The sequence below is a fragment of the Lynx rufus genome, unplaced genomic scaffold (genome assembly GCF_022079265.1).
Source record: "Lynx rufus isolate CCGP_SWC_20201006 ecotype Redwood Valley unplaced genomic scaffold, mLynRuf1.p SCAF_2, whole genome shotgun sequence".
Classification (NCBI taxonomy): domain Eukaryota; kingdom Metazoa; phylum Chordata; class Mammalia; order Carnivora; family Felidae; genus Lynx; species Lynx rufus.
In genome coordinates, this window is record NW_025814834.1 from 214,056,882 (window position 1) to 214,125,305 (window position 68,424).

The following is a 68,424-nucleotide window of genomic DNA, read 5'->3' on the forward strand; positions in this document are numbered from 1 at the left end:
CCGTGAACCGTGTTGCAGCTCTGATTTCTGTCCCATGGCTCGGGGAGCAAGACCAGATTTCTAGCGAGGTCATATTCAAACCCCTCTCCCTACGCTTACTTGTGTGACCTGAACTGGCTTCTCCTAAGCCTCCAGTTCCTCATCTATAGAAAGGAAATGACAGAGGCGCCTGGGTGGCTCAGTCGGTTAAGCATCTGACTCTTGATTTAAGCTCAGGTCATGATCTCGTGGTTCGTGAGTTCAAGCCCTGCGTCTGGTTCTGCTCTGGAGGTGCAGAGGCTGCTTGGGATTCTCTGTCTCCCTTTCTCTCTCTCTGTCCCTCCCCTGCTCTTTCTCTCAAAATAAATAAGTAAACTTAAAAAAAAAAAAAAAAAAAGGAAATGACAGCCCCTACCCCAGAGGGCTGAGCACCTGACATACACAATGCCCAGCCCACAGCAAGGGATGGATAGAGGTTGGCCCTCAATATTAATAAACACCCCGAAGTGTTATCAGTGCTATAAGAAGAGTGTGTCCAGGGTGTGGTGGGGGCCACCAGGAGTTCTCTCTGATACAGATCTCCAGAGATGAAGCATGCCCCAGGCGGCCAGCGCCGGGCTCACGTGTAAGGCTTTACGGAACACACAAATGACACCGGGATCATACGTGACTGGGTTTGGGAAACACAAGCCACCCGGTCTGCTGACACAGCCCTTCTTGCCAGCCACGGGCTCTTAAACCTCTCCCTGCAGACACTCGCTTGGACACGTGCACACTCACTCACCCAAGCATCTCCCACTCTGTGGTGTGAATGATCTTTAATAGAAACTCTCCTGTTTCTGTCTGTCCCTCTCTCCAGAGGCATCGGGACAGGGTGATTCACTGCAGTGTGCGGACATCTCACTCCCTCCCCCCACGCAGAGGATGGAGCTATGGCATCGATGCCTTTCCTGTCTCCCAGGGGGTTTTCTGAGTCATCATCTCCAGGGGACAACATTCTGCTCCCACGACAGGAGCCACGGAGGAAGGGGCTTCGGCAGTCCTGGGGGCAGGGAGGGGGCGTGAATCTGATCCGGTCTCTGTGTCTGCCGGGAGCAGAAGTCCTGGGCTGCAGCTCTGCCCGGGAGAAGCTCCAGGGCTCCCTTCTCACACCTAGAGCACCTCTGGGCAGCCAGTTAAGCCCTTGTTCTGCTCAAGTCCCGCCCCATGGAAGAAGCAGACAAAGAGGACTGGGTATTTCAGGAAGATGGGTGGGAAAGGACAAGTTGCCACAAAGCAATGAACATGCACTGCTGACTACAGGGCGCCTCCCTGGGCTGGGTCCAGAGCACCAGGAAAGCCCCAGCCAAGGAGGCGTATTCTGCCTCTGGCTCGTGGCCAAATCTCTCCGATGGTGGCTCCAAGAGCAATAGAGGTCAAGAGCCTGGAGGCTGGTCCAGGTTCCCTGGGGCCCCGACGCCCCAGAGTGCTGCCCGGCAGTGGTTGTTGGCAAAGAGGAAGAGGTCCGAGGTGGCTGGCCTGGCCAATTAGGGATCGACGAAGGACACGGCGATGTAGCGGGTACCCCTGGTGGTGGGGAGCCCCTCGTGGTAGTGCGTGAGTCGCCCGGGGTGCATGAGGGTCCAGCCTTTCCGTGGGGCTCGGATGGAGCAGTTGTAGCGCAGGAACCGACAGCCCCCGCCCTGGGAGACAGGAAGCGTCAGTTCTCCCACGGGAAGCTGGGCCCTTCCCCCGCCGCCCTATCCCCCACCTGAGCCACTGCAGCCCAGTGTCCTCAGCCCAGTCTGCCGGGGATGCCTTGTAGAGTGACAGCCACAGCTGCCTAAGGAGGACACTCAACTCAGCAAAGACAGAGGGAGCGAGAGCACTGGCCTGGAGTCAGGCAGCCCTGGGCAAAGGTTGGCTACATGCTTTACTAACCCAGGCCTCAGTTTCCCCTCCCAGGAAACAGGCATGAACCTCACAGGGTCATGAGAATTAAGTGAGATGATCCAGGTAGGGGCTCAGGGCCAGGTTTCTCAACCTCAGCACTATGGACATGTGTGGGCAGAAAACCCCCCGTTTTTTAAATTGTGGTAAAATGTATGTAATTGAAACTTTACCATCATAAACATTTTTTAAGTACACAGTTCTGGCGGTACTTTCTCTTGTGGGGGGGCTGCCCTGGGCACCCCTGGCCTCTACTCACTAGATGCCAGTAGCACCGCCACAGCTGTGACAACCAAAAATGTCCCCAGGGGGTGGGGGGACAAAACCGTCCCCTAGGTGAACCCCTGATACGTGGTAAACTCTCAAAAAAATTAGAGGATGCTTGTGTGGGTGTCTTTCACTGTCGCCAGCCCAGGACTGAGTCCCCAAAATGCTTAGAAAATAGCAGCTTAAAAAAAAAAAGAGGGGCACCTGGGTGACTCAGCCAGTTGCGTGTCCAACTTTGGCTCAGGTCATGATCTCATGGTTTGCCAGTTCGAGCCCCACGTCGGGCTTTGTGCCAATACTGTGAATCCTGCTTTGGATTCTCTGTTTCCCTCTCTCTCTGCCCCTCCCCTGTTGTCCCTCTCTCTCAAAAATAAACATACATTAAAAAATTTTTTTAAAAATAGCAGCTTAAGGAATGAGTGAATGAACAACGAATGAATGAATGAATGAATGAATGAATGACTCCCTAGCTGAGCACACCTAGAGGCCTTCCTTGGGACCTTGAGGCCCCCAGAGCTGTCCCCTCTCCACCCCACGTCCTCCCGGTTTCCCCGGCTCTCCCCTCCAACCACCAGCCTGAGCCCCACACCCAGACTAAGCCTGTCCTGCCATTTCCAAGGCAGCCTCTTCCTTCTGAGACTGATGGAAACCCTAATCTCCTTATCACCAACAGCTATCAGGCCTCGAGTACTTACTGCGGGTTCCCATAGGCAACCACCTGAATGAGCTCAGGGAACTGTCACAGCAGTTCTGTGGAGGGCCCTCTACATTTTCCCAGCTAAGATAGGAGGAAACTGAGAGCCTAAGAAACATGTCTGAGGCCACAGAGCTGGTGAGTAGGTAGGCAGGTGCCGGTTTACGCAGTCTGACCTCTGACCTCCCGTGCCCACGCTCCACTGTGTCTGAAGTCCTTTCCCTCACAGACCTGGCACCCTCTCTCTCTCTCTCTGGTTCTTGGGCACTGGGCCCCGCAGGCCCCGCGGCCCCAACCACCCTGTGAGCAGCTCACCTCGTAATCCACGCCGACCCGGTTCAGGGCGATGTTGATGGTGAAGGTGGAGGCGTCGTGGTGCGGCATGAGGGACGGCTGCTCATCTGGCTTGTAGCGGACAACAAAGGCCAGGTCGAACTGGGCCTGTGTCAAGGGGGTGGGAAAGAGAAGCGGCTGGACAGAAGCCGCTGAAGAGCAGGAGAGGCAGGGGTGCAGAGGAGGGGCCCCTCACGCAGTCTTTGGGATGCTGGCTCCCTGAGGGCAGGTTTGTTCAACGCCGTGTTCCCCCGTGCCTGGCACAGGGAAGGCTTTCAATAAAGATGTGCAGAGAGGGGAAAGGACAGAAGGAAGGGAAGGAAGAGAAGGGAAGGGAGGGGAGAGGAGGGGAGGGAAGCTAGGGCAGAAGGAAGGCAGCTCATCCTTACAACCCTTTATGGCAACTATGCAGGTTGCTGATTCGTCCGTCAAGGGCAGTGCCCAGGCAGTCAAAGCAGGTGTCTGGAGAAAGCCTTGTGTGTGAGGCGGTGATCAAGGGAGGGAAGGAGCGCAAAAGGCAAAGGGGCAGTCAACAGGTACTCAGTGGGGAGCTAAAGGGAAATTGAGAGAGGAGTGAGTATGCTGGCCAGCGAGCCGGGGGCTTGTCTGCAAGCTGGGCAGAGGCATCCCTGAGGCAGGATTTAAGGACACGAAGGAAGGAGTCAGAGGAGCGATGTCACAGGCTGGAGGCAAGGCGGGCTGCCCCTACCCTGGACTCTTCCAGAGGCGCCCCCACCATGGGAGGAGACTTCACTCCCACCTGGAGACCAAACATTCAGGCCTCTCCCGCAGGCTGGGACCACTCTCTCTCCTTCCCCCCACTCTCCTCTCCCTAGCCACTCTCCCGCCATCCCCTCCCTGGCTACATCCCAGGCATACCCACCCTGGTATAATAGCCTGGGTAGAGCTTCTCGGTCATGGGGGCGATGTACTCCACCAGGAACTTGTGCCATTCCCGCTCGAAGCTGATCTGATTCATGTGGATGTCGATGGTTGGTACGTTTTCGTAGCCACCCTGGATGCGGTTGTCCTGGAAGTGACCAAGGCGAGCGTGGTAAGCAGAATTCTAAGACGGCCGCCTGGTGTGTGGACTGCCCAACCGCCCCCACCCCACCTGTAAACACGATGGGATGAGGTTAGGGCAGAGGGCAAAGCGAACGGGCTCTGCAGATGTCACTGAGATAACAAGTCAGTTGACTTTGGGTTGACCACATGGGAGAGTGCCCCGGGCGTGCCTTTAAATGAACATCTTGAAGAGAGAGACTCTCCCGCTGGCCTGGAGGAAGCACGGGAATGAATTCTGCCACAGGAGCTTGGATTAGGACCCCGAGCCTCACCTGAGACCCCAACCCTGGCCGCCCCTCGACTACAGCCTCGAGAGACCCCTGAGCAGAGGACCCGGCTAAACCACATGTGGACTCCTAGAAACCCGGAGATGATACATGGGTGTTGTTTTATGCTGTTGAGGCTTCATGGTGATTTGCTACACCGCAGAAAAAAACAGGTGCAGAGGGTCACAGGTTGGCTCAGGCACTAGGGTCCCAGCACTGACCTGGTCCCGGGAGCACAAAGGCTGGCCAGACCCCAGAAAGCATGGGCTATGCCAGTTCCTGGCCTCCGAAGATGATCTCACCACCAAAGCATGTGGATGAGGCTGGTAATCGGACCACTGGTTACTTCAGCTGCCAGGTCAAAGGTTAGCCAGGCTCTGAGGCACACAGGCCCAGGGCCTCATGTGCCTTTAAAAATGCCCCCTGAACTTTCTAAGATGAGTTCAGGTACGGGATTCCTCTTCCAGGGAACCACACAGCCTCTCAATCCAATATGCCACTTGCTTCTGCTGTCTGGTGAATGTGGCCTTAACGTCCCTAATTCTTCCTCATCCCACGCTTGCTTGTTCCTCCCCCATTACACACCCAATCTGGTAAAGGAAGCTAAATCATTCCAATAACAAACCAGGAACTGGAAATCTAGAATGTGAGATTAAGGCAGCTCAAAGTCACCTAGCGGTCATGGCAGCTTGGGGACCCATACTCCAACCCATTTCTTTTTTTTTTTTTTTAAATTTTTTTTTTCAACGTTTATTTATTTTTGGGACAGAGAGAGACAGAGCATGAATGGGGGAGGGGCAGAGAGAGAGGGAGACACAGAATCGGAAACAGGCTCCAGGCTCTGAGCCATCAGCCCAGAGCCTGACGCGGGGCTCGAACTCACAGACCGCGAGATCGTGACCTGGCTGAAGTCGGACGCTTAACCGACTGCGCCACCCAGGCGCCCCATACTCCAACCCATTTCTTAAGTCCCCTACTCCTCAGTGCCAGAGCACCCCCCGAAAGAGTCCCAGAGAGAGGGGTGCCTGGGCGGTTCAGTCGCTTAAGCGGCCGACTTCGGTTCAGGTCATGATCTCACGGTTTGTGGGTTCAAGGCTGACAGCACAGAGCCCACTTCAGATCCTTTGGCCCCCTTTCTCTCTGCCCCTCCTCTGCTCATTCTCTCTCTCAAAATAGATAAATAACTTAAAACAAACAAGCGAACAAAGTCCCAGAGAGGTTGGCCAGCTTGCCAGGAAAAGGGCCCAGAGGGCAGGCTCCCCCACATTTCCCAGCCCAGGCACCTGGGCCCCCACCTTGTTATCTCCCAGAGACCACTGGCCATAGTGTTCCATCTCCTCCACCAGCTCGTCACAGGCCGTCTCCGTGAAGATGGGGAACCAGTAGACATCTGGGCAGGGCTGGGAGGGCGGGGACGGAGGGGAGGACTCAGTCACACGGGTCCGGGTGGCACCGCTCGCTGCCTCTTCCCCCACCTCCCCCACCCCCCTGTGGAACCCGCCACAGGCAGGGCCCCTCAAGTGGCCCAGGCCCTTCCCCATACCCTGGTCCATGAGCTGCTAAAGGGGGAAGGAAACTGAGCTCAGAGCTGGTCTTTCTCAGCCAAGGTCACAGAACTACCGGGGCAGAGCCAGGAAGGGAATGTGCGTACGGAGGGAGGACAGCCCAGCAGGCTTCAGGGCAAATAGAGAAGCACTGTTTCTTACTACTGGCCCCTGGTCCACGGTTGAGACCACATTTGGGGACATTTTCCTCTTCCTCGCCTGGGCCAGGAGAGCAACCCAAGGTCCCGAGGCCCCTGCAGACTCCAGCTGGGAAGTACCAACAGGAGGAAGGACCAGCCCACTACCCATGCTCTTGCCCAAGTGCTTCCAGAGCACAGAAAGATGCCTCCCCTTCTCTCCTGGGGCAGCTAATTGCCTTCCCCTGCCCTCCATCCCCCTCAGCAGGTGTAGGGAGTGAATCAGTACCTTTGTTCCCAGAGGCACCCAGTCCTTACCATCTCTACCAGCTTCCCCGCCAGGGCCTTGGTGTAGTTCTCGTGGATGTACTTCTCCTTCCAGTCCTGGGGTGGGGGGAGGGGAGTCGGTTGGGGTCCTCAGGCCTGGCCCGGGCCAGCTGGGGCTCACTCTCTGCCCGACTCCATGGGATGCTCCAAGAGGGGGTTCGTCCCCCTCCCAGGCCCCCTGCAATGCGGGTGAATGTGTGCACGCCTGGGGGAGGGGGTACGCACCATGCCCACCGGGTGCAGGTGTACGATCTGGGCACACAGTATGCCTGCAGGAGCTGGTGTCTTCATGTGTACCTACATGCGTGTGCATGTGTGTGCAGGTCTGCGTACAGGTATGTGCATGTGCCCAAGTCAGCCATAAGCTCACAATGTCTAAGAACGCCGTCACCACTTTCTCCTCCTCTGATCTTCTCGACACCCTCAGAAGTGAGTGAGGCTGAGATAGTATGCCCATTTTAGAGCTAAGATAACTGAGACCCCAAAGGTCGAGCGGCTCAACTAAGTCACAGCTGAGGGTCCACAGACCCAGGCCTGACTCCTGGTCTCCCCTCCACTAGATGGCGCTGCCTCTCCAGAGCCCGCATCTCCCAGCCCAAACCCTGCCCCACACGGTCCCCGGGGTGGAGGAAGGCAGGTGGCAGGTAGCCCTCAGAGCCCCACCCCTTCTCAGGCTGAGCAGGAGTCCCCTTACACCACTGGCTCGCTGGGGTCCCTTCCTCTCCCTCCCCTGCCCATCCACCCAGGACCTCACCTCGGGGTTGCTGAACACCTCCCAGAGGTCGTTGTGGAGGTGGCTGGTCTGGTAGCTGTCCAGGGAGAGCAGGTGGCCAAAGGTGTGCCGGTTGGTCAGGTACATGAACACATCCTGGGGAGAACAGGACGGATGGAAGAGAGCCCCTCTCCCCCACCAGTCCCAGGAGAGAGAGGCATGGCTGCAGCCTCCTCTGTCCATCAAGTTGGAGATCAGGGAACCAAGTGCGGGCACCCCATCTCGTCTCCCTAGCACCCGGCCAGGCCTGACATGGATACAATCAAGGAGGGCTTCCTGGAGGACTGAATGGGAATCAAAGAACCAATGTTGATGGTGTAGAAGCAAAGAATGGTGTCTGATCCTGAAGTTCAGAGCACAGGAAGACACCATCATGCTGCCACATTTAAATAAAAATAACCACAGTCGGGGGCACCTGGTGGCTCAGTCGGTTGAGCATACGACTTGGGCTCAGGTCATGATCTTACAGTTTGTGAGTTCAAGCCCCATATCGGGCTTACTGCTGTCAGCCTATCAGCACAGAGCCCACTTTGGATCCTCCGTCCCCATCTCTGCCCTTCCCTGCTCACTCGCACTCTCTCTCAAAACTAAATATTCTTAAAAAATAAAATAACCACAAAAACATATTGGGTGGGGCACAGGGAGAGGGCAAGGGCGTCTCTGGCACATTACTCGGGGTACATTTAGGTGGAGAGTTTAGGGTTTTTTGGCTGTGTTGAAAATGTCAATAAAACAGACGGTGTGAAAACTGGGTCCACTAAAATGGTCCCCACGGACCCTAAGGACCAACCCTCATGCCTGATGCCCCAAGTGCCCCCCACCAGGCCCTGGCATCTCAGAAGCTCGAGGCCTAGGGCAACACGATCCAGACCACCTTCTCCATCAACGCCCCCCCCCGCCCCCGCCCCCGCCAACTGCCCAGCCCTGCCGACCTGCTGCCGGATATTGGCACAGAAGGCCATGTCGGGGTCCAGCTTGCTGTGGTGGAACAGGTCTGTCTGCAGCAGCTCAGCCCGCAGGGCACTGCCCTTGATCAGGTAGATGTTGGAGATGTAGGGCACGTTCCAGACGCCACTAAGGGTGAGAGAGGAAGATGGAGGGGGCTGCAGGCCGTCATAGGCTAGAGATCAGGGCCCCGGGGGAGGAGGCAGTCAGAGGCCGGGAGGGCACAAGAGTGCTCACTTGATTCCCCTACCCTGGGCACATGGGCCCAGGACAACTGCCAGGAAGTCCTTCCCTGTGTCTGACTGCAGTCTTCCCTGCTTTGGGTTTCACAGGAATTCGAGGGCAACAAGGACGGGAATATTGGGGGAAGACGGGTGAGGGCGTTCCCATCCCGCAGGTACTCACACGCGCCGTCCCTGCACAATGTCCACGTAGTCCTCGGAGCGGGCGTAGTAGCCATCTGCGCTCAGGGCCCCCCAGAAGTTCGACCACAGCCTCCCATGGCGGGTCATCAACGGGGCGATGACGTTCCTGAGGAAGGGAGCACCTCAGTGGAGTCTCCCTGCCCACTGGGAGTTTGGGGCAGATCTAATTAGGTGCGGGGCGAGGGGTGGGGGAGTGCCCTTTCAACCCACAAGTGGGGCCTGGAGGGGGGTGGGTTGGCCCATCTGGTTCGTGCTCCCTCCAACAGGGCAGCCGGGAGCGGAGGGCAGGAGGGGCGGCTTGAAGCAGGGAGGAGGGAACATCTTGGACCAAGACAAGGTTGCCGGGCTGGGGCAGGTCCAGGGTGGGAGGTGAGGCCAGGGTGAAGGCGGAGAAGAAAGGCGTGGCGGGGGGCCGGGGGGGCCTGGAGCGGGGGCCCGGGCTTAGAGGGCCAGCCTGCCGCAGCCCACCCACAGCCTTACTTGTTCTGCTCGATCAGCAGGCGCAGGGTTTTAGGCTCCGTCAGGGCCACGTCAGCATCCACGCTGAAGTAGTAGGTGCAGCCACGGTCCTGTCGGCACAGATCCCTGCAGGTAGGGGTTCCGGGGTCAGCAGAGGGGTCCCAGGGTCCCAGAGCAGCGCTGCAGCCTTACTCTCCAGGCCTGCCCCCATCTGTGACCACAGGGAACCAGCCAAAGGTCTTTACAGGGGTCAGGCCAGCCCTGGTGCAGGTTGGGTCCGGCAGCCTTGACCCCGAGACCCAAACCCTGGGCTGTTAGGCTCTCAAGATGAATGCCCGGAGCTCAGCGACTGCTATCAAGTGCCCTGAAAACCCTCGTACTGGGGAGAACGCGGCCCACAGACAGGTTCGTACACCGCCCAGGGCCAGGGGGTAAACCGGTTCTGCCCCTTCTGAAGTGTAGTTTGGTCACCCGTACCAAAAGCCTTACAAATTTATGCTGTTTTTGTTAATCTGGCCCAGGGCTCAGCAACGTACAGCCCGTGCTCCAAATCCAGCCCACTGCCTGGTATCGTTGTAGGTTGTGAGCTAGGAATGGCTTTACGTTTCTGAATGGTTGGGGGAAACGAAAATCAAAAGGAGTCACATAAAAATCATATGAGGGGTGCCCGGGTGGCTCAGTTGGTTAAGTGTCTGAGGTCGGCTCAGGTCATGATCTCATGGCTCGTGAGTTCGAGGCCCGCGTCGGGCTCTGTGCTGATAGCTCGGAGCCTGGCGCCTGCTTCGGATTCTGTGTCTTCCTCTCTCTGCCCCTCCCCCACTCATGTTCTGTCTCTCTCTAGCAAAAAATAAATAAACATTAAAAAAAATTATTTTCAGGGGCGCCTGGGTGGAGCAGTTGGTTAAGCGTCCGACTTCAGCCAGGTCACGATCTCGCGGTCCGTGAGTTCGAGCCCCGCGTCGGGCTCTGGGCTGATGGCTCAGAGTCTGGAGCCTGTTTCCGATTCTGTGTCTCCCTCTCTCTCTGCCCCTCCCCCGTTCATGCTCTGTCTCTCTGTCCCAAAAATAAATAAATGTTGAAAAAAAAATTATTTTCAGGGGCGCCTGGGTGGCTCAGTTGGTTAAGCATCCAGCTCTTGGTTTTGGCTCAGGTCATGATCTCACGGTTCAGGGGTTCAAGCCCCACATCGGGCTCTGTGCTAACGGCACGGAGCCTGCTTGGGATTCTGTCTCCCTCTCTCTCTGCCCCTCCCCTGCTCGCTCTCCGTCTACCTCTCTCTCAAAAATAAATAAATACACATTTTTTTAAAAGTTTAAAAAAACTTATTTTTAAGTCGTATGAAATTCAAATTTCAGTGTTCGGAAGTAAAATTCGTGGGAGCACAGCCACGCCCATCTGTGCTACAACCGCAGGGTCAAGTGGGCGTGGCAGAAGAACCTTCCTGGAGGTTCCACAGCCTCGGATCTGGACTAATTCTTCCACAGTCAACAGGGATTACTTGTTTGTTTTAATAATAAAGGCAAAATCAGAGATCGTCTCTCGAAATTGTCCTTGTTTACCTACTTCTGGCTTTCCAGTTCTTCCTCTTTCTCTGATTTGCTTCCTGCACCCAAATGACACTGCCCAGCCCTACCCAGGAGCCCCCAGGTTCGCAGGGCAGTGCCTATTTCCCCATTTGACAGTTGGGAACGCTGAGGCCCAGAGAGGGACCGGAACTTGCTGGAGACCACACGCAGCCTTCTGAACTCCTCTGTCTCCTGGCCTGATGCCCCCTGACACCACGGCCCCCCTGCCCACTACCGTCAGCAGAGATGACCGTGGTGCCTCAGCCCCCAACTCACGCGCCCACGTTCCTGGCGTCAGCGTTTGCCACCCGAACCTCAGGGCCCACCAGTTTCACGGACTGGTACTCGCTGCCATGCTCTGCCAGGAACTGTTCCACCTGAGCCTTGTGGTGTTGCTCCTAGGGGTGGGGGATGGGAGGGTGAAGATGGGGACAGTGGTTCCACCCCAGGACCACAGCACCCCTGCTCCTGCAAGCCACTCCCCTCCATTCCTCGCACACCCTTGGCCATTGGCTTTCCTATCTCCAGACCTCTGCCCATGCCCATGCCAGCCTTTCTGCCTGGAGTGCCCTTTCCCAGCCATCCCTGACCAGGCCAGGCCCACCAGCCTCTTAAGAGCCTCTGTCACTTGGACAGCATCCCTGACCCCATATACAGAGTCGTTGATTCTGCCGGTCTGGAGCGAGGCCCAGGGACCTGCTTCGCTACAAAATGCTCCGCGTGATCCTTGGACTGCACTTTGAAAAACAACAGTCCATTCCCCAGGCCCCTTGCAGGGGGAAGCGGACAGATCAGGATTTTTAGGATCAAACCCAGGATTCAGAGCGAAGCTCGGCTCTGCTACCATTAGTTGTGTGACCTTGGACAAGCCACCTCACCTACCTCAGCTTCCATTCCCTCCCTTGTAAAATGGGAGGGCAACTGAGCCTAAGTCCCAGGGTTCCTGTAAGGAGGCGACAAATCAGACCGGGCTCACAGGTCTTTAAAGACTGCCTGTGACAGTTTTCTTTTTTGCACAAAAAATGAGAATTCACATCTCCAGGGAAGCGGGGAGACTCCCAAGGGCAGGGCTGACACCCTTCTCCTGTTTCCACGTGGCACAGTTGAACTAATGTCTGTGACACAGGCAGAGCTGAGCCGAGTGTGCGGCCACAGGGCCCTGGGAGTGGGGTGCTGACTGTCGGGGCTGAAAGGTCTCAGAAAGGGGTGCTGCCGGATGAGAGAACATTCGGGAGACAAGAAACCTTGAGAACAGAGAGAACTCGACGGCGTATCTGGCATCCTGGATGCCAGGGAAATGAGGTGGGACTTTATCCAGCTAGGAAGCGGGGGAGAGGGAAGGAGCTAGGAATACTGAACCTGGGCCTGCTCCCCACAAAGCAGCAGGCCTCAGGGCCCTCCTTGATTCCCCAGAGGGTACGCAGCAGGGAATGAAAACCATTTTGTCACCCAATCGAATCAGGAAGGACCGACTGAGGCAGGGAGAGAAACAATGACGATGATGACAGCTAGGAGCACCTGTCATGTGCCTGCCCTTCCCTCCTGTGTGTTTCCCGTGCCCACTTGTTTAACCCATGCAGCAATTCCACGAGGTCGGCACGATTCTAGCCCCATTGAATAGGTGAGAAAACTGAAGCACAGAGAGGTTGAGCAATGTCACACAGCCGATACAAGCAGTGGCCCTGGGATTCAAACCCGGCCAGTCTGACTCAAGTCAAGCCCCACGCCCACTTCCATTTGGCCCAGAGAGTGATGCCTCAGTTAGTTCCGGAGATGTCCCAGGCCACCCCGTGAGGCGGAGCCTTGACCCAAGCCTCACGGCGACCCCACCAAGTGCCTGCTACTCACGTGGTTGTGAATGAAAAGCCGCATCTGTTTTCGGGGGTAGTGGAGGTGGAGGAGCCGCTGGAAGAACAGGGATAGGAACGGCGTGGGCTGTTCGATGAACACGCCGACCAGGACTGTGGGCAGAGCTTCATCCTGCACGGGGAGGGGGCGGCATGAGGGGCTGGCGATGTGGCCACCGGGCCACTGCCGAGCCCCTAGGGTGGCCTGAGGGACCCAGAGCCAGAGGCAGAGGCGTGCAGACTTAGCAGGAAAGGGGCCTGAGCCAGGGAGCTCCAAGCAGGATGTGCAGACAGGCAGAGGCAGGGACTGACAGGGAAGCAGAAGGAAGCGGGAGGAGGTGGGGGGGGGGGGGGTCCCTGCTGGGCAGATCACGTGAGCCTAGACTTGGAACCAGGACCAGCTGATGGCCTGCTGTCACACAGCCTGGCTGGCATGGGTTTGCAGCGAGCCATAAACAAGGAGTTAAGGGGGTGCCTGGGTGTCTGTGGGTTGAGCATCCAACTTTGGCGCAGGTCATGATCTCACAGTTTGTCAGTTCAAGCCCCGTGTTGGGCTCTGTGCCGACAGGTCAGAGCCTGGAACCTGCGTCAGATTCTGCGTCTCCCTCTTTCTCTGCCCTTCCTCGGCTCGTGCTCTATCTCTCTCTGTCTCTCAAAAATAAATGAACAAAAAAATATACATATTTTTAATATGAATAGATGAACATTTTAAAACAAAACAAAACAGGGGTGCCCAGGTGGCTCAGTCAATTAAGCGTCCAACTCTTGGTTTCAGCTCAGGTCATGATCTCACGGTTCACTGTCAGCACAGAGCCTGACTGGGATTCTCTCTCCCTCACTCTCTACCCCTCCCCCACTCATGCTTTCTCTCTCTCTCAAAATAAATAAACTTAAAAAACAAAAAAAAAAAAACAACAAAAAAACGAGGAATAAGATCTGTGAGTGAGTGGAAGGCAGCTATAGGAGAGGAATCAAGCTGAAGGAACCAGAACTTTGGCATGGCCAGGGGGGTGTGCATGAACAGAAGCCATATGTAATCTCAGAAGGCTTCCAAGAGGAGGTGCCTGGTGAGGAGGAAGAGGGAACCCCAGACAGGAAGGTTATCCCTTTACCTCCCACCAGAGACGATAGTCTCTTCCAGACTCACTCATCCTCCCCATCTGCGAGGACCAAGCGCCCCATGTCTGGCAGCCTTACCCCTATGCCCCTGAGGCTGCGCAGGCCCTCGTCACACACAGCGCAGCCTGTCTCGAAGGTCCAGAAGCGCGGGATGTAGTTGCCCAGGTAGTTCAGCTGCAGCTGTAGGGAGACGTGAGGTCGGAGATGAGGGGTACGGCTGGCCCCGCCCACCTGTAACCACTGAGTCACATCCCTCTCAGCCCCTGGTGTTCCCACACCCCGGCCCTCTAAGGGGACAGGAATGCGGCTTTATTTGGGGCAGGTTTCGGAGAGAATGTTCTGGTGCCCTGAAGATCACCGAAGCTGCTCTGGGGGCCCAGGGAGGACTCCAGCCTGATACCCTTTTATCTCTGGGTCTGCCAGAAGCTTGTGAAATCCAGACTGCTGCCTGCCCCCCACCCCAGAGAGTCCAGCCGAGCAGCTCTGAGGTGGGGGCAGGAAGTCTGCTTTAATACCCTCCCCTTTCTCTCTGACACGGTGCGGGGAGTGGAGGGGGTCGGGGACCACACGTGAAGAAGTGTGCTGTGAGCCAGGGCTGGCTCCCCGGGGCCTGTGAGGTCCGGCCCGCACCCCAGCTGCTTCTTAGCTCCAGAAGCGCAGGGACCAGTCTGTGCTGCTCGTGACGGACTATGCTTTATGTCCTTCCTAAATGTTTGCTGAATGAAGAAACGAGTCTGCCCTGGGATGATGGGGTACGGATGACTCGGGGCAGCCCAGCTGGGGCCTGGATGGGGTCAGCGACCTCCTTTCTGTCCTGGGGTTCGGCAGGGATGAACATTACTGACCGTCACAGCAAGGAAACAAGTCACCATGCTGAACTCAGATGTGAGGACAGAGGCAGCCAGGGGCCAGCGGGGCCCAGGGGGGCGGCTCTGACCCCAAGGAGAAGCGGTGGGGTCACAGTGAGAGCAGAATTGAGCCTCTGGCCCTGCTCTCACTCTCCCCAGGGGCTGGGGCCTCTCCCTACCTTGGTGGGCCCATTGCCATGAATCAGGACCGGAAGGGTGTCATAGGCAAGGTTCCTCGCTCTCACGTGGCCCATTTCAAACTTGAGCACCACCTCATCTGGGGGTCAGAAAGCACAGAGACATCCAGTATCAGGTCCAGAGGCCAAGTTCAAGTCCTAGCTCCTGCTCAGGGCTTGTTCTGGGCTATTAACATCACTTCTTCGAGCCTCAAGTTTCCTCGTCTGTGAAATGGGGGTAAGAGCTGGAGGGCTCTGTGTTGGGCAAGCACTCAGCACCACTCCTGGCACATAATGAGCATAGAATCCATGGCAACCCCCAGTATTTATGGTGATTACTTATTCAAGCCAGAAGCAGGAGATGGGAGAAAACAAAGACCTGAAACATCCCAGCTAGAGAAGCTCCATGGACAGAGCCTGGGGGCACCTGCTCCCACAAACGACAGACCTGGAGAGCAGGACTGAGAATGTGCCAGCCCCAGCGGAAGGCCTGAGCAAGGTGGGGGACAGGTCCTGTCCTGGTGGAGAGACTCCCTCGGGCAGGATCCTGACGGATCCTCTGACCCCACTAGACAGCAGGAGGTAGCAGCCCATCCAACAGTTACAAATGCAGAGGAGTCTTTCGTCAGAGGCCTGGGAAGACACTGGGGAGGGAGGCCCTCCGTGTGGGTGACCATGTGAAGGGGCCCCTCTGCGCAAGCGCCTGGCTCCCCCAAGAGACGCTCAGGACCCAGCTTCTTAGTCTAGGTTCCTGTGCTTCCAGAAGCCACAGACAAAAGGGTGTGGCTTTTCCTGCACCTTCCTGGGAAAGGACTCATTTGATTCTCAAAAAATAAGATTCCACTTATCCCATAAAATCACCAAGCAGCTATTGGGTCCAACTATCCTTTTCTTTTTTTTTTTTTCCAACTACTCTTTCCTTAAGATGTCCATCAGCTTCCTGTGCCAGCCACCTGGGAGGTGGGAGGGCAGGGAAGGAGAGGAAGCAGGAGCACCTATAAGAACCAGGGATGCAGGGCTGGGGACAGGTACCTACTGTGCACATCGCCCACCTGCTCCCAGGCTGAATTGCTGCCTCCTCCCCTGGTGTCCCGCAGGCTCTTAGACTGACCTCTTGGCCCTCCTTTCTCCACCCCCAGGGAAACACAGCTCTGCCCCAGGACATCCAGGTGGCCTCTGGGACCTGGGGATGGGGCAAGTGACCTCCTGGAACAGTAGCCAGAGAGAAACCAGCCTCTTCTCCTCCTTGGGCTCAGGCCCTGCCTGGAATCCTCATCGCCTTATTAATGACTCTCTTAGGATCCCTCTCCCCGTGGGGGCCGCTCACCCAAGGCTCCATCCAGATTCTGGAAGATACGGCAGCGGTGGTCCAGGGTGATGTTGATCTGCTCCTGTAGGAAAGAGAGCACTGGGCTGCAGCAGGGACAGGCCCTGGTGGAGGATGGGGCTCCATCACGCCCAGTGTGGGGAGCCTGCCTTCCTACTTCTGCCCCTTCCTCCCCCCCAACACCCGCTGTGCCCTGGCACACCAGGACAGCTCGGAGCCCTGCGATCTACTGGTCCAGTGGCTCTACTCACAGAGAACCCGGGTCTTTCAGAATTAGAAGGCATCTAAGGCAACAGCTGGTTCAAGTATAACAATCATGATAACAACAAATGTTTTTCACTTTACTGTCAATCACTGATCTAAATACTACACAAGCATTAATTCATTCAATCCACACAACATCCTTTTTTTTTTAATCTTTAAAAATTTTTTAAAAATGTTTTTATTTATTTTTGAGACAGAGAGAGACAGAGCATGAGCAGGGGAGGGGCAGAGAGAGAGAGGGAGACACAGAATCCGAAGCAGGCTCCAGGCTCCGAGCTGTCAGCACAGAGCCCGACGCGGGGCTCGAACTCACGGACCGCGAGATCATGACCTGAGCCGCAGTCGGATGCTTAACCGACTGAGCCAACCAGGCGCCCCAATCCAAATAACATCCTTATGGGAAAGTTCCACCATCACCACATTTTACAAATTTAAAAAACAGGGCACAGAGAGGTTGAGCTGAACATTAACAGCTCAAATGTTAAGCTGGCATTTGAACCCCAGGAGCCCGGCCCTGAGGTCCCTGTTCACTGCACAGGGCTGCCTCTTCAAGATCCAGCTGTGTCGCATGGAGCCCTAGGCCAGGCCAACAAAGGCAGGTGGCATGCTAGGCTCAGCCCTCATCCCATAGAGAGGGAAGGGGACTCCCATAGAGTCCACTTTCATGTTTTGGACCCTGGGCTTCTGCAAATGATGTCACCCGAGGCAAAGGGGAAGGAGGAGGAAAGACTGAGTTAAAAAGATCAAGTTCATGTTTCTACCGCACAAGTCCAGCTGTTTCATTTCATTAGTTCGTGGATAATAAAAACTGAGGCCGAGAGAGGGGAAGTGACTTACCCTAGGTCGCACAGCACCGCATGGATGGAGGTTATGGGGACAAGCGGGCAAGAATCCAGGAATCCTGACCCCCTCCACCCAAGGACTCTCTGAGTTTCCCGCCTGCCCGGAGGACACTGGCTAGTTTGGGGCGACACTGGTCCAGACCTGCCACCTTCAGTTCCTTCGACGACCCCTGCCTCCCTTAAGGCAGGCTTGGAGGTCATGGCACAGGTCTGGCCAAGACCTCTTCAGCCCAGAAACCTGCCCCCCCCCCAGGCAGGGTGGGGCAGGGGCAGCTCAGCCTGTCGGTTCCTTTCAGTACCATCACCCCCAAAAAGGAGGCTATGAACTCCTGTCTCACTGACTTGAGTGTCCGTGAGGGTGAAGGCCCCCACTGTCTTCTTTGCAGCCGCATTCCTGCCCTGCACCTGACAGCGTCTCACATACAACAGGCGCTCAATAAATAGCCGCTGAACACCTGAGTGAATCTGCGAATGACTAAGTGGGGGCCCAACCCACGGAGTCAGGGGGTACTGCTCCCACTATAGCATCAAGATCCAGCGTCAAGATCCCCCCCGCCCTGCCCCTGTTCCTCAGCCCCACCCGCCGCCCCTTACCCTCTTCTCTGGGTCCAAGAAGATCTTGGTGTAAAAGAGCTGGTCACTGTCACCGTCCTGGCCATCCCACTCGGCCACCAGTTTGCTGAGGCTGGGGGCATAACCGATGAAGCCTGCGGTTGGTGGGGGACACACAGAGACAGACGCTTAGCTTCCGGCCTCTAAACCAGAAGCCTCTTCCCAGACTCTGCTTTCATTCATCTCCCACTCCTTTACCTCCTCTTAGAGGTCCTCCTGGATTGAAGGGAGGTAATGTCTGTAGGCTGAAAGCAACCTGCTAGTTCATGCCACTTGGTGACAAGTTCCCCCTGAGCTCACAGAGAAAGATCAATGGTATCCACTAACCTGAACCAAATCAGGTGCCGGGCACCACGTAGGTGGTAAATAAATGCATCAGACCAGGAGTCCCTGGAGAGCAGAGCTGGTAGGACATAGGCTTGGAGCCCCTTTTCTACAGTTATCTGGGAAACTTGGCCCAGAGAAGGGCAGAGGCTGGGCCAAGGTCACACAGTGCATGGGGGCTTAGAGGGAAAAACCCACACAGCTCCTTGGCCACAGTGCAGACTGGAATGGAGAGAAAAGGGAGAAGGGGCCAGCCAGGGAGGGCTCCACCCCAGGGAACACCCCCAGCCTTGGGCCATCTAGACTGTGCTAACTCTCTCAGCCAATGGGGAGAAGTGGCTGCCGGAGACGAACCCCCTTCCGTGGCTGGACAAAAGAATCCGGAATAAAATATGGATTTTACTCTCCATGCAATAAGAAGGCATTGAGTGATGCGTGTGGCTTTGCGCCTGGCTACTGGGTGGAGAGCGGACTGGAAGGGGTGAGGGCTGAGGCCGGCAGAGCAGGCAGAAGGCTACTGCAAATGGCCGGGAGCCAAGTGAGGCGGCAGCAGTGGGGGGTGGACACGAGGGCAGAGTCGAGATCTTTCAAAGTGGGAGTGGCGTCACCAGCCCGCTGACTGAGAGGCGAGGGCGGGGGGTGGGGGGGGACCGAGGGAGGATATTTGGGGGTGGCTCTGGTTTTGATCTGTGCAGATGGGTGGCTGTTCACAAGATGGGGAGGACCGCAGGGGGCAATATGTCCCGACGGCAGCGGATGGACCCCTCTGGAACCCGCCCAGCCCCACCGCGGCCTCCGCGCCCAGACTCCTCACCTCCAGAGCCCAGGAACCTCTTGCCATCGGACACTGCCGGGTACTTGGCCTCCAGCCTGCGGTCAGGGTAGATAAGCTCCTCGGCCGAGAAGACCACCTGGCTCCTGGCCTGCCGGAACTTCTTCAGGAGCTCTCGAGGCCCCGACGCAAACACCACGTCATAGCTGTGGCCAGAGCCGAGGAAAGTGGGGGCGAGGCAGAGGTGAGCAGGGGCTCATGAGGCCACCTTCTCCCACACCACCCCTGGGCCACGCCAGGGGAAACGGCTCTGCCCTGCTGTCTCTGGCCCAGCCTGTGGCGTTGCCACCCTACCCTGGGCAGAGAAGGTCCCCACCTCACACTCGAAGCATGGCTCACCCCACCTGGGCAGGGCCCCTGCCCATCTCACCACCCCTGGGAATGGTCTTTTCTGGGCTCATAGGCCCCCTCAAACGGTAGGCAACCTTAGCTAGAGCGAGTCCTCCCTCACCCCCGATATCCCGCAAGGGCTAGAATATTCTAGAATATTCTCTCTGGGCCCCACCCAGGAAACCCCCAGCCACCTACCTGTCTGTGAAGAGAATGACCAGGTTCTCCTTGTCTGCGTGCTTCTCCAGAGCCTTCTTCAGCAGCCGAACCTTCAGCCCTCCACCTGATGACGCCCCCTTCTCTCCATTCCAGTCTTCCCCCAGGCCCAGCGCCTACAGAGAAAGGCCCTTTAATGTGGGCTTTTGGTACAGAACTATCTTGTCAGCCAAAATTCTACCTCTGCCTGAACAGTGAACATCTTTGCCTGTCTGTCCAGCACCTCCTCCCTCACCTGTGGGGAAACTATTCTATACCGTGTGTGAGGCTGACAGGGCTCTGGGGGTGGAGGTGGGGGTGATGTGACCACACTTGGCCAGTCAGTGTCCCATCCTTCCCCCAGCCATGGGTTTGGGCATGTGACCTAAGCATGGCCTGTCAGACTCTTCCCCAGGACTGTTCTGTCCCAACTACGGAAAGGCTGTCTAGTTCTGTCGAGGTTGAGAAGCTGAGGCATGTGGGTCTGTGACTGGTGGTCATCCTGCCACCATGTAGAGAGAGCATGCCTGCAAATGAAGGCCAAGAGAACCTAGAGATAGAAAGATAAAGCCCTAACCATGCAGCTCGAACCCCTAGATCCAGCTATGCCTGAAGCAACCCTCTGCTTCAACCTGCATTCATGTGAGCTAATCCACTTTCTTTCTGGCTTAATGCCACTGGATTGCAAGCTGTGTAGGCAATGCCCTGGTCTGCCCTGTCATCATTCCAGCCCCAGTGCCTACCACTGTGCCTGACAGAAGGAGGCACTCAGCACACTCAGCTAAATACTGGAATGTCTCCCTGCAGGGCTTAGCCCCCATCCTGCACACAGAGGACACCAGAGGACAGCTCAGCCTCTGTTTCTTTAGAGCAGAGTTTATACAGGTAAGATCTCCAGACTACAGCCGTCTCAAAATCCCTTGGCAGGGGAGGGGGGGAGGAGGGAATTGGTAAAATGCTGGTTCCCAGGCCCTGCCTTCTAAACCAGCCCTACTCCCCTAGCGTTAGCATCGCCCCACAGCCCTCCTGTCTCACTTTCCCCACATTCCCAACTCTGGCACCTCCCAGACTTTGCTTACATTCTCCCCTTCTTGCTTTTCCTAAGTCATCCTCCTCTTTTGGGCTTCCAGAAGCTTTCCCTGTGGCCCCAATCAGTTTGGGAAGGACAAAAACCCAGCTCCTGGACTCACCCGCTACCCCGCGGTTGTCCTGGCCCCTTCCCCCCACCGGGAGCCTCTTACCTGGATCTTGTAGTTGAAGAACTGGCCTGAACGCTTGAAGCGCCGGAACCCCTCAGTCTCCTTCGTGGCCACCGTGAGGACTAAGAGGTTGTCTGTGGACAGAGGACGGCGTGGTGAGTGGGAATGGAGGGTGAGGAGAGGTGACAGGCAGGAGCAGGTCATTGTTCCTACATGTGTCAAATCCCCGCAGGATGTGCCCTCACGTCCACCCATTACAGACAAGGGCCCAGGGCCCGGGTAGGAAAGATGTGCCGAAGGTCACTCAGCTGGTTAATGATAGAGCGGGGACAGAACCTGGGTCTCCTGGAATCTCCTCCAGGGTTCTGTCCCCCTGGGAACTGAATGGCACGACAGGAGGCGTCCAGAACAGAAGCGTCTGCACCTTGCATGGTGGGGCTGGGTTTCTCTGGATTTAGGGGGCTGTGGCCCCAACACGGGGGCGGAGGGAAGGGTTCGTCCTGAATGCCAAGCACCAGGGGGACCTCTCTAGCTGATGCTGGACATGAGCCCAGGGATGGCCACCTGCCTGCACCCAGGGCGCACACTGCTAATCCATCCCAACAGCCTTTCCTGCTGAGCCTCTCTGCCAACATGTGAGAACCTCTGAGTTGACCCTGAGTGGAAACGGACTTGAAATCCTCAGCTTTGGCCAGAATAGCTGTACTACCTTAATAAGAGACTTCTCTCAGGCTCTGTCGTGTGGCTTCACCTCTGCAATAGAACCTGCGCCTGGGTGGCTCCGTCGGATAAGCATCTGACTTAGGCTCAGGTCACCATCTCGCGGTCCACGAGTTCCAGCCCCGCGTCGGAATGCGTGCTGACCGCTCGGAGCCTGGAGCCTGCTTTGGATTCTGTGTCTCCCTCTCTCTCTCTGCCCCTCCCCAGCTTCTGCTCTCTCTCTCAAAAATAAATAAACATTAAAAAAAAAAAAAGGCTACCCAATTGATTCTGATTGCAATCAGAGTTAATCACCGACTTAAGGAAATCATGATTCATTAAAAAAAAAAAAAAAAAACCTGCTGAAAACAGCTCCGCAGGGGGCATCTCTGGGCGCCCTGGGGAAGCCCCTTCCAGATCACAGTACGAAGGGGCACCTGGCTGGCTCAGTCAGTAGAGCATGCAACGCTTGATCTTGAAGTTATGAGTTCGAGCCCCACGCAGGGCAGAGAGATGACTTAAAAAAACAAAACAACACAAAAAACAAACAAACGACAAACAGTACAGTGGTCAACCCTTTATCCACGGGAAATGCATTCCAAGACTCCCAGTGGATAGGACCGCTCCACAGATAGTACCAGACCCTATATACGCGATGTTTTTTCCTACGTGTATGTATCTACGATAAAATGTGATTATAAATGAGGTACAGTAAGGAATGAACAATAGTGAATAATAAAATGGAACAATTATAACAACATACTGTAATAAGCATCATGTGGATGTGGCCTCTCTCTCAAAATATCTTACTGCACTGTGCTCACCCTCCTTGCGATGATGTGACATCTAAATGCCTACCCGACGAAACAGAGTGAGCTGAATGACACAGCACTGTGACATAGTTAGGCTGGAGGATCATCTGCTTCCGGACCCTGGTTGACCGTGAGTAACCGAGGCCGCGGGTAAGAGGAGGCTACTGTTACCCACTTCAGGGAATGCCAGACTAATTCAGTGAGATCGGGCCTGTAAAACCCTTGTTGGGTTTTACTAAGAGCTATGACTGGTGCTGATCAGTGAGAGGCAAACACCCTGCTTTGGCATTCAAGGCCCTCCCTGATCGGCCCAGTGATGTACCCCTTCCCTCCATTGAGTGGACGAGATCTCCCCCAGCCAGAGGTCTCACCTTGCTGAGCTCCTCCCCTCCTGCCCCAGCTCCCTCTCTCTGTCCCCTTTCGCTAATCTTCCTCCAGGTCCCAGGGCCAGTGACAGTGACACCCCTTCCCTGCCACCACCTCTATGAAGCCTTCTGAGATTTGTCCTGACCTCTCTCCTGCCTTTAGAGGTAGGACACCCCCCCGCCCACCACCACCACTTTGTAGCACTTATTACCATTTCGTGGGGTCCAGGACATAATGCTTTCCTGGGTGAACTGACCCACCAAGTGGCCAGGCCAACACAGGCAAGTAAGGCCTCCCCATACACCCCCACCCCCCTAAAAACAAGAGAAGCCTGGGCTGAAAGAACAGAAGCATCCCGCTTGGCAGAGCTGGCTGAGCTGGGCAGGCTGCTGGCCCCAGAGCAGGGGGCAGCTCAGAAGATTTTGGCAGGAATCCACTGGAAGTGGGCCCAGGGCCCTGGGGAGGAAGGGGTAGATCCACTAGGTAGGTATGGAAAGGGGAGGCCTCACCACCTGACCTTGGGGGCCAGGAAAGAGGGGTGCTGCTCACACTTGAGGAGAGGCTCCCCCAGTTCTTGCCAGGATGGTTAAGTGTCCCCACACCTCCCCCCGCACCGAGTGAGGAGAAGAGAGTGGCTGGCTCTGAGGCCCTCCTGTCCTTGGCAGGGAACGCTGGGACAGGGAGTGTCACATTTCACAGATGGACAAAGCCAGCATGTGTGTGTGTGTGTGTGTGTGTGTCTGTGTGTCTGTGTAAGTTGGTGGATCGGGGCTCCTGAAGACAGGCTGCGGTGGGAGGGGCTTGAGGGCGTAGGCATCTCGAGGCTCCTTTCCTGAGTCCCCTCTAGCAAAAGAACGGGTACCCGATGGCTAGCCTTTCCCAAATACCTTTGGTACGCAGGACTCGGTTCTAAGCACTTTACTCTCCTAACTCCCCACTCTACAGTTAGAAACCTACAGCTCAGAGATGGTGAGTAACTTGCCCAAGGGATCCAGGAAGTGGTAGCACCAGAATGTGGTCACAGAAGTCTGGACCCAGAGTCCCCTCTCTTAACCTCTGCACGCACTGCCCTGGCTTGGGGCAGTGACCAGCTGTCTGTCTCTCCATCTGTCTGAAAAAACCCTAGCTGAGGTCGAGGAGAAGGTCCCAGGCTATGCTGGACCCTCCCCACCCACCCAGCCTGTCTCTTCTCTGATTTCCAGGATGATCCCAGGTGCCCCATGGGGGCCTTAACAAATCTAGTAGCCGAGGACTCCAGAAGATCACCTGGTCCAGAGGGTCAACCTGCCTACATATCAGCATCACAGGGAGCCTCTGAATTCCAGGACCAGAGGTCTGAGATGGGCCCAGGAGTCTGGATTTTTTCTACCCTTCCCAGGTGATTTCTGATGTTAGCCCATTGGGAAATTTCTGATCCGACCCATCCCCCGGTCCTGATCGGGGCTCCGATGCAGGGGTGCGGGGATGGGCCACAGCAAGAGAACTCAAGGCAGACCCCTCCCCCAAGGGACCCTGCCATTACCTCTCAATACCCCCCACCCCCCACGCAAGCTGCCTCAGTGAACCCAACCTTTGCCCCATTCCCTTGCCTTGCCTGTACCATTCACTCCTCCTTCCTCTGAAGAGGCCCCAGTCCTCCAGGAAGCCCTCTTTCCTCTGCCCAGCAGATGATGCACCAGTACAAACATGTTCCTTGTCCCTTTTGCCAGGCCAGGCTCCTGTCTTTATTTCCTTGGCCTCCCTCCCCCTCCCTGGGGCTGGGACTGAGCGTGACTCAGGACGTCTGGTGTATACCGTCTGGCCTTAGGGAGCACGGTGGGCAGGTGACTCTAGTAAGCACTACCACCGGTTGAGCCCTTGCTAGAAGCCACATGCCACACAAAGTGTGTTACAGTCATCACATTTAACTATCGACATCCCATGTGGCAGGTGATAGTTCTACCCCTCCCTTCTATAGGCAGGGAACTGAGGCACAGAGAGTCCAAATGACCTGCCGCAGGTCACAGAATCTTGCCGGGAGAAGGGAATGAGCTGGAATTCCAAATGCCTGTGTTCTTAACCTCCCCATTTCTCTGTCCAACATCCTGGAAGGCTGCAGACCGAAGCCAGCATTTCCAGCCGCCCTCTCTCAGGCATCCCCAACGTGGACATTCGGCTCCAGTCACCCAGCAGGCAGCCAGAGCGCAGGGCATGCCACAGGGTGTCAACGTGGAGGATTCGGTATGGAGCACCAGGGCCCTGCCCCCCTGCTTTCTGGCTGGTCCGGCCGGCCCACCGGGGGCCAAAGCCAGGGTCCGCACGAGGCCTGCCACCCAGGGCTCTTGGCCCTCCAGACCTGCTGCCCAAAGTGCGGCACTGGTTTTCCCCGACAGACAGGCTGTGATCCAGGATCAGAGGTGAGCAAAAGGCAGCAGAGCAGAGAGGCAGACAGACTGCTGGTGAGTCACTTGGCTTCTCTGTGCCTTTTATCTGTAAAATGGGGTCATAACAACGATAGTAGTACTTTCCTCCAGAGACTTTCGTGAGCACTGAATGAGCTAATGTCCGTGAAGTGCTTAGCATAGTACCTGGCTGCGGGTGCCACATGTCATAGGGAACGTCCCGAGAGAAGGGCACGTGTGTGGCCAGGTGCTGCCCCGGGGGTCAGGGATGCAGAAAAGCCACCTTGCTGAGAGCAAGAATGATGGGGACAGGCTGAGCCCGGCGGCCTGGGGGAATACAGATCCCTCTTTGGGGTCCAAAGAGAAGGCTGGGGACGCAAGATGGCTCTCCAGGCACGGTCATGACGCACCCAGTCTGCTCTCTGGGGAGGTGGGAATGAAGCTCCTCCCCATCCTCCGTGCTCCCCCCAGGCTTGAACGGAAGCCATAAACGGTGCGGCAGAATGGCAGGAGATGTACATTCCCAGTGCCCAGGAGCCCGGCGTGCCTCTCCTGGGTCTGAAGCCCTACTCCTTTCTGCCCCTTCAGTCCTCCTCGGACACTCCCTCCCCCCACACACATCCAGCTGGGCCCGCCTGACTCCTGGGACCTTTCCACTCCCTGCCTGGAACAGCATGACCCGGGACCCCCGCCCACGCCCTGTTGACTTCCCAGAGCCTTGGAACTTGGCAGCTGTCAGGCTCCAGGTGGGCCTTCCCTCTCCATGGCCAAACCGAGGCCTGCAGGGACAGGCGGGAGCCCAGGGAGAGAGCAGTGATCAGCTAGAAGTCTCTACAAAAGGGAGAAAGGACCAGGTCTATGGGAATTTGTTCGTTTGAATGTCGCTTTGTTGACCGTCTCTTTCTGTCTCCCACATTGGTCTGGGGGCTCCCCCAGCATAGGGCAATGTCTCCCTTCTCAAGCATAGGGCATTCTGGGAGCAGAGGGCTGTATCTCCCCCCATAACATTGGGTACCTACTGAGGTGAGCAGTTCTGGGCCCCCCCACCGCTAAAATTGGGAACTCCCTAAAGTGGAAACCCCATCTTTCTCTCCATGTGCCAAATCCACGTGCGTGTGGGTACAAGCTGCGAAGAGCGCCATTCCTGAACTTGCCCACTGGAACATTCCTCGGCAGCTGCCCCATCCCAGCCACCTGGCACCGACCGGGCACCCCAGCCCCACCAGGGGAAGGGAGGAGCTGGCCTCTCTGGGGGGTGCTGGAGCATCCCTCACTCCCGACACCAATCAGTGGGTCTGCAGGACCAACTACCCTCCCACTCTGTCCTAGCCAGCAGGCTGAGGGTCCCACCTCAGCTGGGCCTGGGAAAGTTGAGCAGGCTCCTCCAGACAGCACCCCACCCCCACCCCGTCCAGACAGGGGTCGGCGGAGATGAGCAGCGGGTCTGAGTCCCAGTCAATGACTCCACCTCCAAGCACCTACCACGACCCGAGACCAGGTGTTTAAACTTTTGGGCCCTCAGTCTTCCTATCTGCAAAATGGGCTAATGATTCCTTACTTATTAAAAGGATCTGGATAGAGTAAGGGAAGAGAAGGGCTTCAACCTGAGAGGGGCTTGACGTTAGTTCCGTGTCTGGCAACCTGTTACTGCTTGTCCATCAATATACTATTTACTTACGATCTACAAGGTGCTCTACCTGGATCATCTCAGTCACACACTCAATCCTGCACCTTTAATGGGACTCCCTTCTGTCTCCTCTGTCCCCTCCGGTCACCTGCCGGGGCCAGCGCGCCTGAAGCCTTGTCATCGATTTGGTCCCTGACTCACCTCTGTGGACTTCATTGTGGGAGCAGGAGTTTTTTCTCCTTCAGTGGTCTGAGGCGGAGGGAGCCCACATCAGCAGAAGCAGGGGAAAGAGAGGCCCAGGAAACAAAGGCTATTATAGGGCGCCTAGCTCCTGGCCAGCGAGTGGACCCAGGCCACAGGCCTTTGGCACACACTGTCAGCCCAGCCCTGTGCTCAGCACCTGCATCACTGGATTTTTTGACCTGTTTTATTACCCTGCTGGGATACTCCAGGAAAGCAGGCGGTGCTGGGTCCAAGAAAGATAATGCCGGTGTAGGCCAGGTGTTGAGCTGAACCCTCACCAGGAGGCCTCATCTCCTGGAATCCTGGTCAGAGCACTAGGACTCAGGTACCACTGCCCCCACTTTGCAGGCTAGAACACCAATCTTCGTGGAGATTAGTCACCACCAATCTTCGTGGAGATTAGTCACCACGGGCTTTACCGCTAGGAGATGAGTGGCCTTGGGCACAACCTGGCACAAAGGAGGTACTAAGAAACGGTGGTTCCCATCCCCTCCCCTGGTGAGGGTCTTCTATACCACCATCCTGCCTCCTCTGGCTCCCGGGTTCTCAGGAAGGAGGGCAGACAAAACAGGGTACCATGGTCGGGGTGGCCAGTCCAGCTCTGCTTTGTTGGGATTGCCCACAGGCTATGCTCTCCTCCAGGCTCGCAGATGTTCAGCAGGCAGCCCTGGAGGTGACCCAAGGAGCGGTGGGGAAGACACTAGCACCTACTCAGAACGATGGGGCACACTCTGAAATCCGCCCTGGGGATGTAGAGGGAACCCTAGACACGGAGTCCAGTGGGTCTAGAACCAACCACTCCAAGACTGGACAATCCTGGGTAGTCACTGCACCTGTCTGAGCCTCAGTTTCCCCAGGTGCAACCTGGAGAGAGTTAAGACCCACCCAGCAGGCGCCCCGCAGACCACAGAGGACTGATATGACAGCGTAAATGGCTCTGCTATGTGAGCCACCCCCTCCTCTCCCCACCCCAGTGGCTGTGATGCCTACTGTCTCTGAGCCCGGCTCGGAAACCAGGCACCCCTGGGTGTCAATCCTGTCCAAGGCCCCCAAGCTGTGTGATCTTGGGCAAGTGAGCCGACTCCAGAACCTCACATAGTGTGCCCCGCTGGAAAAGGGGGTAATAGAAGAGCTCGCTTCCGCGGGTCGAGATCCCGCTTAACCGATAGCTGGCCCATAATAAGTGCTCCCTAAACAGTAGCCATTGGTATTACTGTTATGAGAGCTATTATGATTTGGATGGATCTCGGCTGTCCCTCCCCTCCCGGCTGCACGGACGTGGGAACCGCAGCGCCAACAGAGGAAGTGATTTGTCCGAGTCACCAGCGAGTCAGTGGCCAAACGGCCGGAACCCGGATCCCCTCGGAAGCCCAGGCCTCCCGTGCAGCCCAGACCAGCCTCTCGGCCCCGGGCCCGGCCCGCGCTCTCACCCTCCGGCTTGGCGTCGCCCTTCGCTTCGGCCAGGAGCAGCCAGGCCAGCGGGGCCAGGAGCAGCAGCGGCCGCATGGCCAGGGTCTGGGGACGTCCGGCCGTTCCCGCCGCGCTCGCAGGCTGGAAACTTCGCGACGGGGCCCGCGGTCCGGCTGCCACGCACGGGGCCCGCCCCGGGGGCGGTGTCGCACCGCCCTCTCCTCCCTCCCCACCGCCCGCCCGGGGGGAAGGCTTTTCCCGCAGACTCGCCCGAACTGGGGCCTCGCGGAGCTGGGGCGGCTCCCGGGTCCTTCCGCCCGCTCGCCCGCCTCCCGTTCTTCTCTGGGGCTTCTCTACCGCAGGGAGCGGGGGATACGGGGGTGTTCGGGGCGGTCAGGGCCCTCCGCACCCCTGGAGAGACCCCACCCCCGGCTGCTGGAAATGCAGAAAGTGCATCACCATTCACCAAAAAAGGAAATCACTTAATCCGCCTTTAAGTCCCTGGGCGGCAAACAGAACCTCTAAACCAAGAAAGGTCTTGCTCTGAAGTCGCCGTGTTAAGTGAGTGAATGAAAGAAAAGGAAGGAAGGAAGGAAGGAAGGAAGGAAGGAAGGAAGGAAGGAAGAGAGTTAGTTTAGTTAGTTTAGTGGGAGTTAGTTTAGGACCTCCAAGGGCTCCTGGCACAGATGTCAGCCAGGGGCATCCAAGTCTGGGGAAAGAAAGGCATCCTCCCTTCCTAGGAAGAAGCCCTCAGACAGATCGGGAGCCTCTTTCCCGCAGAGTAAGCTCCAGAGGCGTGGGTGGTTGGGTGCAGCTCTGGGTGCGGCAGGCCCCCCTCCAAACCCTGGAGGGGCAAAGGGTGGCTGGAAGAGGCATGTCTTGGATGTTAATGAACAGAGTAGGCCATGCATAGGTCCTGGGGAAAAGAGAAATCAATACCCTAAGACTGCTTCAGCAAGGGAAATACTGTATCAATGTCAGCGGGCATACAATATGACCCCACTCAGTAAAAATACACTCTCGTGAATACAATAGAGACAATGCCAGAAGCAAATGACAGGCAAATGTTTGCAGTGATTATATCCAGGTGTGGGATTGTATATATGTATAGTTATATATTATATATTATATATTACATATATTATTTCCTGGTAGATTTATTTATTTATTTATTTATTTATTTATTTATTTATAAGCAGGTTCCACGCCCAGCACGGAGCCCAACACAGGGCTTGAACTCACAACCCTGAGATCAAGACCTAAGCTGAGATCACAAGTCGGACGCGGATGCTTAACCAACTGAGCCACCCAGGCATCCCTACTTTTATTTTCTTATTTATATTTTTCATTGCTTTTATAATTTTTTTTAACGTTTATTTATTTTTGAGACAGAGAGAGACAGAGCATGAACGGGGGAGGGTCACAGAGAGAGGGAGACACAGAATCCGAAACAGGCTCCAGGCTCTGAGCTTTCAGCACAGAGCCCGACGCGGGGCTCGAACCCACGGACCGTGAGATCATGACCTGAGCCGAAGTCGGACGCTTAACCAACCGAGCCACCCAGGCGCCCCTTATAATTTTTCATGCAATTAATATATCCTAGTTGTACAATCCAAACAAAACCAACACATGTTATTGTTAGAAAATGGGGACAATCCCTGGGCACCTTGGAGCTCATCTCATCGTACAGAGATTTACTCACTGTACAGATGGTAGGAGGGAGCACAGAGGGACCCAGTAGCCAGCTCAAGGTCACAAGGCAAGTAAAGGGAAGAGGTGTGGGTGCGATCCAGGTTTTCTATCTCCCAGCTGGGACCCCTGGCAGGCGGGGAGTTTCTGCAGCTGGAGACAGGATTTGGTGCCAGAATCCACCGGATGTTTTTGAATTCAGGAGAATACAGACTGAAATTCCAGATCTTTCAAGAAGGAAATGGAGGGATGGGCAGAGGGATGGAGAATGAATGTATGTTGCCTGGTTCAATTTTCAAAGTTCTTTCTCATTCTGTGTTCACAACAGCCTTGTGAGTTAGGCAGTATCCTATTTGTGAAATAAGGAAACTGAGGCCCAGAGAAGTGAAGGGACCCTGCTCGACATCACCCAGCTGGTGTGGGACCACAGTAAGGGAGGTGGCTTTAGAACCTAGTTCTAACTCTCCATTTGCCGGGACCCAAGGAGAACCTCAATGGTCACAACGGTCACGTACTTTGGACAGAAAAAGTCCTTGGGCAGCGGGGTTCCCCTGGTCCACGGGCCCAGAGTCATTGTAAATCAGGAGAGGGAATCAATCTGGGAGCCTGCTGGCCTCCTCTGGAGAAAGGATTCAGCCCGGTGCAGCCTGCCCTCCATTCCTTCCGTATCTATTTCCTGCTCCCTTTGCCAAATTGCTAGAACTTGAACCTGGTCCAAACTTCATCCAAAAGTAGAGCCTGTCTCCTTAACCAGTGGTGGCTGCTGCCCAGATGTTACTGCTGGTACGTGCTGCACGTGTTGTGCACATTTAAAGGCACAGGATTCGGCTTTCCTGGGAAGGTGCAGAAAGGACACCTGGCCTGGAGGGCGGTTCTCTGGTGCCAAGGGGTAGGGGCTGCTCTTCTCATCTCCATTGTCATCGTCTTCTTCTTCTTCTTCTTTTAAGTTTATTTTCTTATTTTGAGAGAGAGAACGCGCACGCGTGAGCAGGGGAGGGGCTGGGGGGGGGAGGGGCAGACAGAGAATCCCAAGCAGGTTCCACACTGTCAAGCGCCAAGCCTGATGTGGGGCTTGAACTCACAAACGGTGAGATCATGACCTGAGCTGGAGTTGGATGGCTGCCAGCCGGCCCTCAGCCCCCCTCTGCCTTTATACTCATCATCTAGTCCCACTGGCACTTAGCCCCCTTAATAACAATAATGACGGTGGGGTACCTGGGTGCCTCAGTCGGCTAAGCATCTGACTCTTGATCTCAGCTCAGGTCTTATCTTAGGGTTGTGAGTTCAAGCCCCGAGGTGGGCTCTGTGCTGGGTGTAAAGCCTACTTAAACAATAATAATAATTATTATTATAATTATTAACAGGATTTCCAAGCTGTTCCCTTAAGTGAAAATAGAGAGATACAAGTGTATATTACATGCTCCAATTTCTGTGAATGGAAAACAGCAGTAGTTGAGTCTAGGGAGAGGAATGGATGAATCGGGGCCCCGAGAGAGGAAGACTTCACCCATCACCTTATAGCACATTTAGAATTTTGGATCATGTATGTGTGTTTCTTGTTTCCTGGCAAAAATAAATACTGAATGGTTATTTTAAGCCAGGAAGTATGTGAAATGTTTCACATGCTTGTGTCTCTTAAGTCTCAGAGCAGCCCTACTGTGTTTTATTTTTTTTAATGTTTATTTCTTTATTTTGAGAGAGAGACAACAGGAGGGAGACGGGCAGAGAGAGGGAGAGAGAGAATCCCAAGCAGGCTCTGTGCTGTCAGTATAGAGCCCGATGCAGGACTCAACCTCAGGAACTTTGAGATCATGACCTGAGCCAAAATCAAGAGTCGAATGCTTTACCGACCGAGCCACCCAGGACCCCCAGTCCTACTCTATTTTATAATCCCCATTTTATGGAGAGAGAAGCCCAGGGAAGTTAGGTGACTTGCTAGCAAGGGGTAAGGCCAAGAGATTTGAAGCCCAGAGAGCCTGATGTCAGGGTCCTCTCTTGACTCCTGGCTTTGTTGTAGCTCTGTTGCTTACCCAGGGCTGTGATTCCCCTGTAGGGGTGGGAAGTGGGGAGGGTGGGTGATTGGCGGTGGGGGGAGTGTTGAGAGTGGCAAGGGAGTTACGAGCACAAAGTAATGAGGCTCCCCTTTGACCTAGGAATCTGCTTCCAGGAATCGCTCCCCCTGAAACATTCATGTAAGTAGGCCAAGATGGATGTCTATTACATAGTTGTTTGTAATAGCCAAAATAATTATGTGGCTTTACATTTATTGAACACTCACGATGTGTCATGCGCCTTGCATACCTTGCCTGCATTGACTCAATTATGCCTCAAAAATGTAAGACACAGGGGTGCCTGGCTGTCTCAGTCGGTAAAGTGTGCCACTCTTGATCTATGGATTGTGAGTTCGAGCTCCATGTTGGGTGTAGAGATTGCTTAAAAATAAAAACTCTTTAGGGAAAAAAACATATAGAAGGCAGATTCTCTAGTCATCCCCATTTCACAGGTAGAATCAAGCCTGGTCCAGTCCTTTGTTCTCACCACACTGTGCCGCCCAGGTACTTCTGCCTTCTCGAGGGGGTTGAACGGATCCTGTCTTTCTAACTGTAGGTCATGGATTCCTGTACATTTATGAACATATACTGTGGGGTTTGTGAATTCCAGGTGGAAATTAAGAATTGTGTTTATGGGGCTGCCTGTCTGGCTCGGTCAGAAGGGCATGTGATTCTTGGAGTGCCTGGGTGGCTCAGTCAGTCGAGGACTTTGGCTCAGGTCCTGATCTCATGGTTTGTGAGTTAAAGCTCCATATGGGGCAGCACCCTCTGTCCACCTCTCTCTGCCCCTCCACCACTTGTGCTCTCCCCAACATAAATAAATAATAAATAAATAAATAAATAAATAAATAAATAAATAAGTAAACTTAAAAAGAAAAAAAAGAGGAGGGGTGCCTGGGTGGCTCAGTCAGTTAAGCTACTGACTTCGGCTCAGGTCATGATCTCACAGCTTGTGAGTGTGAGCCTTGCATCGGGCTCTGTGCTGACAGCTCAGAGCCTAGAGCCTGCTTTGGATTCTGTGTCTCCCTCTCTCTCTGCCCCTCCCCTGCTCACACTCTGTCTCTCTCTCAAACATAAATAAATAAATAAACAAACAAACAAACAAACATTAAAAAGAAAAAAAGAGGAGCATGTGACTCTTGATCTTGGGGTCCTAAGTTCAAGTCCCATGTTGGGTGTAGAAATTCCTAAAAAATAAATAAATAAATAGGGGTGCCTGGGTGGCTCAGTTGGTTAAGCATCCAACTTTGATTCAGGTCATGATCTCATACTTCATGGGTTCGAGCCCAGCGTTGGGCTCTGTGCTGAGATTGTGATCTGTGCTGAGATTGGGCTCTGTGCTTTGGATTCTGTGTGTGTCTCTCTCTTTGCCCCTGCCCTGCTCATGCTCTGTCTCTGAAAAATAAATACACAATTGGGAATGCAAGCTGATGCAGCCACTCTGGAAAACAGTATGAAGGTTCTTCAAAAAACTAAAAAGAGAACTACCCTACGACCCAGCAATTGCACGACTAGGCATTTATCCACGGGATACAGGTGTGCTGTTTCGAAGGGACACATGCACCCCGCATGTTTATAGCAGCACTATCAACAATAGCCAAAGTATGGAAAGAGCCCAAATGTCCATCAATGGATGAATGGATAAAGAAAATGTCATATATATACACACACACACACACACACACACACACACACAGTAGAGTATTACTCGGCAATTAAAAAGAATGAAATCTTGCCATTTGCAACTACGTGGATGGAAATGGAGGCTATTATGCTAAGTGAAATTAGAGAAAGACAAAAATCCTATGATTTCACTCATATGAGGACTTTAAGAGACAAAACAGATGAACATAAGGGAAGGGAAACAAAAAGAATATAAAAACAGGGAGGGGGACAAAACAGAAGAGACCTCATAAATATGGAAAACAAACTGAGGGTTGCTGGAGGGGTTGTGGGAGGGGGGATGGGCTAAATGGGTAAGGGGCACTAGGGAATCTACTCCTGAAATCATTGTTGCACTATATGCTAATTTGGATGTAAATTTTTAAAATAAAAAATTAAATTTAAAAAAATACACATTATAAATAAATAAATAAACTATTAAAAAACAGTTGTGTTTATGCTTTGATAATAGCCTTGGAAAAAAAAAAAAGGTAAGCATAGTTGCAGGATCACCTGGACAGGCACCTTCTCACGGGGTGATGGCATTCCCAACTCTGCAAACATATGTCTGCTCACCGCCCACAAGAAGCCACCTCAAATGACCGTTTAAAATTTTCAACAACTGAGAAGCACTGTCTGACTTTGGAATGTCCTGAAACCAAAGTGGAAACAATTGCTCCATTGTCCTCCCCTGTGCTCATATTGAATTTTTTCCCTTAGAAACAAAGCAAAATTTCTCTTCTGCACGGATGATTCACAATTTAAAGTCATTTTCAAATAATGAGACTTTAGTGTCTTATGTTATTTAATAAGTTAAAACTCAGGGTGACATCAAGAAGATGACGTGGTGTGGCAGAGAAATGAGACAGTCCTGGGCGGGATTCGTGTCTCCATATGCTGATCTGGAAGAGTTGGCAACAAAATATTTTGTATAAAGTCTAGTTTACGGTGGCTTCTTTCTTTCTTCTCTTTTCTTTCTTTCTTTCTTTCTTTCTTTCTTTCTTTCTTTCTTTCTTTCTTTCTTCTCTCTCTTTCTTCCCTGTACTAAGGGTTTTTTTTGCAGGGAAAATCATCATTTTTACACAAAAGTTAATTTTTTTTTTTTTTTTTTTTAAATCGTAGGGCTGTTGAAACCATCAGTAGCAAATGGGGCCCAACACGTGTTCAGTTTGGCTGGCTCAGTGTTTTTTTTACAAGTAAGTTGGACGCTCTCACGCCTCCCCCCCCCCCCCCCTCCCCCCCGCCCCAGACCCCAGCCGTCTCTGACTTCGCTCTATCAGCGGGGGAACGGGTGGGCCAGCCCCTGCGGCTCTGGTCAGTTCCTCGCCGAAGCTCCGCCCCCTTCTCTCCGACCCGCCCCTGTCTCTTCCCTCCGCCCTTTCCTTCCCCTTGTGTCGCAAAAGACTCGGCGGCGCTTGACGGCCGGGGTTGTTTGACGGCCGGTGGCAACCGAGAGGGAGGAGGAAGCAGCGGTGGCTGCTGCTGCGGCGGCTGCGGCAGGGGCCGGGGTGGGCGCCGCGGTCCGGGCCGGGGAGTGAGGCGCGGGCGGCCGGGCCGGTGGGCTGGGCGGCGGGCCCGGCGGCCGCCCCCGCGCCGCGCCTGGCGGCCCGATGTGGCTGCAGCAGCGGCTTAAGGGGCTGCCGGGACTGCTGTCGAGCAGCTGGGCCCGCCGCCTACTCTGCCTGCTCGGCCTCCTGCTGCTGCTTCTGTGGTTCGCCGGCTCCGGGGCGCGGCGGGCCGCGGGCGGTCTGCACCTGCTGCCCTGGTCCCGCGGCGAGCCGGGCGCCGCCGAGTCCTCCGCCTGCCTGGAGGCGGCCACCCGCGCCTGGCGCGGCCTGCGGGAGCGTGGCGAGGCTGTCCCACTGGGCCCTGGAGTGCCGGCCCTGGTGGCCAACGGCTTCCTGGCACTGGACGTGGCCGCCAACCGGCTGTGGGTGACTCCTGGAGAGCGAGAGCCCGCCGTGGCGCCGGACTTCGTGCCCTTCGTGCAGCTGCGACCGCTGAGTGCGCTCTCCGAAGCCGGAGAGTCAGTACTGTTGCTGCGTGAAGGGCTGCTGCGCCGAGTGCGTTGCCTGCAGCTCGGGACCTCAGGCCCCGGCCCTGCGGCCGCCGCCCCCGGACCCGCCTCGGCCTCCGGGCTCGTCACCGGATCCGGCCGCGACTGCGTGCTGCTGCAAGAGGACTTTCTGGCGCACCGGGGCCGACCCCACGTCTATCTGCAGCGTATCCAGCTCAACAATCCCACGGAGAGGGTGGCCGCGCTGCAGACTGTGGGGCCCACTGCCGGCCCGGTCCCCAGAGCCTTCACCAGTACCCTGGAGAAGGTGGGAGATCATCAGTTCCTCCTCTACTCGGGCCGGTCCCCGCCTTTTCCCACGGGGCTGGTGCACCTGGTGGTGGTGGCGGCCAAGAAGCTAGTGAACCGGCTCCAGGTGGCTCCCAAGACACAACTGGACGAGACAGTGTTGTGGGTGGTGCATGTTTCAGGCCCTATTAACCCCCAGGTGCTCAAAAACAAAGCAGCCAAGGAGCTCAAGGTGGTCCAGGATTTGGCACGGAAGGAAATGCTGGAGCTCTTGGAGATGCCAGCGGCTGAGCTGCTTCAAGACCACCAGCGCCTCTGGGCTCAGCTCTTCAGCCCAGGTGAGGCCTGGCCAGTTCTTGGGCCACAGTGCACACCTTACACCAGGGCCTCCGCGGCCCACCCTGGAGATGCCCCACTAAAGTCTGCAGAGTTGACCCTGAAGGGGAGCAGTGGGGGTGGTTAAAGGGAGCTTGGCCATTGACCTGGGCTGACTCTGCTCCACCGCTTGGTATTTGTGCGAGCGACGTGGGACCAGTTTACTGATCTCCATGGGCTTGTGTTCAGTAATAACAGGAGCACCTCAGAGGGCTTCTGTGAGTCCGAGGAAGGAATGGGCGTAAAAGACCGGCCTTACTGTTATTTGTCCTCATAAATGAGGCCTGATTTGGAGAGTGGTTTTGGGGGTCAGCTTGTAAAGGATAAATCAGGCAGAAGGGCCTGGCGGGTCCCCAGATTCTTTCTTTCCTCAGTCCCTCACAGTCTGGCTGGTGACAGGCATGCGCTTTTTTTTTTTTTTTTACATGTTTGTTTATTTTTGAGAGAGGCAGAGAGAATGCAAGCGGGAGAGGGTCTGCAGAGGGTCTCTGCACTGATAGCAGAGAGCCCAATGCAGGGCTCGAACTCACGGACTGTGAGATCACGACCTGATCCAAAGCCAGATGCTTAACCGACTCAACCACCCAGGCATTCCCCCCCCACCCCGCCCTTTTAAGTGTATTTTGAGAGAGAGATCGAGAGAGCATATGAGCAGGGGAGGGGCAGAGAGAGAATCCCAAGCAGGCTCTGCACAGTCAGCATGGAGTCCCACAGTGGGGCTCAAACTCATGAACCATGAGGTCATCATGAGCTGAAATCGAGTGGGATGTTTAACCGACTGAGCCACCCAGGCCCCCTCCCCCCGCCTTTTTTTTAAAGTGACCTCTGCGGTTCGTGGGGCTTGAACTCAACAACTGAGATCAGGGGTCATGTGCTCCATTGACTGGAAGGGAATGGAACCTCTCCAGCAGGTGGAATGCACCCACCAAATAAAAACTTCCTTCCCCTAAAGACTGTTGAAGTAAAGGAAATCCTATTCTAGGTGAAAGAGAGATTTTGGTTTCCAGGGTGCTCGTTGTCTAAATCCTTGTATTTAGTTGCTCAAAGTGTGTTTCACTCGTTCAGCAAGTATTGATCGAATCCTGCCAGGGACTGTTCTCCATACAACGGATAGAGAAGTGACCAGAACAAAGCGCCTGTTTCATGGTGCTTGCTTAAATTCTGGATGGGAGGAAGGCAATAGTAGAAAAGTGAAAGTCGGAATAAATAAGCCAGATTGCTCTTTAGAATACGAAGTTCCATAGAGCGGGGCACCTGGGTGGCTCCGTCGGTTAAACCAGCCAGCCCTTGATTTCTTGTGTCAGGCTCTGTGCTGACAGTGAGGAGCCTCCTTGGGATTCTCTCTCTCTGTCTCCAATAGCGCTTGTGCCATCTCTGTCTCTCAAAATAAACTTAAAAAAAAATTTTTAAAGTTCCGTAGAGAAAAATTAAAAGTATGTGATTGAGGATGACTGGGTGGGGTTCAGAGTGGGGTGGGGGCCTCTGTTTAGCTCCAGTTGTTGGGGAGGCCTTTCCAAGGAGGAAGCACTTAAGCTAAGACCTGAATAGCAAGAAACTGACCATGTGATGATCTAGAGGGAGCTGGCAAGTCAGAGGCCCTAAGACAAGAGCAGGTTTGGTTGAGAGGCCAGGTGGGTAGCAAGCCAGGGAGGGGTCGAGGTAGCCAGATCCCGAAGGGCCTTGTAGACTGCGGTGACGACTGTGAATTTGATTCTACGTGGGGTGGAAGGGAGAGCAGAGACAACTGTCGGATGTACATTTTTCAGGATCCCCTGGCTGTTCTATCCAGAATATAGACTATAAGGGACAAAAGTGGGACATGGAGACCAGATGAGAGGATTTTGCAGGAGCCGAGGTGAAAGAGGAGGGTGGCTGGCACCTGAGTTGTGGCCGTGGAGACAGAAGTGGATGGCTTCTGATACTTTCAGAAGTGGCGCCACCGGGACTTTGCACGGACTGGGCATGGGGCGTGAGAACTGGAGGGTGACTCCTGAATTTGTGGGGAGCGCTCGAGCAAGTGTCTGGAGATAATTTGTGGAAGGATTGCTTTGGGGCTGGAAGAACTCAGCACGTCAGGTCCCAAATGCCTGTCAGGCGTCTGGGTGGAGACCCCAAATGGGCAGTTAGCTGTTCTGAGTCTAGAATTCATACAGATTTGGGAGATCCGGTGTTCAGATGTTATTTAAAGCTCCAGGACTGGAGCACAGGATGATGGCAAGGAGCAACCCAGGATGGGCCAGAGCGCTGATGACGGTGTTCCGGAGGCAGAGGGCAGGGGGGCGGGGGGCGTGCTGGACTCTTCAACTGGCACCATGTCCCGGCCACGTCTGTGTTCTTCTGGGCGCTGGCAGGATTTATGTTTATTATGTTATTTATGTTATTATGTATAGGATTTAATGTTTATTTATTTTTGAGAGAGAGTGCGAGTGGGGAGGGGTGGGAGTGGGGGGTTGGGACTACGGATCCAAAACAGGCTATGCACTGACAGTGGTGCCTGATGCGGGGCCTGAACTCACGAACCCTGAGATCAGGACCCGAGCCGAAGTTGGACGTCCAACTGACCGAGCCACCCAGGCGCCCCAGGAGGCCCCACTTTGAACAGGATTTTAGGCTTCAGGCCCACCGGGTCAAGTTGGTCATGTGAGGGAGCCAGAGCTCAGGGGAGGCTGGAGCTGCCATTTCCGTCGCTCCCGCTCTTCCCTTCAGAACCTCATCTTCCCGGCCGGGCCGTCCCCGCTTAACGTGCAACCTTTGTGGCGTTTCAGGTGTGGAGATGAAGAAGATCACGGACGCCCACACCCCGTCTGGCCTGACCGTGAACCTGACGCTGTACTACATGCTCTCCTGCTCACCAGCCCCGCTGCTCAACCCCAGCCTGAGCCACAGGGAGCGTGACCAGATGGAGTCGACGCTCAACTACGAAGATCACTGCTTCAGCGGCCACGCCACCATGCACGCCGAGAACCTGTGGCCGGGCCGGCTGTCGTCCGTCCAGCAGATCCTGCAGCTCTCTGATCTGTGGAAGCTGACCCTGCAGAAGCGCGGCTGCAAGGGGCTGGTGAAGGTGGGCGCCCCAGGCATCCTGCAGGGCATGGTGCTGAGCTTCGGGGGGCTGCAGTTCACCGAGAACCACCTCCAGTTCCAGGCCGACCCCGACGTGCTGCACAACAGCTACGCCCTGCACGGCATCCGCTACAAGAACGACCACATCGACCTAGCCGTGCTCGCGGACCCCGAGGGCAAGCCGTACCTGCACGTGTCCGTGGAGGCCCGCGGCCAGCCCGTCAGGATCTACGCCTGTGAGGCCGGCTGCCTGGAGGAGCCCGTGGAGCTGACCTCGGCGCCCCAGGGCCACACCTTCCCGGTCATGGTGACGCAGCCCATCACGCCGCTGCTCTATATCTCCACCGACCTCATGCACCTGCAGGACCTGCGCCACACGCTGCACCTCAAGGCCATCTTGGCCCACGACGAGCACATGGCCCAGCAGGACCCCGGGCTGCCCTTCCTCTTCTGGTTCAGCGTGGCCTCCCTCATCACCCTCTTCCACCTCTTCCTCTTCAAGCTCATCTACAACGAGTACTGTGGGCCTGGGGCCAAGCCCCTCTTCAGGAGTAAGGTATAAAGCCCCCCTGGGTCTTCAGAGCCTGAGGCCCCGGCCTCGTGTTCTAGCCTCAGACTAGGACGGGAGAGGCCTGGGCGGCAATGGGGTGTCCTCCTAAGCCAGTACCCTCAGCCCGCAACACAGACAGGAGCGAGCATGTTTGCAGAGGCTATCAGAAAGCGACTTCTGAGAGGAGACCATAGGGAGGGACAGCGGTGGGGCGCCCGGGTGGCTCAGTCAGTTAAGTGTCCGACTCTTGATTCTGGCTCCGGCCATGATCTCACGGTTCACGAGATCGAGCCCCGCGTCGGGCTCTGCAATGACAGCGTGGAGCCTGCTTGGGATTCTCTCTGTCTCCTTCTCTCTGCCCTTCCCCAGCTTGCATGCGCCCCCCTCCCTCAAAATAAATAAATAAACTTAAAATAATAATTGCAACAAGCCCCTAGATAGACCGGAAACTGCTATCTAAGCCTCAGGTGAGCCCCCTGCGCTCCCTCCTGAGGGCCTGCTCGTGCCTCTCGCTGTGGGCCAGCTAAGGTGGCCATCTTGTCAGCACAAGGCAAGGTCATTCCTCTCATTTCCTCAGACACCTTGGCCCCCAGGAAGCCATGACTTTGAGCACGGTCGCTGTGAGACTCTCATCAGGAATGTGTCTTGGGGATCAGGCTCAGTCCCAGGGGAGGCCGCCCCTTCTGCCCCACCACCCAGTGCTCCATGCTCCGTTGCTGCCACGATTCCCCGGGAGAGGGAACAGAAGGAAGCCCATCGCTGGCAGTCACAGGAGAAAGTTCTCCAGAGGGAGCGGGGCTCGCTTCCCTTTCTCTCCTCTCCTCTTGTCGCACTAGCATGTGCAGAGATAGATTCAAGAGCTCTGGGTCTGTGCTCCCGAGCAGTTGAGGAGCCTGGGCCAGCTCCGGAGAAATGCCTCCTCACCTCCACAGAGGGCTTTGTGCCTTCTGGTTTCTAGTTTCTGGCCCGAGGCCAGGACTTGCGAAGAAGCAGCTCTCAGCCCTGACGGAGTGGGAGCAGGGTGGGCAGCAGGTCTGAGCCTGGAGCTTGGAGAACAAATGGAAGGTCGGATGAAAGAGAAACGTGGCCGAGCTGTAACAAAACAGGTGCTCCGTTTGCATTGCGTGGGTCTGACGGCCTCCGTTAAGCCGGCAGGCTTCTCTGCTCTTAATCTGCCGTATACCCGTCTGCCCCCGGTTCCCCACCCGATCCAGGGGACAGGCCAGACCCTTAATTTTGGGGTGCTACCCCGTGGCCCTCAGTTGACTCACGCTCGAGCTGGGGTCCCGCCAGGGCAGAGCCCGGCGAACGCTGCGTCAGCCCGAGGAGGTGTCCGGGCCACCAACCCCACGGTGGCTCTAGCACGTCCCTGGGCCACAGTGTCTGCAGAGCCGGATCATCGCCCGGGCGGGATGCCACCAGGGGCGTCCCCGTCACCTGCCCCGCACGAGATTTCTGTAGCTTCCATGGGGTTGGTGGTGAACAATAACAACTTGTTTTGTTAATTGAACAGGAAGATCCCAGTGTCTGAGTGAAGTCCCATCTGCACAAGACACCCAGCACCGAAAGTCCTGCTGCACGAACAGGGGATCCTTCGAACGCACCCACCCTTTTGTGCCTTGTTGGGGACGCCAGTGACGCAGAGTGCGTGTGGATGTTCAGGAGTCTGCATCGGGGAGCGGGAGGGGAGGGCCGGTGGACTTTTTGTAAGCTTTCGACTCAATAAAATGAACCTGTATGGAAAATACTTGAAATTGAACTCACTCCTTCTGCTTTCCCCCCTTCTTCTGTCCCAGGAAACAGAGCCTCTTTTGAAAAGACCTGTCTAGGAAAAGTTGTGTTCTATTCCTAATTTAATGTGTTCTTTCTTGACTGAGTTTTTAATTTATTGTTGTTGAGATTTTGCCGGATGGTTTTTGCACCCCCTTCAGACAGTGAATCTCGGGCGGGGATTTCCGACCTACGCCGCCCCCGGGGGGGCATCCGGAGGCCCTGCCGCCTGCACCTGCGCCTGCGTGGAGAGCGTGGGTCTCGGGTCCTCCCCGGTTTGCACGTCGTCTCTTTCTTACCATGAGCCTGTGGAGATCTGTGCTTTTGTACTTCTGGGCTTTAGGGGGAGGTATTTAACTTTCTAGGGGTTGATGATTGTTGGGTTTTGAAATACCAAAGCTTTTTTTTTTTGTTCTGTTTTTAAATAAATCTCTTTCAAACTTCCGTGATCGGTTTGTGTGTGGTTTGAAACCTCTGGAGACAGCGTATCTTCCTCCATCAGCTGACTTTCAGGTAGTGTCTGAAGCAGATGGGCTGCCCAGCCCTTTGGGGATGGCTGATTCCCCCCCACACCTAATACTCCTCTTGAGAAGATGCTGATCCACCTGGGGGGGGGGGGGGTTCGCCAGGTCACCCGGCAGAGCGGGCGGATTGAGGAGCGTCAGCCCGGCCCCTTCCCTGCTGCAGTGCCTCTCCCCCACCTGCCCTAAACAGCCTAGATTTGTCTGTCCTGGGTTTTGCCAGCCCCGATGGCCTTCTGCCCGTTGGTGGTGGTGGTTGTAGGATCTGATGACCCTGCCTTGTGGGGAGGAGAATGGGGCTGGGCCCAGGACCAGAAAGGGACTGAGCTAGGCCTGGCAGCCCGCCTTGGGAGGCCGTGGGCACAGCGTCGTGGGTGCTGCGGCATGACTCCCTGCGAAGCTTGGTCTGCTCGCCACCAGCAGAATGACGCTCACAGCGGCATGCTGGGAGGGAAAGGAAACCTGTATCTCCACCTCTACCATGAGTTGTCCTGGCCCCACCCACCTTCCCTGGATGGTGCAGAGCTCAGAAGTGCCTTCCTCGTCCAGCCGTGGGTCATTGGCCTACCCATTTAGGGAAGCAGGAATCTCACGGGGTGCAGCTGGATGTGGTTTACGGTGTGACGGGCCCTCCAGTTGTTTCGTTAGAGTAGAAGCTGCTTGGGGAGCCTGGGTGGCTCAGTCCATTAAGCGTCCGACTTTGGCTCAGGTCGTGGTCTCACAGTTGGTGTTTGAGCCCCGCCCCGCGTCGGGCTCTGTGCTGACAGCTCGGAGCCTGGAGCGTGTTTTAGATTCTGTGTCTCCCTCTCTCTCTGCCCCTCCCCTGTTGGCACTCTCTCCCTCTCAAAAGTAAATAAACATTAAAAAAAAAAAAAAAAAGGTGGAAGCTGCTTGACAAGAACCACACTTAATGTTCTGCCCCTCTGTTTGGCTTGGAACTCGGCCTATTAGAGGCTCCTAAACGGTAAAAACAAACCCATGTACCTGCTGCCCCGGAAAGACTGACTGAACAACCAGAATTTCAATAAACTCCTTGTGAATTACAGCTCGCGTCGAGCACTCACTCTGGGTTGCTTACTGGACATCCGCGCGGGCCTCTGCGGGAGGAGGTTAGGATCCCCTTGGAATCTTACCAAGTTGCTTTCTCAGGGGTGGAAACCTGGAATGGGAAATTTAATTTCATGCTACTTAGCACTTCCCAAAAGCTGAGGGCTCGGTATGGACGTGTATTAGCTCCCTGAAAACCGACCTGCATCGTGGGCCCCTGCTGATTTGCAAGTCCCCTAGGAGTTTCCTAGGAGTCATCTGAACCTAGTCCCTGTTCAAGAGGGCAGGGAGAGACCAAAGAATGAGGCAGGCCACTCCAGGGGGGTAGGCAGCAGGTGGAGTAAGAAGGGAACTTACTCTAAGAGGCTTGTCTTGGGCTGTAAGACCAGTGGATCCCGGCATCCGCCTGCCACACATTAAAGCTTCTACAGAGGTCTTACCTGGGTTCAGACACGCGCTCAGTCACCATCATAGTGCTGTCCCCTTGGAGCAGCCTCTGGGAGCAGGAAAGGCACTCAGATCCCACATCCAGGGCCAGGGAAGGGGTGAGGAGCCTCTGATCACCTGGGGCCAGCTCACGGATCACTGGAGGTCACGTCCTCTCCATGACACCCTGACAGCCCCCCTCCTCTCAGCCCACCTTTTGCTCTGTGTCCCTGTCCCCCAAATTCACATGTTGAAATCCTAACCCCCAGTGTGATGGTGTTTAGAGGGAGCCCTGGGGGAGGTGACTAGGTCATTAGGGTGGAGTCCTCCCAAATGGGATTCTTGCCCTAATAAGAGAGACCGCAGAGAGCACCCTTGTCCTCGCCTGTGTGTGGGGTGAGGCCACAACAGGCGTCTAACAGCCCAGAAGGGGTGCTCACCAGAACGCACGTGCTGGTCCCCGATTCCGGACTTCCAGCCCCCAGAACTGTGGGAAGCACCTGCCTGTTGTTTCTTAAAAAAAAAAAAAATTTTTTTAGAGATGTATTATGTATTTATTACTACTTTATTTATTTTTAAATTTACATCCAAATTAACATGTAGTGCAACAATGATTTCAGGAGTAAATTCCTTACTGTCCGTTACCCATTTAGCCCACCCCCCTCCCACAACCCCTCCAGTAACCCTCAGTTTGTTCTCCATATTTAAGAGTCTCCTATGATTTGTCCCCCTCTCTGTTTTTGTATTCTTTTTGTTTCCCTTCCTTTATGTTCATCTGTTTTGTCTCTTGAAGTCCTCATATGAGTGAAGTCATATGATTTTTGTCTTTCTCTGACTGACTAATTTCACTTAGCATAATAGCCTCCATTTCCACCCACGTAGTTGCAAATGGCAGGATTTCATTCTTTTTGATTGCCGAGTAATACTCCGTTGTGTATATATACCAGGTCTTCTTTATCCATTCATCCATCAATGGACATTTGGGCTCTTTCCATACTTTGGCTATTGTCGATAGCACTGCTATAACCATGGGGGTGCATGTGTCCCTTCGAAACAGCACACGTGTATTCCTTGGATAAATACCCAGTAGTGCGATTGCTGGGTCGTAGGCTAGTTTTATTTTTAATTTTTTGAGGAACCTCCATACTGTTTTCCAGAGTGGCTGCACCAGCTTGCATTCCCTTTCTTTTTAAAAATGTATTTATTATTTAAAAAAAATTTTTTTGGTTTTTAAAGTTTATTTATTTTGGGGGCAGGGGCAGAGAGAGAGGGAGAGGGAATCCCAAGCAGGCTCCGCACTGTCAGTGCAGAGCCCGACGCGGGGCTTGAACCCACAAACCGTGAGATCATGACCTGAGCTGAAAGCAAGAGTCAGACTGACTGAGCCACCCAGGTGTCCTCCTTCCTGTTGTTTCTAAGCCCCCAGTCCCTGGCACCCTGTTATAAGAGCCCAAACAGACTAAGACAGGCATGTTCTTGCAGTGGAGGAATGGAACTTTTTGGAGGCGAAAACAAACCAAGAAACAGAGATTCACAGGGTCTTAGATGAAGAAGAAACCTTACAGGTTTTAAAAAGTTTTTCAACGTTTATTTATTTTTGGGACAGAGAGAGACAGAGCATGAACGGGAGAGGGGCAGAGAGAGAGGGAGACACAGAATCAGAAACAGGCTCCAGGCTCTGAGCCATCAGCCCAGAGCCCGACGCGGGGCTCGAACTCACGGACCGCGAGATCGTGACCTGGCTGAAGTCGGACGCTTAACCGACTGCGCCACCCAGGCGCCCCTTTTTTTTTCTTTCTTGAGACATTCTGTAACTTTCCTCAGATTCTTTTTTTTTAATTAAAAAAATGTTTTTATTTATTTTTGAGAGGGAGAGAGAGAAAGAGAGAGAGCATGAGTGGGGGAGGGGCAGACAGAGGGAGACACAGAATCTGAAGCAGGCTCCAGGCTCCCAGCTGTCAGCACAGAGCCCATAGAACCCGACCCAGGGCTCGAACTCGTGAACTGCGAGATCCTGAGCAGAGCTGAAGTCAGATGCTTAACCGACTGAGCCACCCAGGTGCCCCTTGTGTCGGATTCTTAAAGGATGCCTGGCTTCAAAACGAACAAGATAACCTCCAGCTCGGGGGTCTTGTTTTTACCCTCCCCCACCCACCACAGGAAGCGGCAGTGGTCTGAGCTTCTGAAGCCTGGTTCGGAGTCTGGCCATTGGGTGGATCACGCCATTTGCTGTGGTGCAGGCGCCCTCCCTGCAGAAAGGAGGCTCAGGGACGGTGGGGTCATCTTGGCTGCTGGGTACCGGCTCAGCAAACTGCTTTACCTGAAACAAGCTATCGGCGGTCTGGCTCTCCGGGTTCCCGGGAGCCTCTCCTCCGGACTTTGGCCAACGGGAGCTTTGGATGTATCTTTGGGTTCAGTAAATATTCACTGTGAATCTTCTAGCAGGCCATGCATCTGGCCCTTGGGTGGCAAAGCGGGAAAGATTACATTTGATGAACATCTACTGTGTGCTTGGCACTTAAGTTTTGTGAGGCAGTGGCTACCTCTGTCTTTTCGTTTCGGGATGGCCAGAAACTAGCACGGGGTAGACGGTCCAGGAATGTTTGTGGAATTGCATTTGTCTGCATTACGCCATTTAATCCTTGTGTTTGGGGTTGCGAGTGACAGAAAACTTTAATTATAAGTGGTTTAAACAGAAGGAAAAGTATTGGTTCACAGAGTAGTCCAGCAGGAGTTCAGGAATGGTTTGATCAAGAACTCAAGTAACATCAGTAGGGCCCAGCTCTTAGCCCTGCTTCCTGTAGCTTGGCTCCCATCCACAGACTAGTTACCTTTATGGTAACAAAATGACCCCAGTTATCCCAAGCCTGATGCCCTCCTAGCAAAGTCAGCAGCGTCTGAGTCTCACTGTTCCCACCCGTGGTGCTGAGGTTCACCTCCCAATGGACAACCCACCCCCCAGTCAGTCGCTGTGGCCAGGCTGCAAGGGATATGTCCGTTAGGTTAGGCCAATCAGGCCACCTCTTCAGCTGAGATGGGGTCAATCTCCAGCCACTGAACAGAGGATACTGGGAGAGAGGTGGTTTCTCAAAGGAAATTTGGGGTACTCTTGTCAGGAAGGAGAAGAATAGATGCTTGGCAGCAAAGCTCCTGGGTCCAGTGTGCCCTGCAGGGGAAGTTTCATTCCCATTTTGCAGATGAGGCGAGTGAAGCTCGGAGACCACAAGGCACTGAGCCCCGGAAAAGGGAGGGGACCACACAGAGTCCCTGACCTCAGGGGATGCACAGTATGAAGGGGAGACAGACAGATAAGAAGCCAATTACACTGCGATCAGAGAGTGGGAGCGTGGGGCTGGCACACTGAACGTCTCCGCTGGAGCGTCAGGGGTGGCTCCCTGGAGGAAGCTGGAACCTGAGGGATGAGGTGTCCACCAGGCTAAGGCATGGGACAGGGCTTTCCAGGTCGTGGGCAGAGCATGAGTAAGTATACAGACGTGGGTGGGGACATTTCGGGAGGCAAGAGGACAGTAATACTCCGGTTTGTCCAGAGTGTAGAATCCTCTAAAGAGAGGTGGGGTTTATCGATCCATAGTGATGGGGTTCTTGAGAAAACGGCTAAGAAGGAATTCTTGAGACGTCTTTGGTGTAACAAGGTGATTTTATTAAAGCACAGGGACAGGATCCGTGGGCAGAAAGAGCTGCACTGGGGTTGTGAGGAGTGACTGATTGTATATTTTTAGGTTTGTGGAGGGAGGGAGATAGTGTAAGTCTCTAAGGAATTTTTTTTTAATTTTTTTTTTACGTTTATTTTTGAGAGACAGAGAGAGAGAGAGACAGAGCACAAGTGGGGGAGGGGCAGAGAGAATGAGACACAGAATCTGAAGCGGGCTCCAGGCTCCGAGCTGTCAGCACAGAGCCCGACGCGGGGCTCGAACCCACAAACCGGGAGATCACGACCCGAGCTGAAGTCGGACGCTTAAGGGACTGAGCCACCCAGGCACCCTCTGAGGAATTTGAAAGCAAGGTTTTCAGGACCTTGAGGGGCTAGCTACTGGTGAGATAGGGTTACTTTTAGTCTTTAATAAAACTAAAACATCAAGGAAGTAAGGCAGCCATGAGTTCCTTGAGCAAGGTCACGTTCTGCACGTTTCAGGTGTCTATCTGCGAGCTGCAGGCTGTAAGGAGATTTAATTTAAGCTACATTTCTCTTGCCTTTGTTTCCCTCACCACGGATCTTTGACTTCTAAAGGCAAGGGTGGGTAGGCTCTCAGACCTAGCTTGTGGCAATGACAACATCACAGGTGACGCTCCCTCCCATGGACTCTCACGTCCTCTCCCCGCGTTACTGTTATAATTGTAGCCAATCTTTACGGCTTCCCCCGAAACCAAGGGAGGACAGTTTATCACCCTGTTTTACAGAAGTAGAAACTGAGACAGAGTGAAAGAGGATGCCTTGCCAAAGGTCAAAGGGAGGTCGCCAGCGCCTCGCAGGATTGACAACCTCCCATCGGCAGGGCAATTACCACTCTGCTCACATCGCTCCTGGTTGCCCAAGCGCCATAGGAATCCATGGGACCGCTCTGTGGGTGTCCCGACATATGACAAAACAGAGGCTGGCGAGCCCAGGAGGAAGGCTGTGGATTCTCTCAAAATAGAACTTGGCCGCAAGGTAATTAGGCAGCATTTCTGGGGAAGGGAGAGCTGGATATAAAAGAGTCGGCTGCGGGCTGGGAGTTGGGGGGACCGGATTCCATCTCCAGCTCGGTCATTATCATCGCGCAACCTCCCATAAGTGAGGTAAGCGTTTAGACTCCAGGTTCCCACCTGTAAAATGGGTCTAATAGCACCTTCCCACTTCAGGAGATGGTCAGGAAGTCCCACTTAAATAGAGGACTGTGTGTGAACGTGCTTTGAGAAGTTCAAAACTTTCTACCCACACAGCGGATGGTTTGCACTGAGTAGCTGGAGGCAAAAGAACGGAGGTCAGAGCTCCTAACCCCGGGTCCGCAGGCAGAATTCAGAGGGCCTGCCAACCTGGATAGGTTTCATTTTCACCAACCTCTGGCTGAAATTTAGCATTCCCTCCCATGGTTAACTTTGGCACTTACGTCATTGTCACAGATGACGATGAACGCATTCATGACCCCGTTATAGTTGTTGCAGAGATCTTGAAGTGATTGCTCATGGTTGTTGCGCCTTTGAATTTTTTTTAAGTTTATTTATTTATCTTGAGAGAGACAGAGACCGTGCGAGTTGAGGAGGGGCAGAGAGAGAGGGAGACAGAGAAATCCCAAGCAGGCTCTGCACTGTCAGCGCTGAGCCCGATGCAGGGTTTGAACCCACGAACCGTGAGATCATGACCTGAGCGGAAACCAAGAGTCGGACGCTTAACCGACTGAGCCACCCAGGCACCCCTCATTGTGCCTTTGAAATTATGGTAGTCATTAAACTTGCTACTAGATCCCAATACTTGGTCTATTAATAAAGAAGCACAGGTTACCAGTCGCAAATTTGTTTTAAAAATATAATTAGGGGTGCCTGGATGGCTCAGTCTGTGGCGCAGGTGACTCTTGACCTGCAGTCGTGAGTTTGAGCTGCACGTTAGGTGTAGAGATTACTTAAAAATAAAATTTAAAAAAATTTTTACATTTATTTATTAAAGTTTATTTATTCACCGAGAGAGGGAGGGAGGGAGGGAGGGAGAGAGGGAGGGCACCAGTCTGAGTGGGGGAGGGGCAGAGAGGGAGGGAGAATCCCAAGCAGGCTTTGCTGGAAGCCAGTGCAGAGCCCAATGTGGGGCTTGACCTCTCAAAACTGTGAGATCGTGACCTGAGCCGAAATTAAGAGTCGGATGCTTAACCGACTGGGCCACCCAGGTGTCCCTGAAAAAAAATTTTCTTTTAATTTGAAAATTATGGGGGCACCTGGATGGCTCAGTTGGTTAGGCATCCGACTCGGTTTCGGCTCAGGTCATGATCTCACGGTTCGTGGGTTCTAGTCCCGCATCGGGCTCTGCACTGACAGTGTGGAGCCTGCTTGGGATTCTCTCTCTCTCTCCTTTCTCTCAGCCCCTCCCCTGCTTACACGCTCTCTTTCTCAAAAATAAATAAACTTTAAAAAAAAACCTTTAAAATGATGGCTCATGTTTAGCATACACAAAGTAGGCCAAATGGGAGATAAATAGATAGATGTAAGAGGAGATTTATTATGGGAATCGGGTCACGGAATTATGGAGGCTGGAAGTCCCACGATCTGCCACCTACAGATGGAGACCCAGGAAAGCCGGTGGTGTAAGTGGAAATTAGGGCCAAGACCAGGAGCCCATGTCCAATGGCAGAAGATGGATGTCCCAGCTCTAAGAAAAAAAGAGCAAACCCGCCCTTCCTCTCCCCTTGTGTTCTATTCAGGCCCCCTCAATGGGTTAGGTGAGGCCCACTCATTTGGAAGGACAATCTACTCAGACCGGGTATTCAAACACTAACCTCTTCCAGAAACACCCTTCCAGGGGGTGCCGGGGTGGCTCAGTTGGTTAAGCATCAGATTTCAGCTCAGGTCGTGATCTCACAGTTCGTGGGTTCGAGCCCCATGTTGGGCTCTGTGCTGCCAGCTCAGAGCCTGGAGCCTGCTTTGGATTCTGTGTCTCCCCCTCTCTCTGCTTCTCCCCCGCTCGCACTCTGTCTCTCAAAAATAAACGTTAAAAAAAAAAAAAAATATATATATATATATATATGAAAAGAAACACCCTTCTAGACACGTGTAAAGAGTAATTTACCAGCTCTCTGACACAAAAATCAATCATCACAGTGACCTGTTAGCTCAGTTGAGTGTTAGTATTTTCATGAACTCATAGATTTAAATATATTTGAGATGCTTTGATCCTTTGAATGTATTAATCTTCTTGGTGGCCCATTGATATCACCTTGGGCTTTTGGGAACCTCTGCGAGGGCGTATATTTCCTGGCTTCTGCCTGGAATCTCTATTTCTCCAAGGAGCCTGCTTCTGTTGACCAGGAACCGGCCTTTGGAGACTGTAATCTGGGTGCTTGGGTGCTCATTACACTGGGTGGTTCCTCGCCCAAGGTGAACAACACACACGTTTAAAAGCCCTGTTTTTGATAGAAACCCTGTCCTCGGAGCCCAGGGACAGCACCGGTCACCAGCATTTAATGCTGACTGACCCGAGCTGCCAAGTGAGGAACGGTTTGCTGGGGAGAAAGAAAGGAAAATGACTCTCTCAGGGCTTGAACCTGTCACTGGACCAAGGTGGGCCCGCTCCTTGAAGAGCTGTAGACCCAGACTACACTGAGTGGAGTTGCCTGCCTCACAGGGTCACTTTCCTTGTGCAAATAAGGAGACCTCGAGGAATACTTTCCAAAACTGTGAACTCCCTAAACAGGGGTAAGCAGGCTCCTTTTAATAGGGTTTGGGATGAATATTTAGAGGTGGATTTTAATATTATAATGAATCTGAGATACCCAGTAGGCACTTTTTTAGTTTATTTATTTAGAGAGAAAGAGAGAAAACCAGCGGGAGAGGGGCAGAGAGCAAGGGGGACAGGAGCCGAAGCAGACTCTGTGCTGACAGCAGAGAGCCTGATGCGGAACTCGAACTCACAAACCTGAGCTGTAGTCGGATGCTTAACCAACTGAGCCGCCCAGGCACCCCTGTCGGGCACCTTCTGATTCATCTGGACGGGTATGGTTCTCAAATGTTTCTTTCCTTGTTTCAGCAATTTGTGAGTTTCTAAGAGATGAAATGGACAGGCAGAAGGTTCTAGGAGTTTCCTGAGTTCAGGGGGGCAATCCTGAGTCGGGGGTTCAAGGGGTCTCCCTGGTGACAAATGGTGGTACCAGCAGAGCAGGGCTGGACTTAGGGCAATTGCCTCAGGCACCCTGAGCCTGGGTGGGGGTCATCTACACAAAGGGACATCAAAAGGACCCTGGGAGGTGGCTATCCCACAGTCACAAGCAAGAGAGAGCTGGCCACTGGGAGGAGGCTGGGAGGTGGAGAAATGCAAGGAAGGAACTTTGGGATGGATGGGGTGCAACTTTGGGATCTGGATGCACACACTGCTAGTTTTCTTTCGTAGTATTTTTTCACTTTCTCCCTCCATGGGTCTCACATTAGCAGGGCTCATGGCTGCCCAGGGGAAAGACTACATTTCCCAGCCTACCTTGCACTTAGGCGGGATCACAAAGCTAAGTGGTTATTCACCTCCTCTTGAGTTTTATCAAATCCATTATAACCATCATTAAAGGTCTTTCTCACTCCAATTTTCCACAAATGATCCGGCTCTAGTTTTAATTATCTCATCAGGAAAAAGCCAAAACAAAACAAAAACCCAACAGCAATACTGTTAAATATGTCATAGAAATAGCAGCCAGGGCACCTGCATGGCTCACTGGGCTAAGCGACCGATTCTTGGTTTCGGCTCAGGTCATGATCTCAGGGTTCAGGAGTTCCAGCCCCGAGTAGGGCTCCGCGATGACAGGGCGGAGCCTGCTTGGGATGCTCTCCCTCCCTCTCTCTGCCCCTCGCCTGCACGCACGCTCTCTCTCAAAAAATAAATAAGCTTAAAAAGGGAAAGAAAACGCAGCCAATATTGCTTCAATTGTTTAAGGTTCTTTTAAAAAGCTTACAGTCAGAAAGGTGCCGGGCCTTGCCTCGAAAAGCGTGTGTGACTAACACAGATATGCCCAAGAGTCATCTTAAAAAAAAAAAAAAAAAGTGCTATCTGAAGTCTGGGCCAGATCAGGGTAACCAGATGTTCTTTGTTCAGCAATCTTCTGCGCCCGCCTCCGCGCGCGAGGCCGGAAACAGAGAGCAAGTCTGGGTTTGGTGGTTTCCAGCCTGTGAACGTTCGGAGGCCGGCAGACCAGGAAACCTTGCGAGAAGGTTCTAGTTTTCCGTAGCTGAGCGCTGCCCTGGCAGGCCCGGCGTGGACCCGCACGGGAGATCGGAGACTTTTTTCTAGCAGGTGAGCGCCCCGCCCCACCGGGAGCGTCAGAAAAGACGGAAACGTAGAGCAAGTGGATAAACAAAAAACACATTACAAATAACGAAAACTTAAAAAAAAAAAAAAAACCACGGAAATACACACACACAAGTACCAGAGTGGCTATAGGTCTACTTCCCAAGCTTAAACGCGCACGCGTAACGAAACAAACAGCCAAAACAAATTAGTCTATTTTTAAACACTGTAAGTAGCCTTGCAAGCGCAAGGCCTCAAAAAATTGGTTAAAAACTCAGAATTGTTCCTCTCCACGGAAATCTTTAGTAAAAGGCGAAAGATTTATGCGATCTGAAGAGAAACCAGAGTATGCTTTCGAGCCGCCCGCACACATTCCTCGGGTAACTGTTACCCCGAATTCAGTGATGGTGATTCTCTGCTCGAAAGAGCCAGTGATTTTCGTCGTTCTCCCAGACAATTCTGTGGGAGCGGCCTTATTCTTGGGGAAAAAGAATTCAACCGCAAAAGGAAAATCTCGTCATTTCTAAGTCGGAAATTGCCCGGTGTGCAATGCCTCTTGGGTATGCAAATGAACCTACGTCGTCACGCCCCGGTTCCCGGAAATGCCTTAAACAGCGTATTCGTTTTCCTGCGGGGACTGAGACTACCACCAGGGGGCAGAGCGGAGGCCAGATTGTCAGGATTTACGCTTTGGTGCAACCGGAAAAAATCTTTTATAAATTTTGACTCCAAGTAAAAATTTCTTTTGTACTTAAGCAAAATAATAAAAATAAAATAAAACTTGAAAATATTTATCTTCATTCATTCAACAACGTTCTTTAAAAAAATTTTTTTTTAATGTGTATTTATATTTGAGAGAGAGAGAGCACAAGCAGCAGAGGGGCAGAGAGAAAGGCAGACAGAATCTGAAGCAGGATCCAGGATCTGAGCTGTTAGCACAGAACCCGACTGGGGCTCAAATTCACGAACCGTGAGATCATGACCTGAGCCGAAGTCGGACGCTTAACCAACTGAGTCACCCAGGCGCCCCTCAACGACAATTTCCTGAGCACCGTGTTAAATCCTGTGCTGGGCTGCAAGGATAGAGAGGTATCCCCGACATTTCATCCTCAGTGAGCCTGTATGTGATGGCGAGGCTAAGTGTGCGTGGTAAGCACTGATAACAGAATGTTGGCTGACATCTAGGCACGCCTAGGGCGGTGAGGGTGTTCTCGGCAGTGCAGAGAGGGTGAGTGACCAGATGGCCTTCAGTGCCAAGATGGGAGCTGGCATTTACCTTGGGGGCAATGACGAGGCACCCAGGAGTTTTACAAGAGACCAACGCGATCAGATGAGTGATTTAAGGCAGTAGTTCCTTCCACGTGGTCCCCAGACCAGCATGTCAGTATCACCTGGGTACCTGCCAGAGACCCAAACTCTTGGGTCCCTCCCCAGACCTACTGGATCTCAAACCCTGGGGGTGGGGCCCTGCAGGCCGGGATTGCACAAGTCCCCCAGGTGACTCTGATGCAGGTGAGGCAGAGAACCACTGTGGGACACCCATTCTGGCTAATGTGGCGACTGTAGAGACAAGGAGTCTGGGGCAGGTGAATTAGGAAGCTGGGCATTAAAGCCAGAGAAGACTTCCAGGTGGCCGGCATGGGGGTGTGGAGAGAGGAAGGCCTGGGAAAGAGGAAAGTGAGGAGAGGGAAGAAGTCTAGGTGGGTCCTTGGGGGGGGGGTGGCATAAAGGAGGGGTGGATGCTGCAGGAACGTGTGAAGGGGATTAGGATGTCCCCAGGAAGCCACAGGAAAACCAGGAGCTGGGGCTGCGCAGAAGTCGAGGGCAGCTACGGTAAGCGTCCACCAAAGGTCAAGTAAGGCCGGGGCTGCAAAGTGGGTGTCATGGTGGGGAGGTCGGTGGTCTTGGACAGATGAATTTTTTTCTTTCCTTTTTTTTAAAAATTTATTTATTTAAAAAAAAATTTTTTTTCAACGTTTATTTATTTTTGGGACAGAGAGAGACAGAGCATGAACGGGGGAGGGGCAGAAAGAGAGGGAGACACAGAATCGGAAACAGGCTCCAGGCTCTGAGCCATCAGCCCAGAGCCCGACGCGGGGCTCGAACTCACGGACCGCGAGATCGTGACCTGGCTGAAGTCGGACGCTTAACCGACTGCGCCACCCAGGCGCCCCAAAATTTATTTATTTTGAGAGAGAGAGAGAGAAAGCAAGCGTGGTAGGGGCAGAGAGAGAGGGGAGAGAGCGAATTCCAAGCAGGCTCTGCACGGTCAGCGCAGAGCCCGATGTGGGGCTTGAACTCACAAACCGCGAGGACATGACCCGAGCCGAAATCCAGAGTCGGACGCTTAACCGCCTGAACCACCCAGGCGCCCTTGGACAGAGGCATTTCTAAGGAGTGGGGGTGCAGGAAGCTCCCAGCTGCAGGGAGGGTGATGGTGAGGGAGGGAGGGGGCCGGGTGCGGGGGGGGGGGGGGGCTCCGTAGGGACCGCTGGGAGGGGGTGAGGTGGAAGCAGGTGTTGCAGTGCCTTTTAAACGTTCTCCCTGTGCCGCCTCCGAGGTCCCCTTCCTGACTCTCACTCTGACACTGACCACGCCGGGGCTCTCACTGAGCCGGCAGGAGCCACCGCCTTCCCTCCTCCGGATCTACCAACCTGCCCGTCCCCGCCCCTTCTTCTGCCCACTCCCCACCAAGGCTGACCCTCCGCGCCCACTCCCCACCAAGGCTGACCCTCCGCTTGGGTCCCAGCCTCACCCCTGCCTGTCTCCCCTGCCTGCCATCAGATACCGTGGGCTTCCTTATCTCTCTCAACACGAAAGAGGGAGGGGAGGTGGGAGCCAGAAAAGCGCCCCAGACCCCATCTCCCTTTCCTCTTGTGGAATACAAGAATCGAACACAACAAAGGGAGGAAAACCTTTACTCTCAGAAAAAAAAAAAAAAAGACTCTGTCAGAAATCACCTTATTAAAACCAACTTAATTCACCTCGCGCCTACGAGGATGGCGATAATAATAATAATAAAGGAGAATGACGAGGGTGGGTAAGGATGTGGAGAAGCTGGAACCCTGCACACCGTTGGGGGGAATGTGAAAGGTGATGTGCGAAAACTTGGTGGTTCCTCAAAAAGTTAAATGCAGGATGATCTTATGACCCAGCAATTGCTCTCTGTTTCTTTTGCTTTTGGGGAGAGAGACAGAGCATGAGCGGGGGGAGGGGCAGAGAGAGGGGACACAGAATCAGAAGCAGGCGCCAGGCTCCGAGCTGTCAGCACAGAGCCCGACGCGGGGCTCAAACTCACGAACCAGGAGATCGTGACCGGAACCAAAGTCTCGGTTGCTCCACTGAGTGGCTGGGTGGCTCAGTTGGTTGGGCGTCTGACTTCAGCTCAGGTCATGATCTCGGGGTTCGTGAGTTCGAGCCCTTCGTCGGGCTCTGCGCTGCCAGCTCGGAGCCTGGAGCTGCTTCCGATTCTGTATCTCCCTCTCTCTCTCTGCCCCTCCCCCCGCGAAATAAATAAACTTAAAGCAACGCTTATATTTGAATCCTTCTGCAACTTGCCTTTTTCATGCAACATCGGGTTTTCAAGATCGATTCGTGCTGCTCTCTGTAGATTCAGCTCTAGTTCATGCCTTTTCTCTGCTGTATGTGAGTCCAGCGTAGTGCCCAGATCAAGCAGGGCAAACAGGTCAAGGCAGGCGGTTGGCGCTCTCGGTTACACCTTCCCATCCCTGTGCCCTGATTTCAGGTCTAGCGTGAGCAGCGGAGGGGGTGTGGGAGGCTCAGTAATGATGCTCACCATCTCCGGGTTCTAATCCCTGGAACCTGTGTCACCTGTTATGTCACAAATAAAGCTCCCGGTTATTTTACCGGCAAGATGGGTTGATTAGGGAATAGCAGAGAATTGCAATCTGGGATGAGCACCACTGGGGGTGCGGGCGGGGTGGGGGCGCGGAGGGGGCGCGAAGGCCTGGGGCACAGGTGGGGAACATGGGCAGGCAGCCTTCCGGACAGCACGAGGGGCACCCCCCGGGGTGCTCTGAGCCCTGCAGCCCTTTGCTTGGACCTAAGGCAGCCCCGTGCCAGGTCTCTGCTCCTGTGGCGCAGCTCCTGCCCCCCCTTCCCGAGGCTCCCCACCTGCCCTGCCGCCCTGGGCCGTCCTTCTCGTCCCACCCTGCTTGCCGCAGCCCTTAGATTTCAGCCCTTAGATTTCCGCAGCAGAATAAATCACTTTGCCCTGTGCCGTGTGCCCTTGGGCGGCTTGGTTCTCTTCTCGGAGTCTCAGTCTTCTCTCCTCTGGGATACAAATGCCTGTTTCACGGGTCTCGTGTCGGGATTACAGGAGAAAAGTCATCCAAAGCGCCCAGCAGAGTCCCTCACATATAGTCGGCCCTCAGTATATGGCAGGTGTGACTGTAGTTCCTGGGAGGCTTTCTCTGACTTCGTCTGCCCACTTTCACCCTGAGGACCTCTGCTCAGTCCTCCCCCACCCAACTTGCTCTCAAACTCCCCACCCGGCTTCGTGGCCCTGTCACCCCCGCCTGGAGAGACAGGCCTCAAACACAAGCAGGCAGCCCCCATTGGCCTTCTCCCCTGCTCTACCTGCTCTCATCCGCACTGCCACAATTGCGAGAAAAATGCCTCCCGGACCCACTTGACCCTCCAGGGCTTCTGCGTGCACACCCAGCAAAGCCCAGCCTCGTGGTTCACCTACCGCTCCTCGCCACCTGCTCCTGTGTGGCACTCTCTGCTCCTCTCCAGACCAGCCTGTCTGTTCCCTTCTGCTCTCCCTTCCCAGGATGTCCGGCCCTTGCCTCTCTCCTCTTCCCCTGAGGCCCGGCTCACCTGCCTTCTCCTCCAGGAAGCCATCCTCGGCACTCCAACCGAGGGGTTCTTTTTCACGACCCATGGTCAGCGCGGAGCACCTGCTTCCTGGCGTTCGTGGGATTGTCCTGCTGCGTTCCGTCTCCCCAGAGAGGGCGACAGAGGTCATGTCTTTTTCATCTTGGATCTCGGAACCGAGCATGTGCCCCGCACGGGGAAGGAACTCAGGAGCCGTGGCTGCAGCTGACATCCCAGGCCTTGTTCTGCACCCCGAGATGGGGCACCCTTGGCAGAGGTCCAAGGTCTCTATCCTCTGGGTCAGTCTTATCCCAGAGCCCTCCCCTCCTTTTGTGGCTTCCTCGTTGGAAAAGCTCTGAGAGGCTCGGCCCCGACCTCCCACTCCTCTCCCCCCTTGTCCCTTCTCTCAGGAAGCAGACAGATACTTCTCTGAGAAGTTGCCTTTAGCCCAACTGTCCCCAAGAAAGGGGCAGAGAGTGGGGAAGGGGGGAAGCCCCTTTTGACATTAGACGGGGAGGGACATGTCATTACAAAGCCTACGCTAACCCTGGGCCATGGGGAGGAGGGGGTGGGCACCGTGATTTTACCAAATAGTAACAGAAACTCAGCTCAATCTGGCTAAAGCACCAAAGGGGTTGTATTGGCTCATGCTACTGAAAAGCGTTAAGCAGGTTCAGGCATGGCTGGATCCAGGGGCTCGTGCTGTCCTTAGGATGTTGCACTTCCATCTGTCGGACAAGCTTCCATTGTGAGGCCTTCCGGTATATGTGGCTCATGCCAGGAGGGCAGAGAATGGCTTCCCGAGAGCTTTTGATCCCACGTCATCCTCGTGGAAAGAGGGTGCCTCTTCCCTCTCTCTTCCCCCATAGTCGCAGCAAAAGTTCCATGTCTGCGGCCTAACCTGGATCACACGTCCTCTCTGGAAGGAAGGTGTTGGAGTGGGTAGCACCACCCTAACCGTAGAGACAGAGGTGGGCGTGGAGGGGTGGGTATCCTGGAAGGGAGAGGAAAGCACGGTTGTCAAAATCGATGGTGGGCAAGAAAAATGTGCCGGTAAAGTTTCCCGATGTGTAAAATGAAGGGGTTGGGCTTGATGGTCTGTGGGTCGCTGTCCACCTCAGGTCACTTCTGTGATTACTTTATTTGCACGTGCCCCAGGAATCCTGACCTCAGGTACGAATACGCTCATTTGAGTTTGCTCTCTTGCTCCCTTGTGCCAAGTGAGCGTTACAAACAGCCCAGGTATGATTCTACTGCAGGGCGTCTCCAGCTTTTACGTGCATGAAGACCACTGGGCCAGGGGGCGGGGGCGGGGGGGGGGGAAACTCTGGCGGATGTGCACATGCTGACCGGGTAATTCCTGGGTTGGGCCGGGATGCTGCATTTCTATCATGCTGGCCCACGGACCACATTTTGAGCAGGGGCGTAGCAGCGGGACCACCCAGACTGCTGCTTCCTTTCCTCCTGCCCAGCCCTGCCATGTGTGATTCTGTTCCTCCATCCAGACGCCCACCCTGCCTGCCCTCTGGAGAGACCCTCAGCTTGTCATGCTAGAGGAGATGCTTTTAAAAATTTTTATTAAACGTCAACTGTTTAAAACAAAAGTAATAATTTGTATTTGGGAGTTTATAATATAACCTAGAAGTGAAATATACAATATTAATAGCACAAAGAAGGAGTTTAAATGGAATTATGCTCTTTTAAAGTATTTACCTTTTACTTGAAGTGGTAAAATATTGATTCTAGGTACACTCTGGGAAGTTAATAATGCATAGCATAATCCTTAGAGCAATATAAAAAGGTATAGCTAAAAAACTAATAAGGAATATCAAATTATTCGATTAGCCCCAAAGAATTCAGGAAAAGAACAACAAAGAAGAGAGGATAAATAGAAAACACGTAACAAGGTGATGGACTTAAACCCAATGGTATAAGCAATTACATTACATTAAATATAAATGAATAAAATCTTCCAATTAAAGGCCAGAGGGTATCCAATAGTAAGACTCAACCATATGATGCCACAAAAGAAATACACTCGAACTATAAAGACACAAAGAGGTTGAAGCTACAAGGACGGAAAATTATGCATTAGTAGACCTTACAAGCCTTGTATAGTTGTAGTAATATCATAAAACGATGTAGATGTTAAGACCAGGAATATTGCCGGAGATGAATAAGGACATTCCTTATTGTCCTTATGGAAGGACACTAGCCTCATGGACACTAGCCTTTTCCTTATGGAAAGCCACTGGGTGGCTCAGTCAGTTGAGCGTCCGACTTCGGCTCAGGTCATGGTCTCACAGTCTGTGAGTTTGAGCCCCGCGTCGGGCTCTGTGTTGACAGCTCAGAGCCTGGAACCTGCTTCAAATTCTGTGTCTTCCTCTCTCTCTGCCCCTCCCCTGCTCATGCTCTCTCTCTCTCTCAAAAATAATGAATAAACATTTAAGAAAAGTTTTTTAAATAAAAAAAGAAAAAGATGCAATGAGGCACAGTGTGACAGAATCAATTGGAGAACACTAAAATCTTTCAGGGCGTGTTGTCTGACCACAAGAGAACTAAATGAGAAATCGAAAACCGTAAGTTATCTAGGGAAGCCTTAAATAGTTGATCGTTAAACAACACCCTTCCAAATTAATCCATGGCCCAAGGAGAAATCAAAAGGGAAATTAGGAGCTATTTTAAACTCAGTGATAATAAAACAAACACATAAAAAATTGTGGGAAGCGGCTAATGTCCTTAGAAGGGAGCTCGTAGCTTCAAGTGAAAGATTTAAAAATAAAAATCCTAAGTTTCCATTTTATGAAGCTGGAAGAGGAGGAACAAATTAACCCCAAAGTAGGGATTAAGATGGGTCATAAACCTAAACATAAAAGCTACGATCATAAAGCTTCTGGAAGAAAACATAGGAGAATATCTTCATGACCGTGGGGTAGGTGAAATTTACTTAGAGCGAACGCAAAAAGCGTCGCGTATAAAAATAAGTAGATAATTTGTATTCCACTAACAGTAAACATTTCTGCTCATTAAGGCAGTGAGAGTGAAAAAGCAAGCCACAGGCTAGGAGATAACATTCCCCATCCATTCATCTAGCAAAGGACTTGTATGCAGAGTATATGAGGAAATCCTACAAATCCGCTAGTAAAAACAGAACCTGGTAAAAACTGGGCAGAAGATCTGAATGGACGCTTCCCCCCTGCCCCCCAAAGATGTAGGAAGGCCCAATAAGCACGTAAGAGGTACTCAACATCATTTCTTATTAGGAAGATAGAAATTAAAACCACAATGAAATGCTACATTACACCCTCCGGAATAGCTAGAATCACAAACACTTCTCTGAATGTTGGTAAGGACATACGGTGTTGGCTAAAACAAAGCTATGTGCGCTCAAGCTTAGAATAACTTCCAGTAATTGAAACAGTGTGGTATTGGTGCAAGGGCAGACAGAGACAAATGGAACAAAATAGTCCAGAAATAGAGCCACGTGTATACAGTCACGTGATGTAAAACAACCACACCCATAGTAGACAGCTAATGTATTCATTAAGAAATCGTGCTGTATCAGAGCGCCTGGGTGACTCAGTCACGCACGCGTCCGACTCTTGGTTTTGGCTCAGGTCATGACCTCACGGTTCGTGAGATCGAGCCCAGTGTTGGCGTCTGCACCGACAGAGCGATGCCTGCTTGGGATTCTCTCTCCCTCTCTCTCTCCGCCCTTCCCTCACTCACGCTCTCTCTCTCTCAAAATAAACAAATACACATTAAAAATTTCTTTCAAAACATGGTGCTCTAGCAACCGAGTTTCAAAATGGAGACACCTTTCTTATATCACACACACAGACCGGTTCCTAAATGTGAAGGGTAGAACAATCCACGTTCTAAAAGGTAAACCAGGAGAGCATTTCATGACCTTGAAAGATTTCCTAAAGTCTAAAAACACTTTTCCATGAAGGAAAAGACTAATCAACTGGACTATATTAAAACGAAGCTCTGTGAAAAAGGTAAGGTCACCAAGTGGAAAAAGATATGTGCAATATGTATCTGGGACAATGGGTTTCTATCCAGAATATATGAAGAACTCTTACCAATCGATAAGAAAATGACAGACAATGTACTAGAAGACCGGGAAAAATTTGTATAGGTCTTCACTGAAGAGCATATTCAAATGGCCAGTAGGCATATGAAAAGTGCTCAGCATTATTTGCCATTGCAAATTAAAACGACAGTGAAATATCATTATGCACTTACCAGAACGGATACAATGTTGAAAAGCTGACAATACCAAGTATTGATCAGCATGTGGAGCGACATATACTGCCGGGAGAGAGTCAGTTGGTAAAATCATTTTGAAAAACTATACGGAAGTGGCTGCTGAGGCCGAACGGGCACATACCCCATGATCCAGTATTTCTACTCACAGGTGCGTAAACAAACACCGTGTGTGTGTGTGTGTGTGTGTGTGTGTGTGTATAAGCCACCGAAAGACACGGGCAGGAATGTCCATAGCAGAATTACTGTGAGCTTCCCGAAGATAACTGCTAAGTTTATGGCAGGAGGAATACCCACACCTGTTTATAAGGTCAAGTACAGGAGTTAATCCCCTGAGAGGGAGCATGGCCCCCTCCCTGCCCTCCATCATGTCCCACCCCCCTCCCCACCTACCGTGGCCACGAAGCACTTGCTCTGGGGAAACAGCAGACGCTGCTATTGTATCTCCAGCAGGTGGCGCTGAAGGCTCTCTTTTCCCTTCGTGACACCGCCAGCTCTATCCTGGATCTGGGAAGGGGTGGTTGGGTCAGATGGGGAAGACCCGCGCTGTGGCTCAGCCAGAGGCCAGGCTGGGCTCTTCCCCACCCCTTACCTCAGGCGAGCAGGTGAGGCAGGGGAACTCTTATAGGAGATCTTTGTCTTTGCGTGGGGGTTCCTAGGCAGTGCAGGAGGGCCTGTCCCCCTTCTGGCCTGGGATCAGCCGCACAGGGGTCAAAGCCAACCTCTTTCTGTCTCCCCTGAGAGTCATGCTTGGTGCATTGGAAAGGGCGTAGAACTTGCAGTAACTCAGACCTCCGTTCAAATCCCAGCTCTGCCTGTGAGAGGGCTGTGTGACCTTGGGCAAGTTGCTTCATTTCTCTGAACCTCAGTTTTACTCATCAGCAAAATGGAGCAATAATGCCTAATGCTCAGGTTAGCGTCAGGATTAAACGGGTCAGCATGTAAGAGCACCAGATTGTAATAGGTGGTCAGTGGGGGTTGGTTACCTCCCCATTCACAGGCCTGGGGTTGGTGGCCTGTCAGTGGTCAGACCCCCGCATGCAGCTGTTTCTTACTCTACACTGTTCCCTGAGTAAGGATAGAATTGGGATCCCTGGTAAGACAGAACTGAGGGGTGGGACAAAAAGAGTCCCAGAGACTGCTTTCTCAAGTGCACTTATAGTCACAGTAATAGGCATCATTCTGATTTTCTGATAATTCTTGCTTCTTTTACAACAGGCCTGGAGGGGGGCGCCTGGGTGGCTCAGTCGATTACATGTCCGACTTCGGCTCAGGTCATGATCTCACGGTTTGTGAGTTCAAGCCCCGCATCAGGCTCTGTGCTGACAGCTCAGAGCCCGGAACCTACTTCAGATTCTGTGTCTCCCTCTCTCTCTGCCCCTCCCCCGCTTGTGCTCTGTCTCTCTCTCAAGAATAAATAAAAAAACACTAAACGAATTAAAAAAAAAATAGGGCTGGAGGGAAAATTCTACTTCAACAATAGCGGCTTTTCTAGAAAAAGCCTGGCAAGACAAACATCATACTGTCTATATGTGATGTTAAAACACATCAGAGGTCAGGGCTTTAAGAAACCCAACAGAACCGAGTCCTATGGGTGGGGGATTTTGGTTTCGTTTTCTCGGAAAGGCCAGGACTGGGCCCCACTGACAAACTGGTGGCTGCTCGGCCATATGTTTGTGAGCGAAGGGTGGGGGGCAGCAGGGGCAGGGTAGCTGCCAAACAGGTGTTTCCACAGTGCGTTTGTGCCCGGGGTGTCCAGAGCCTGGAGCCGCCTGTGGCTTCTCTTGGGTCTCCTTTAGGGCACCAGGAATGCCGGCTGCTTTCCAGTAAGGCAGGGTCTGCAGCAAATCAGTTCATCCCTGCCCTGAGGACGGATGAATCCAATGGGAGGCATCTCTGCTGCACTTCCCCCACGGGGGATCTCAGGGCTTTGGAGCCCCAAGAGGCAGGCAAGCCCTGGTGATGTGAGGACGCTTTGGGGGGTGAGCGGCCAGGGTGGGGGGTAAAACAGGAAGCCTACAGATGGGGAGGTGGCCTCGGAGGTGGGGCGGGTCTCAGCCTGGAGCTCCTGGGATTGACGTTGGCGTCTGTCCATCACTGACGCCTGTCCGTCACCTGACCCCTCTTTTCTGCATTCCACCAGCCAGGCCAAGGAGGGTGGGGCCGCCTTCCGAACGACAAATCTCTTTGAGTCACCGGCCTCAGCTCCACCCTGAGCTTTTCTCAGGTGCCGAGAGCCGGGAGCCGGGAGTTCAGGTAACAGGGTAGGGTCAGCTCGCCCGGTGCAGAAATGCAGACTGTGGCTCCCTCTCCTGCGGGCAGCCCCACCCCTCCCCTCACCACACAGCCTTGACCTATCCAAGCAGAAAGAGCACCCCTTTGGAATCAGAGAGATCCGAGTTTAAATCCGTGCTCTCCCACTGCTGGGTGACGCTTGCAAAGCGCTTCACTCACCGGGGCCTTGGTTTTCCCAATCTGTCAAATGGACACGGTGGGCCTGTCCAGTCTGCTCACAGGGTCGGGGTGACAGTTATACAAGACACTGTGCTTTGTAAACAAACAAACAAAAAAAAAAGCATAAGCTCACAGCAAATGCTGCCCCCCCCCCCCCCGCTCCCCGGCCCTCCCCATGGCTGGATACCACCCACATACACGTCTTGTTAGAAACTCAGCAGTCAGGAAAGATCTTAAAATTTTTGGCCAAGATTGAAAAATCAGATTTTTACAGAAGATTTTGAATTTTCCACGGCATCTGACAATACAAGGGCAACCCCCCAAAAGATTCTCCAGGGTTAGGGTTAGGCTGGCCTCCGCAAGCCCTGCTGTGTCCCCGGCACTGAGGTCACAGGTCAAGTACTATTTGTCACCCGGCTTGCTTTGGTCCACCTGCCCTTTTGATAGGTGTTTGTAGCAACTGCGTTATTTACGTGGGAAGCGCAGGGTTACCATCCGTCCCTCTGGTCATTTCAAGGCGTGGCACCACTTCTGGCTGAGTAACAGCCCCCCTTCTCCTCCTGGCGGGCGTGGCCATCTGCCTGGCACTGGGCACTGACTGTGGAGGGGACAGCATTTAGGAACGTTGCTGGTCTCCGGCTCCTTTCGGAAGAGTGGCTGGCTCTTGGGGCGCCTGGGCGGCTCGGCGGGTTGCCCAACTCTTGATTTCGGCTCAGGTCACGATCCCGGGGTTGTCAGGTCAGGCTCCGTGGCTAAGTGTGAAGTCTGCTTAAGATGTTGTCTCTCTCTCCTTCTGCCCCTCTCCCATCCCCTCCCCTCCAAAAAACAAACAAACAAACAAACAAACAATGGCTCTTTATCTTATCTACTTTTACCTACATTGTCTTTTCTCCTCCTGACAGTCAAAGCTTGCTTGGATGAATGTAGACACTCTGGGGGCTTGAAGGAGCTTCCCGAGGCCCTGATGTGCTCCGCTCTGGCTGGGTAGTTTGCTGTGTGACCTCAGGCAAGCGGGACGGCCCCTCTGGCCTGCTCGCCTGGGATGCCTAGAAGGATCTGAGTATCCGGGACACGGGCTGGGACAAAGGTGGTGCAGAAGGGGCAGTGGTGAGGGTCCAGGGAGGGTGTCTGTGTGGTGACACCAGTAAAGCAGAAGCCGGGGGTCAGATCTCCTGAGTTCAAATCCCATTCCGCCCCTTGGCGGCCCCACAGTCTTGGGGACACCACCAGCGTCCGCCTCACAGGGTGGCTGAGAAGGTAAATGAAATGAATCATGCACGAGAAGCCCTTGGCACCATAGTAAGTGCTCAGAAAATAATAGCAATAATTGTCAGCAATACAAGAACGGCAGAACCTGCAAAAAGGAAAATAGAGGCTTCCCTGGGTCGAGGGGCCAGCCGACCCATACTTCCTACGGGTAGAGGCTGGGCGGGGTTATTCAGGTTCGATTTCCAGGAGGGTGGGGACCTGAGTTTGGGTCACACCTGAGCCACGGCAGATGGACAGACGGACGGGGAGGGGGCAGGCGTGAGTTCTGGCTGCTGGGGCATCCCTGGCCCGGTGGGCCCAGTGAGCCACCCTCTCCAGAGGCCAGCGCTCTGGGTCAGGTCACATGGAACACGCGGCAGGGACACGGGTTCCTCTAACAAAACCCATACAAGGCTTTGGGCCTGAGCTTACCAACCCGGACCGCAGGGATGCAGGGGGTTCACCTTCTCCAAGGAAGGGGCAGGGACAAGAGGGAAAACAGGGAGCTATTTTGAGAAGGTGTCGAAGGCCGGGACACTAAATTTAGACCCCTGGTTCCTAAAAAGACATTGGCGCCAACCAAGACCTTGGAGAGGGGCTCTTCAGCGCGGAATGTGACCCCAGGAAGCGCTCCTGCGGGCCTGGGCAGTGAGGTCAGCCTGCAGGACCAATGGGGCCGCCCAATGGCTAGTGGTCACGGGCACCTCTCCCCCCCCAGCGGCCCCGCCTGCAAAATTCTGGGGCTGGTTCCAACCGCTTCCTGTCCGCGCCCAGCGAGCACGAGGGCGAGGGGGCAGAGCTGCTCGTCCCCGGGGCTGTCTGACCTTCCCAGCCGTGTTTTTCCTTTTTTGACTGTCCCCTTGTCTCCCCTGCTTTCTGTTCCATGCTGGGGGAGGGGGTGCTCAGGTGAACAGCCATCTTGGGGCCTGGGGCTCCAGAGGCCTGGCTGGGAGTGTGCAAATGCTCTACCCCTGAGCTATACCCACTGCCTAGCTGGGAGTGTGAGCCAGAGGGGCCTGGGATTCTGTCCGCTTGGGCCCAGGCCTCTGCTCCGGCCCCCAGGATCAGGGAAGCCCCCATACCCCTCCCCTGTCTCCTCCTTCAGTCTGTACACCTCACCCCTGCCCTCAGGGATACGGCCGCCTCTCAGGAAGCTGTCGAAGTCCTATGAAGCCACTTCCTGGAATGATGTGCCAGGAGCCCTCAGTCCCCCGGCTCTGAGACGACCCCTCTCTCCCTCTCCCGCGCCCTGGCCTGAGGCCCAAGACTGTCATTTGACTTTCCTCTCACCCCAAGTTGTTTTCCACGGTGGGGAGGGTGGCACCTTGGGTCCTGTCACCACACACGTGAATTCCTTTAACTCCTGCCGGTGGCTCTGGGGATACAATCTCGAAAGCCCCACGAGGTCCAGCCTGCCCCCTCTCTCCCCACAGCCCAGCTCCATGGCGGTCTCTTCCATTGCCCAACATACTGAGTCCGTCTGATGGAGCCTGCCCCCCTGCTGTCCCCCTCCTGTCCCCCTTGTCCAGATAAGCCCACTCCCTCAACTTCAGCGTCACTTCCTCAGAAAGGACTTAGGTGCTTGAAGACACATGTTGGGAGATGGAACCGGGAGGGCAGTGCCCTGGCCACTCTCGGGTAACGGGGGCCTCGAGGCCCAGGGTCCTGTGTAGACCGGCTGCCTGGGTAAAGAAGGACCGGTCCACCAAGGGAGGCTGCAGCCGGGACTCAGCGGGGAGGGGCGTAGCTGGAATAGGGTCTGGGGGCTGTGTCCATGGTGCTCCCCACAGTGGGGACTCATCGATTACTGGCCCACCCAACTGGGCTTCCTGTTCCTGTCCTCACCCTGAAGCCTGGGTTCCTGGGCTCTCACAGAATAGATAGAGCAGGGGCGCCTGGGTGGCTCAGTCGGTTGGATCTTGGGACTTTGGTTCGGGTCATGATCTCAGGGTTCATGTGTTGAGCTCCTCGCAGGCTCTCTGCTGTCAGCCTAAGAGCCCACTTTGGATCCTCTGTCCCCACCCCCACCCCCCGCGCCTCTCCCGCTCACACATGCTCTCTCTCAAAAATGAATAAACATTAAAAAAAAAAAAAAGAATCGAGCAGATAAGCAGATAGATCTTCAATCAACCCTCAGGGAGACTGCTGGAATTTTTGAAGGGAAAGTAGGAGAATCCACAAGGAAAATGACATACATGTCCCCAAAGTCTAGCACACTGGGTTTCCCTAGGAGTCCCTCAGATTTGAGGACCGATGAGGTGAGGCCAGCCTAAGGTGTCTCCTACACCCAGGCCCGCTTAGAAGTCACAGAGAGCACTCAGGAAAGATGTGTTCGATTGTCCAACTGTATCCAACTCAACTTTGGTTCGGGCTTTTTCACAACTCCTTCTAAGACCTGGTTGTCTAGGGAGTCCTGTTTTTTTTTTTTTTTTTCATTCTTAAAAAATATTTACTTTTGAGACAGACAGAGTACAAGTCGGGGAGGGGCAGAGAGAGAGGGAGACACAGAATCTGAAGCAGGCTCCCGTCTCTGAGCCGTCAGCACAGACAGGGCCCGACAAGGGGCGCGAACTCACGGACCGTGAGAACACAACCTGAGTCCAAGTTGGGCGCTCAACCGACTGAGCCACCCAGGCCCCCCTGGGGAGTCCTGGTTCTTAACGCCACCCCCATTTCATGCTCGAAAGCTACCTGGTTTGGACTTTGCGGCATGATTATGCCATGAGGTCTATACATCAGGTCTATATGTTCGTATAGAATGGTCTTTAAGGTCATGTAATTCAGTAACCGAATTGCTGAATAATTTAAGCAACAAAGCGGAAAATGCAAAGGACTGGATGTCCATGCATGTGCCCGTGTGTGGCTGAGCGATCCATGCAAGGGGCTGTGAGAAATGGATCAGCGCACATCCGGGATCGGAGTAGAGCTGAGGGGTGGGATCCCGACGGGACTCTTTCCAAAGCCCGATTTCCTTTTCGTTACTGGGGACATGTGTTACTTTTGCCCAAAAAATAAAATTAAAGG

The 68,424-nt window shown here is 53.9% G+C and overlaps 2 protein-coding genes and 1 non-coding gene across 5 annotated transcripts; 1 reads left to right on the plus strand and 2 right to left on the minus strand.

Annotated features, from left to right (window-relative positions):
* Nucleotides 1-782: 782 nt before the first annotated feature.
* Nucleotides 783-28,320, minus strand: PLOD1 (procollagen-lysine,2-oxoglutarate 5-dioxygenase 1). 2 transcript variants are annotated; one of them, XM_047083512.1, is made up of 19 exons: nucleotides 28,181-28,316; nucleotides 20,665-20,756; nucleotides 19,427-19,560; nucleotides 18,881-19,044; nucleotides 17,725-17,837; nucleotides 16,025-16,088; nucleotides 14,701-14,798; nucleotides 13,752-13,853; nucleotides 12,556-12,687; nucleotides 10,984-11,105; nucleotides 9,164-9,268; nucleotides 8,664-8,789; nucleotides 8,246-8,387; nucleotides 7,296-7,409; nucleotides 6,533-6,598; nucleotides 5,829-5,933; nucleotides 4,086-4,232; nucleotides 3,185-3,310; nucleotides 783-1,661 (listed from the first exon to the last, which is right to left on the minus strand). In XM_047083512.1, exons 1-19 carry the CDS (start codon nucleotides 28,254-28,256, stop codon nucleotides 1,506-1,508), a joined length of 2,184 nt encoding a protein of 727 aa, XP_046939468.1. In that variant the 5' UTR covers nucleotides 28,257-28,316; the 3' UTR covers nucleotides 783-1,505. The 2 variants fall into 2 exon arrangements, with proteins under 2 accessions (XP_046939468.1, XP_046939469.1); XM_047083513.1 differs by lacking the exons at nucleotides 783-1,661; nucleotides 3,185-3,310 and adding an exon at nucleotides 3,317-3,831 and having other exon boundaries at nucleotides 28,181-28,320.
* A 6,839-nt stretch (nucleotides 28,321-35,159) lies between these two features.
* KIAA2013 (KIAA2013 ortholog) lies at nucleotides 35,160-42,069 on the plus strand. 2 transcript variants are annotated; one of them, XM_047084292.1, is made up of 4 exons: nucleotides 35,160-36,205; nucleotides 39,008-39,306; nucleotides 39,382-39,861; nucleotides 41,369-42,069. In XM_047084292.1, the coding sequence occupies exons 1-4, from the start codon at nucleotides 35,173-35,175 to the stop codon at nucleotides 41,384-41,386; spliced, it is 1,830 nt and encodes a 609-aa protein (XP_046940248.1). In that variant the 5' UTR covers nucleotides 35,160-35,172; the 3' UTR covers nucleotides 41,387-42,069. The 2 variants fall into 2 exon arrangements, with proteins under 2 accessions (XP_046940248.1, XP_046940247.1); XM_047084291.1 differs by having other exon boundaries at nucleotides 39,008-39,861.
* A 10,755-nt stretch (nucleotides 42,070-52,824) lies between these two features.
* Nucleotides 52,825-52,940, minus strand: LOC124516680 (U5 spliceosomal RNA). The gene has a single exon (XR_006963091.1). It is a non-coding gene; the product is annotated as a U5 spliceosomal RNA (small nuclear RNA).
* Nucleotides 52,941-68,424: the final 15,484 nt, after the last annotated feature.

Excerpts from the sequence above, each read along its gene's own strand:
- PLOD1 (XM_047083512.1), bottom strand. The coding sequence starts at position 28,256 with ATGCGGCCGCTGCTGCTCCTGGCCCCGCTGGCCTGGCTGCTCCTGGCC. Across the intron at positions 11,106-12,555 it reads GGCTTTTCATTCACAACCAC|GAGCAACACCACAAGGCTCA; the intron begins GTGAGTAGCAGG and ends CCCCACCCCTAG. Across the intron at positions 7,410-8,245 it reads GTGCCAATATCCGGCAGCAG|GATGTGTTCATGTACCTGAC; the intron begins GTCGGCAGGGCT and ends TGTTCTCCCCAG.
- KIAA2013 (XM_047084291.1), top strand. The coding sequence starts at position 35,173 with ATGTGGCTGCAGCAGCGGCTTAAGGGGCTGCCGGGACTGCTGTCGAGC. Across the intron at positions 36,206-39,007 it reads GGCTCAGCTCTTCAGCCCAG|GTGTGGAGATGAAGAAGATC; the intron begins GTGAGGCCTGGC and ends GTGGCGTTTCAG.